This window comes from Panthera tigris, chromosome E2, assembly GCF_018350195.1.
Source record: "Panthera tigris isolate Pti1 chromosome E2, P.tigris_Pti1_mat1.1, whole genome shotgun sequence".
NCBI classification, from domain to species: Eukaryota; Metazoa; Chordata; class Mammalia; order Carnivora; family Felidae; genus Panthera; species Panthera tigris.
Window position 1 is genome coordinate 4,780,171 of NC_056674.1, and position 72,089 is coordinate 4,852,259.

The 72,089-nt window shown below is 40.6% G+C and overlaps 3 protein-coding genes across 3 annotated transcripts; 1 reads left to right on the forward strand and 2 right to left on the reverse strand.

Annotated features, from left to right (window-relative positions):
* Nucleotides 1-966: 966 nt before the first annotated feature.
* On the reverse strand, nt 967-9,933 carry LOC122234238 (zinc finger protein 679-like). The gene is made up of 3 exons (XM_042970000.1): nt 9,739-9,933; nt 1,576-1,702; nt 967-1,076 (listed from the first exon to the last, which is right to left on the reverse strand). Exons 1-3 carry the CDS (start codon nt 9,931-9,933, stop codon nt 967-969), a joined length of 432 nt encoding a protein of 143 aa, XP_042825934.1.
* Nucleotides 9,934-12,933: 3,000 nt separating this feature from the next.
* On the forward strand, nt 12,934-35,106 carry LOC102970437 (zinc finger protein 420-like). The gene is made up of 5 exons (XM_042967978.1): nt 12,934-12,993; nt 17,393-17,519; nt 18,025-18,104; nt 27,743-27,761; nt 33,764-35,106. The coding sequence occupies exons 1-5, from the start codon at nt 12,979-12,981 to the stop codon at nt 35,104-35,106; spliced, it is 1,584 nt and encodes a 527-aa protein (XP_042823912.1). The 5' UTR covers nt 12,934-12,978.
* A 22,679-nt stretch (nt 35,107-57,785) lies between these two features.
* On the reverse strand, nt 57,786-60,296 carry LOC122234239 (zinc finger protein 345-like). Its single transcript, XM_042970001.1, has 2 exons — nt 58,165-60,296; nt 57,786-58,080 (listed from the first exon to the last, which is right to left on the reverse strand). Exons 1-2 carry the CDS (start codon nt 60,294-60,296, stop codon nt 57,786-57,788), a joined length of 2,427 nt encoding a protein of 808 aa, XP_042825935.1.
* Between the last annotated feature and the right edge of the window lie 11,793 nt (nt 60,297-72,089).

The following is a 72,089-nucleotide window of genomic DNA, read 5'->3' on the forward strand; positions in this document are numbered from 1 at the left end:
TGAACTGAGCCAAATTCCAATGCCCAATTGACTGAGCCATTCAGGCATCCACTAACTCATGTCTTATATGGCACATACCCATATCATATAGAACTTTTGATTCAAAAAATTTCGAGATGTGTCTCATATACAAATTATTTCAAAGTACAAACACTTATGAAAAAGTCACAGGAACTTCCTACTAAAGTATAAAGTATTTAGTATACCTACTAAAAGTATAAAATGATGCAATTACTAGGAAATAAGGTAACCATTGAGACTTTATTATAGGCTGTGAGATCTAACTTCTAAATGTTATAGCTGCTTTATGGCATTAACATGGAAACATGCTAGGAGACACAGAGATGTGTTAAATTATTTCATCATTGAGCAATAGAACACACAGAGTGCAAATTTCAAATGTTGGTTAATACAAAGACAAGTGAAATTTTGGTGTGAAATAAAGGATTCGATTTTCTCATTTGAGGGAGGTGTTCTGTGATCTCATGAAATTACTGAGCCTCAATTGTGTACAATTAAGATAAAATCCTCTGGAACTTTGGAAAGCATAAGCCAGAAAACATGTGATCTCTGTCTCCAATGTTCCCCACATTTCTGCATCAAAACCCAATATGCCCACTACTACCTTGACACACTTGTCACAAGAAGCAAAACAGAATTCAGAAATGGCTTAGCATAGAGTTCCTCAGAAATACAGAGAGATCCTCTAGGGCTCTCACAGCAATGGAGAAGCTCTAGGATTATGGAGGTCCTCACCGGGGATGTGGTAGACCTTCACTGGAGCTGAAGGAGAATCCTTGGAGAATCAAGGAGCATGATGTGTTAGAGAACAGATGTCCCTCTGTGAGAGGGAAAGACATCAAACTAGGCTTCACAAATGAAACTCCATTCAAGGAGAGCTACCTGAACAACATTTTAAGATCTATCTTCCTCCTTCACATTTGGACCTCACGTGTGTCATGTGCTTCACTCCCACCTACCTGAGTGTGAGGCTACTGTCTCCTTTCTCTTCACACCCCACAGCTCCTCCTCTTGCTCCAAAACGATGACCAGGTCTGGTTTTGACACAATGAGACCTGTTTATCAGAAGAAAGGAATAGCAATACTGCTGGAGATTCTACCTTTCAACTCAGTATTGTACTCAGCCGACAAGAGAGGACATTGAAGAATTCTAAAAAATGATTTCTCAAACACTCTTGTGCAAGAAAGAGCCCCTTTACAACATGCAGGAGGAGTTTCAAATATTCACATCATGACCAGCCTTCCAAATACTACCAATACAATAAGCAGTAAAAGTTGGAGTTTAAGATGTGGGCCATACCGTCTTTTGCCACTCAATGTTTAGAATTGCCATCAATCTACAGAAATGATGATGGCATGTTAAAAAAGGGAGGCTGAAGCTGAAAAGGAAACATCATGAAGATATTTCTCTACATCTACAAATCCCCATTTCCTTCCCTTGCTGCAGGGATCTGAATCCCAGTCATACAAAGAAGAAGCTTCCAAGAGACAGTCTTCAAAGGACTGAACAAAACCCTTGCTGGGTTTGGGAAATCTAGAAGGAGATATCCTCACCCAAGAAGAGGAGGTGTCCATAGGTCTCTAACATCACATCCCTGTGCAGCTCCCGCTGACTGTGGTTCAAGCATCCCCATTCCTCCTGAGAGAATTCTATGGCCACATCCCTGAAGGTCAGGAGCCCCTGAAATAAATACAACAGTCATCCAGTGGCCATTGGCAGTGTTTACAATGGTACCTAAGATGAAAGGGAAATGAATGTCATCAGCTAGACTATAAGAACTGATGTTCACCGCTTACCTGCTTGTACCCAATGACCGTACTCCCTCATTTTACTTAACCTCTTTCTTCTACTTCTGGCAAAACACCCTGTGGACACAGTCTCCTGTCATGGAAACAGAAAACATTCAACAAAATGGAATGACCGCCCCAAGGAAGAGCTTGGGCAGGCCACGTTGAGCTTAACCCCTATGCAGATGGATGATGGAGTGAACTCAGGGAGGACAGTTCCCTTGACCTCCTTGTAATAGCAAAATCTCCACCCAAGGGGGAAAACAAACCTTGCGTAACACACAACGTATGTATGGAAGTGTCCTCTTAAGGTACGTGTGCCACCTTATGCCCAGTTCAGGTAAAATGACAAGGCTCTACTTCCTAATTGTCCACCCGAATCTTAAATAAAAGGAAATCAGGGGCGCCTGGGTGGCTCAGTCGGTTGAGCGTCCGAATTTGGCTCAGGTCATGATCTCTTGGGCCGTGGGTTCGAGCCCCGCGTCAGGCTCTGTGTTGACAGCTCAGAGCCTGGAGCCCGCTTCGGATTCTGTGTGTCCCTCTCTCCCTGCCCCTCCCCTGCTCATGCTCTGTCTCTCTCTGTCTCAAAAAAAAAATTAAAAAAAAATTAAAAAATAAATAAATAAATAAATAAATAAATAAATAAAAGCAAATCATCGCCCCAACCCCCTTACTCTGTGAGTCTCTCCTTTGGAGGTTATTCCCTCTGATCTCCTTATTGGCTGAAATCAAGCTTCCTGTGTGTGACAACCCCAGCTGCTGCACTATGACTCTATTATATTTGAGGATCAAGACACACAAATATGTCAATTTTTTTATTCTTGTTTTCATTTTCTGAAAATATAAGGCAGTAAATAAAAGGGTATTTCTGTGACAAGACTGTGGAGGAAAATAAAAATTTACTTTGGCATTTTTTTTCTTTTTGTACTTTATCATATTTTGCTGTTTTCTTTTTCTCTCCACCTGGTGATGAGACTCTTTCAGTGACATAACTTCAAGGGGACAGATGATTCATTCTCCTCAAGGAAACTCCCACATTTTATCAAGTCTAAAGACAGCTGCCTTAACCTTCCTAACTCCTACTAAATTCCCAACTGACTAATCTTCACTCATAGGTAGGAACCGATTCATCAGGAAGAAGTTACAGAAGCAGAGACCTTCCACTTTAACAACCTTAAAGATGTAAGGGTCTATGTTGTTCAAGGGGGGCAATGATGAGGGACACAAAGTCAAGAGTCGTGTAGCTTTAATTAAATTTCCTTACACTTTGCAACCCGATGACAGGATATGCCCTTCCTCAAGTAAATCATAGCTGCTTTCATACCTTAATATTTAATTTTTATTAAATACCTGAGACAGGCAGAGTATGATATTCCTTTATCAATGGGCTCCAAGGTGTAAGGAAATTTAATTGAAGCTACACTTCTTTTGCCTTAGTTCTCCCCACCAGAAACTACAAGCAAAGAGAAACTCAGAAGAAAGAAGTTTCCAGCTGAAATGTGATGGCTTCTGCACATCGCTCAGTAAATCTAAGATCCTTAGCAAAGATCGGGGTTGGGGGGGGGGAGGATGAACGTTATAAGGGAGAGATCTGGCAGAGAGAACCAGGCCAGTTAAAGAAGTGAACATGAAGTATAAGGAAACAAATTGCTATCAGTGCCTAAGACACACCAAAGGATACATGATCCCTGGTGTGTTCTGTTGGCCCCCAAACAGTGAATCTGATTGTCAGTCTAATTATGAGAGAATACAGTGGATTTATACAAACTTCAATCACATACACTTTCAGTAGAGGCTGCTTTGAGACAAACAGGCTTGAGCACCAGGTAGTAGAGGAGTCCACAGGGCCCACCTGGCTGAAGAGAGGCAGGCCCAGCAGGAGACCTGCCTCAAAATGTCTATAGGCCCTAACTAACAAATGGGTACTTACAACCAGGCAGAATTACCACATGAGGGCAAATTCCAAAAGTCACCATACATACTCATCTTCCCCCAGCAGAATCAGCCCCAAGTCACTGCCTCAAGGCAAGAGCCTCTCCTCTGCTGTCCTTCCCACCACTCCCTTGAGGTGTATTCATAAATCTAATGTCTTATTCTGCTAGAGGTGAATTCTTTTCACCACACATGCCCTCGGCTTCCACAGGATCAGTGACCCATATTTGGAAGCCCCCATCTGAATGGGAGAAGCACCACATTTAGACGGCTGTTTCCCTGTCCTGTATGTCTAGTATATTTTAAACAGAGTATCTTTTTCATATTTTACAAACCATACTCCTCCCCCTCCCCCTCCTTTTTTAACTTTCCAAGTAATTCAGGCCTCATATCCATTCTCTGTTTTTTTGCATTTAGTATTTGGTCCAAAAAGGTCGTTTTATTATAACACAAAGAGAGGACATGTGGGCACCAAGATCCACAGTGGGGTTGTGAAGAGTGACACTGCAGCCAGGGGAGGGAAAGGCAAAAGAAAGGTCTCCAGAAGGATTCCCATATGCTTAAGAGGACTCCTAAGATACTGGGGGCCTTGTATTTTTCATTTTCTTAATCCTGCTCTACAGACAGGTACTAAACAGGGAACTAAGGGGGAACGGTTCTCCTTGACTGAAATCCCACCATCAGACCCCATCAGCAACAGGAATCTTGGACTCAACAACTTCCCCTTTGGATCTGTCCTAAAGGGAATGTTTGCAATACTTTCAGGACTTCAATTTAAACTGGCAAGTGTTGATGTCCTAGTGAAAGCCTGGTTGGAGAATGTACAGAAGTCTCCTGGTTATAGGGGAGAAGAGTTCTAAAGATGTAACCTTGAGTATTGTTCCTGAGAAGGTTGTAAAGCTTTAGTGAAAACATAAGGCAGAAACACCAAACACAGAGAAATCAACATTTGCGGTTTCTAAATGCATGGAATTTTAGGGGGAAAAGATGACAGCCTGAGACCTGAAACACCAGGCTTACCTGAGAGCTGGCCATTTCTTCTTCTTTCCCCTCGTCCTCTAGATTTCTTTTTCAGAAGGTATTTGTGGAGAAATCACACATGCATCAGGAAAAAATGCCCTTAAAGGCACCAACAGAACATCTTCACCAGAAAAGTGCTCACTTGCAGGCAGAACTTTGAAGTGCAGGAGGACCAAACTTGCTAGCTTTTTGTGTCAGAACTTTTCAGAAACGGAGACTACGTACTTGGAGCCCAACCTCTGAGTTTCCTTGTATAGTTTCAGTGGCTTCCACTCCCACAGACACCCACAAATTCTGCTACAGCATAGGAACAGTGTCCTGCGCAGACCTAATCCTCCCACACTCATGTAGAGGAGACTCCATTACCTCTCCTTGAGCAAAAGCCTGCACTCAAATCTCATAAATTAATGGGAAGCCTTGCCAACTGACTCTGGCCTCAGGGAGAATCACCTGGAGCACTTAATTAATTCGACACTGTTGTTTCCAACCACAACAATTGACAGAATCTGAGGAGGGGGGAAACAGTAAGGGTCGGTTTTGAAATTCCACACGGGATCCCTTTGGGAACAATTTAGAGCAGTAAGGAAGGCTTCGGTTATTATCCAGGTTTAAACCCATTTCTTCTCCAGTGATCAGAGTTTCTGGACGTTGGAAAAAAGAGAGTTACAAATTTAAGAGCCAAACACACCTTCAGCTCTTTAGCCAACATTTCCCATGTCTTCCTAATTCCCAAACAGAGGGCTCCAAGGAACCACAGGTGTCTTCCTAGTCCTCCCTGTCAATTGGCTTGGAGAAACTACTCTGTGCCCTGGGAATAAACCTCTCTGTCCTTATTGATACCTGAGCTACACTCTTAGTGCTCAAACCAAGTGCTACCAGCAGCCCCTGCCTCAGAGAACTTAAATCAGTTAAAAAAACATGGGTCTCAGCAACGGGTCCCAGTCTATGAACTTATTCCTTTGTATCTAGGCCTTTTGAGCATTACACACCCATTTCTCCTTAGGTCACTTGCCCCAATTCATTTACTGGACTGAGATTTCTTTGGCAAATGTCATGCCAGAATTTCTTTTTCCCAAAAAGGGGGAAGGAAAATCTAGAATTTGACAGCAGTAACCACATTTGGAAACAAGGGGAGATAAATGACATTTCAACGTGTTTTCTATGCTCTGTCTCTGATGGCACTTCAGCTGAGGTTAGTGGTACTGATCAAATGATCAGTCCTATTCGATGAGCTACCAACCTTCTTGTGAGGAAAATGTTCAACTGATATTGGCACAATCCACAGTGCATCACTCATCAAGCTTCAAATAGATCCGTCAAAATCTCTGCCCTGAATTAATCATTGCCCCATAAATAAGGAAACCCAACAGGGCAGCAAGCACATAATAGAGGAATACAAGGCTTAGGCCATAGATCAATGGTCACGCTCAAGCCATATTGGGCCACAGCTGCATCGAAGGCCACGACTTCAGCCCATGGCAGCCATGGGGGGCAGGGCCTGGAGAGCATGGGGTGGAGGTCCTGGGGGATAGGAGGTTCCTGGGAAGGAGAGTCCTGGCAAGGGAAGGGGATACTAGTCCCTATATGACCCCTATTGTACCTGAGAGAAAACCCAAAGGCTGAGGATGGAAGTTTGATTAGGACCCCTGAGCAAAAAATAACATTGCCATCTGTCTTTATCTTTTGTTCCCAACATTCATCCACTAGTGATGTCGATTCCCACTGAAAACTGATTGTTCTCTGAAACACCCATGCAGTCCTTTTCAAAATAGTCCAGTTGATAAGGATAGCCAGTACTTTTTACCTTCAGTTGGGAGGAATGGCAATACACCTGTTGAGTAACGCCTCAGGTTTCCACAGAGGGTCCATTCTATATGTGACAAACTTAAATGTTATACTACATGACAGTAAGTTTTCTGCAGGCTCTCCTTTGTTATAGTATGACATAATTTCATTCTCTGCTCCCCTTCTCAAGGTTCTTTGCATGACACCAGCATACACCTGTGAAAACTTGTGGCTTTAAAGAGACATCAGGTGCCCAAAGAAAAATTGCAGTTTGCTCAAAACCAGCTTAGATATTTAAGTCACCTGCTGTGAGAACAAGGACTAGATTTCAAGACATCCTGGAAATCAAAAACCTGAAACTAAGTACCAATTCTGAGACTCTCTGGGACTGTTTGGTCATTTCTGAAGTTTGATTCCAAACTTCTCTCTCAGAGTTGAAAGTGCATATGCTTTACTAAAACAGGACAAACCTTACCCAATTATTTGAAAAGAGGGGGATAACACATTAATTGAGACGTGAATGAAAAGTCTAAATCTATACAATCTTCTCAAAGTCAACACCCACAAGTCAAGCAACCCAGGTAAGAAATGGGCAAAAGACATGAATAGACAGTTTTTGAGAGAAGATAGCCAGAATGCTAACAGACACATGTAAAGATGATCAACATCCCTCATCATCATGGCAACACAAATCAAAACACGGATGAGATACCACTTCCCACCTGCCAAAATGGGTAAAATTAACAACACAAGAAACCATGGGTGTTGGTGAGGATGAAGAGAAGGGGAACCCTGCTGCAGCAGGTGGGAAAACAAAGTGGTGCATCAGCCATTCAGGAGAACAGTATGAGGTTTTAAAATAACTAAAAATGGAATTAGAGGTGCTTGGGTGCCTCAGTTGGTGGAGGGTCTAACTCTTGATTTTTCTCAGGTCTTGATCTCATGGGCATGGCTCAAGCCCCACATGGGGCTCCAAAGTGAGTATGGAGCCTCTCTTCCTTTCTCTGCTACTCCCCCATTCACACTTGCTCACAATCTCCCTCAAATAAATAAACATTAAAAGCAACAACTTAGTTTCAATCCATGGTGGCCAAAGTAAGATATTTGTATGATTTAACTCTTCCTACATTTCTTAAGACTTTTTTTTTTTTTTTTTGCAGGCTTGCACATCATCTATACTGAATGATGATCCTTATACCTCATATATTTTGTGTTTAGGACTCATTTATGGTTTTCATGCTTTGTGCATGCACAAGCTGAGGTGCCAACCTATTGATAGGAAGTAATCACAAGTAGATAGTGTCCTGAGATAACAGCTACCCCAAACTTCCTTGTCCTAGGGAGCATCTTTGCAACTTTTTATACCCTGTCTTCCATCATTACAATTTTTCTGTTTTTCAGTAGTCCACCTGGAAGCAAGTAAACAACTGGGGCTTAATGAAGGCATTTTTTCCCACTGTCAGGACATTTATCCTGAGTGACAATCACTACGTGTTCACACTCTTCTCTGTAGCCTGGAGAAATTAAAAAACCTCCCCATCTCATAAGAAATATGTAGTCTGTTGTTCTTCCTGTCAACCATTTATATATTCATTCCTCCAAGACTGTTATGTTCAATTATGCATCAGTGACCTTGTAAGTAAAATTGTGATTAAAGTAATCTATTCTAGGGACGCTTGGGTGGCACAAGTCAGTTCAGCCTCAGAGTCTTGATCTTGGCTAAGGTCCTGTTTTCATGGTTTGAGTTCCAGCCCCACATCAGGCTCTGTGCTAAAGGCATGGGATTCTGTCTTCACTTCCCTGCCTCCTCCCCTTTTTGTGCTCTCTCTCTTTCTCACATACACACAAACAAAATAAATTGTTAATAAACTAACCAAAATATAAGTATTCTAGTAATAAATAATAAATTACAGGCATAAAATGAACCCTTTTATAATTATCATATAAATAGCTGTTCGAATATGTTAACGGGCCCAGCAATAAGGCCAGAATCTTATCAGTAATATAACAGTTTGTCCTGTAATATTGAAGAAATACTTTAAATTATCTTTGAATGTGTATCTTTCAATATGAGAGATTATAGTTGTCCAACATTCATCTGGGCATGGGGTTTGAAGACTGTCGCACAAAGATAGTTCAAAGTTCCTTCAAGAAATACGGGTAAGGGCAATTGTTTCTGAATTTTAATGTGACTGACCACAGGTGAAGGTGTAGGGAAAGCTAGGTTTTAGGGAATGCAGGCATTCAAGACCAAGTGTTGAACATTGTGCCTTGTGTCCTAGGAGAAATGTTGATGTCTTGATGGATGAAATGCTCAAGGAAAACCATTAGCATATTTAAGTGTTTTCAGTCATAAGTGTAACAGTGAACTGCCTAGGACAGAAGAAAATGCAGGTGGATGTGTCAGCTGATACATGTAAAAAGAAAGCTGGTAGGTAGTCAATAATGAATAGACATTTCCAGGCTGACGACACTGAAATGGATAGATGTGCTGAGGTTCACTTGGTCTATATTAAGTTTTGATGTCAACTGACTCTTTTGAAAAGAAACAGGTTACAAGGATAGTCTTTGCCAGTCTCAATTTTCTTAAAAACGTTAGTTTATTGATTTTGAGAGAGAGAGAATGGGAGACTGAGAGAGAGAGAGAGAGAGCAAGTGAGAACCAGGGAGGGGCAGAGAGAGAGGGACAAAGAGAATCCCAAACAGGCTCTGTGCTGTCAGAGCAGAGCCTGATGTGGGGCTTGATCTCACAAACCCTGATCTCATAAACAAAATCAAGAGACCCTCAACCAACTGAGCCACCCAGTCTCATGTCATTTTCTTAGTTCAGCCTGAACAACTGGAAAGGGACAGTAATTCTGACACCCCCAAAAGGGGATAAGACATTCTTGCTCCACGGGAGTTTCAGGAGCCAACCCATTCATCACCCTCTTTCCCATTTCTGAACATCTAGAGGTCAGTCAAGTGTTAAAAAGTAAATATGCATAGATTTTATGAAATGGAAAGAGGACCCAGCAGTGCCTTCAACTGTCTCTCTTTAGACCTTCGTCTGTACTTTCTAACTGATTCCATTCTTTTTTCCAGATCAGCATTTAGCTCAGGTAGAAGCCCCAGCAGGCAAAGCATCCCAGGATGGGGAAGGAAACTACCCCCTCCATCAATAGGGACTGCCATGAGCCAGCAGGACCCTACCTGCCTGACAGCAATGCAATGATTGGCCTGGCCTTCACCACCTGCATGTACCACCACCCTTCGTCCTACATTTTCTTTATATAAACCTGGAAGGATTTTCAGCAGGTTGGGGACAGTGTTTGAGTTGTTGGTCACCTCTCTCCTCAGTGTTGGCCTCCGTGAAAAAAATCTCCTTCTTGTTTTATCACCAATCATCCCACTGCTGTTCTTGCCTTCTCTGGGGGACCCACGCAGACCAGGTTTGGCCACTTACCACAGACAAAATCCAAAGGCAGAGAGATGAGAGGTGGAGAAACACGAGAGGAAGTTATTTCAGGGAGGCTGACACTGCAAAGATGGCTGAATAATATCTCAAGGCCTGTCTCCAATGTGCTGGATACACTTCCAGGTGTATGGAAGGGAAAAGGGGAGAGGTGGGTGGAGGGGCAAAAGGAGTCAGGACCTGCAGGTAGACAGTGAAGTCTGTCATTGTCCTGGAGTCAATCCAGGGTGGGGTCTTTCTGGCTCAGGGCAGTCCTTGAGTTTGAGGGGTAGTTCCAGTTCCCCTGAGGGATACTTTGTCTTCAGGGTCTTCCTTCTGAGCCAGAAGACAAGCTGGAAGGAACCCAGTGAGGAAGTCTGAGGTCAAAATTGAGGCAGCAAAAGTCCTCTGTCTTGCCCTTGGATTTGGTCAGCCGTGAGTGGCAGAACTGGGTCTGTCTGGGGCCACTGGAACCAGGTGCTCCTGTACCCTTGGGTCCTGCTTACAAAGTCATTACCACAATCTATCCAATAAACATATCCTTCATCTCCCATTGTTAATACATGTGTGTGTGTACGTGTGTGTGTTGAGAACACTTCCGATAGCCTCTCTTAGCAAATCTCAAGGGTGCAATACACTAGTACTAACTATACACACTGAGGTGTAAACATTCACTGCTCACACATCCCTCATTAGTAGTGCTTTTTGCCACTTGACCAACATCTAAACATTTCTCCCATCCTCAGCCCCTGGCAACAAACTTGCTAATCTTTAATAATTTTGCCATTTTTAAGATTTGCGTGTATGTGATTTCATACAGTATATATTTTTCTGTATGTGGTTTATTTAACTTAACAAAATATCCTCTAGCTAACCTCTAAGTTGCTGGCAATGGAAAAACGTCCTTCTTTTCTGAGGCTGATACATATACCAAGAATAAATTAGATGAGGGACCTCTACTAGGAAAGAGTTAATAGCAGAGATGAACATTTAATTTTTATTTTATTTTTTTTATAGTTTATTGATTTATTCTAGAGAGAGAAAGACAGAGAGAGAGAACAAGCAGGGTTGGAGCAGATAGGGAGACAGAGGATCTGAAGCAGGCTCTGTGCTGAAAGCAGAGAGCCCGATGTGGGACTCAAACTAACCAACTGCTAGCTCATGACCTAAGCCAAGGAGGGACACTTAACTGACTGAGCCATTCAGGTGTCTCCAGTGATAAACCATTTATAAAGGGTTATCTGCGCGGCAGTGCAAATATGTTTTATAAACATTTGCTCTTTCCTTGCTCATTGAATGTAGATGTTGTTCCTCCTTCTTGAGATGTAGATCCCTACCCCCTTCTCCTTCATTCCAAATGGCATATGAGCATCAATTGCCTGTCTTTGAGCCTCATATCTTTGAGGTTGCCATAATTAAGAAATTATTTTTTTTCTTTGTCTTTTGAAACTGCCTGATGTCAGTTTAATTGTTAGACTGGCCAAAGAATAGAGAACAGATGAAGGAAAATGTTTTCTTCTCGTACACATTCATTCTGTGGTTAAAAACTGACCTCTGTTCTTCAGAGCTAAAATATAATGTAAAGACAGAGTTTGGTCAAAAGAGGAATAAGAGCTTTATTGTTTTCCCAGGCAGAAGAGGCTGAAGCAGGTTAAGACCTTCAAAACTGCAAGCCCACCCAGAGGAAGGGGCTGGGGGTTTTTATAGGGAAAAACAGGATCCATCCTGTTTCAACAGGAAATGTGTTTGTGTTGCCAGCCTTTGTCATCATATTTCCAGTGTGGTACTCTTTGGTTAAAAAAAAAGGGGGGGGGGGTTAAGAAGGAATAATGGGAGGTTGCCCCAGGAGAAAAAAAGTTACTAAGTTCAATAGCCAGCCTTGTTGATGTTTTAATGCCTCCATTTTCAATTGTTCAATTTTATGCTTTTAAGTGGTTTCAGTTTCAGGCAGCAGCACAACTGTCTTAGATCACTCCATGTTTTACTGTGAGAAACCACTCAATATTTTCTAGAATGGCTACAATAAGGAAAAGATGATAACACCAAATTTCAGTGAAAATAATGAGGAATTAGAAATGTCAAATATTCCTGGAAGGAGTTAAAAAATGCATTCAGTTGGGAAAACTGTTTAGTGGTGACTTAGGAAAAACTTTGCTACTGAAGGGGAGCATTTTACCATTCTAAAATGTGTGTCTTTGGCACAAGGATTACTTTAAAGGAGCAGACAAAGGAAAAGGTCTGAAACCCTTTTGAAAGAGGCATTTGCATGTACAAGGGAAAGCTCCCTGTGGAAGGGTGTCTACCACTGCAAAGAAGAAAGAGGGGGGATGTGTAAATCTCCAGAAACTCTGATCAGTGGAGAAGGCATGGATTTAAATCTGGACAATAACCATAGCTATGATGGTGCTTTTTGCATGGTCACCTTCCCAAATACTTCCCAACAGGATCACTTGTGGAATTTCAAAAAATGATCATATCGCCCCCTTCCCCCCCCCCAATATTCTGTCAATCAATGTTTGTTGAAACAATGGTGTTGTTTTAATTAAGTGCTCCAGGTGATTCTAAGGGAATCCAGGATGAAGCACAAAGGTTTCCCAATAATTGAGGAGAGGTGAGTGCAGGCTTTGGCTCTAGGAGAGGTACCAGGTTCTCCTCTACAGGAGTTGGAGAGGATCAGGGCCGTGTAACAAAGTGTGCCTATGATGTAGTAGCATTTGTGGGGGTAGTGGCATCTGTGGGCGGAGAAGCCTCCAGAAGCCAGAGGATGAAAACTCAGAGGTTGGCATCCAGTTAGGAGCTCAAAAGGTTCTGAATAGCTTTTTACGCAAAGGAGTAGGAAGTTGGGTCTTTTCTACTTTTCAAAGTCTGGCCTGCAGGTGATCAGTTTACAGTGGAAGAGGCTGTGTTAGTGGCTTGGAAGATATTTTTTCCTTCTGCAGCTGTGATATCTCTAGCAAAATCTTTGGAGAAGAAATCTAGCGGACCAGGTGAAAGAAGGAATGGCCAGTTCTCAGGTAAGCTGTGCTTTCGAGGGGAGAGCCCATTCCCTCTTTTTCTCTTGAAAGTCCATGCTAACTGAAATTACAAGTGTTGGTTTTTCTAGTTCTGAGATTTCTGATCTATTTTTTCACCTAATTTTTAACCTTTTCCGATGATACTCAAGATTAGGTTTGTAGAACACTCTTGCATTGTATCGCTGAGCCTTCTCCCCCTTCTCCAACTCCAAATTAAAGTTCTGCAAGTATTGAAAATATTCCCTTTGTGAACGATCCACAGGGGAAGGCGTTGAGTCCAAGATTCCTATTGCTGATTGGGGTCTGGTACTGGGATAGCACTCAAGGAAAACCGTTCCCATTTAGGTCAGATCTGGATGCTTAATCGCCTCTTTAGAGACCAGGAGGAAGAAAGTGCACAAATACACAGGTTGGATATGAGGCCCGGATTAACTCCAAAGTTGTCTGATAAAAAGAAGACTTTTGCTCTTTAGAATGTAAAAAAGATACCCCATTTTCAGCTTATTTCATTACAATTGATTTCATTACTGCTGATATGAAATGCTTTAACTTGGCTTTGTGCTCTCTGCTAGATTTCTCCTCTATAACTTTCACATTTCCCTTCTCATTTGTAAGGGTTTTAGGTATATTTCCTGAGTGATGTGCAGAAACCATCCCATTTCAACTGAAAACCTCTTCTGAGTTTCTCTTTGCCTGTAGTTTCTGATGAAAGGAACAGAGGCAAAAGAAATACCGATAGGATTAAATTTTCTTACAGCTTGCCATCCATTGATAAACACTAGATATAGGCAGAGTATGACATTGCTCAAGGAATTCACAATTGCCTTCATGTGAGTGCTTTGCCAGAGGCAAAAGGGAAGCTTAGCTTGATGAGAGCCAGACTGCCAGTATTCTGTAAGTCTTCTTGACTATCTGAAAATGCTTTAGAAACTTCTTTTATCTCTATGCCTCCAACTTAAAGCATATCATCAGTGTCTCCTCACAATCCTACTGCAGCCCTTGGTGCCCACAATTCCTCTCTCTGTGCTTTCATGAAAACAGCTTTTTTGACCAAAGAGGTCTCCAGAATCCTTTCTTGACCCTTTCTCCCAACCCACATCCCAGCAGTTTCCACTGGACAATGAAGGCTCTCACCTTTGTGTAATAGAGATATTGACTTCTGGGAGTGGAGATTCTAAATCACTCAGACCTCCATCCTGTAGATTGCTAGTTTACTCCACATTCTTGATGCAAATCTATTCTTCTATTTACTTTGTATTTTCAGAACAAGAAAAGAAGAATCCCATAGTTTACATGCTTGCACCTTAGAATCCTGAAACAGAATAGAGCAGAAATGAGGATTGAAACAAAAGCTTTCAATGCAACAGTATATGGTGGGATCATCAAGCACAATGGTCAAGAAACAATTCTTGAGATGTTGGATGATGCAAGATAGTTTATTGGAGTAGCACAGAGACTGGACCTGTGGTCAGAGCGAGCCATACTGTGGCTTCATGAAGCTTATATGTCCTGGGGGGGAGGGGAGCTGCACACAGTATTAGATCACAAATGTTCCTTTTATTTTTTTTTAAGTTTATTTACTTATTTTAGGCGCCCCTGTTTACTTATTTTGAGAAGGAGACAGAGCACGTGAGGGGGGAACGGGGAAAAATGGGGAGAGAAAGAATCGCAAGCAGGCTCCACATACTCAGCAGCATGGAGCCCTCCTGGGGGCTCAAACTCATGAACTGTGAGATCATGACCGAAACCAAAACCAAGAGACAGAGGCTTAACCCACTGAGCAACTCAGGAGCCCCTTCCTTTGAATTTCTGAGTGTAAAACTGCTTCTGCAGGATTTCTCTGGTGATTACCATTCAGTTCAAGGTTACTTATTGAGACATATAGGCAGTCAGGAGACCCCTTAAGAATGTAGCAACCAGCACTTACTTGATGCTTATTAAAACTCTGCAGGCTCTAGGTCAGGCTTCTCTGGTGAAGGTGCACATTTTCCTGTTTGTATCCCTCATCATACTAGATTCAGAAATAATAGCTGGTTTATGTATATCATTCAATGTGTTTGTGTTGACAGTGTGAATAAAAGACCTAAGCATCATTATCCAAAACTAGATTTATGAGTGTAATGTCATTGAAGATGTTTCTTAGTTTCCACGACCATTTTCTGCTCTTCCCTTGTTTTCTGTAGTTTGTGTGAGAGACGGGGAGATCGAGAGAACAAGTGGAGAAGGCGCAGAGAGAGAGAGGAAGAGAGAGAGACAGTTTAAAAGCAGGCTCCCTGTTATCATCGCAGAGCCCAATGTAGGGCGCATACACAGGAGCCTGGAGATCACAATCTCAGTCAATATCAAAAGTCAGATGCTTAACTAACTGAGCCACCCAGGTGGCCCTCCACTCTATCACTTTTAATATGTATATAACTGCTTTCTAAATGTATGGATGTGTGCATGAAGTGTAAAACAGGAGATCAATTTTGTGTGGACACTTTCTGGTTTCCATCATTCTTTTCAGCTTTCACACGTGTTACTAACGTTGCTTTAGGGTCCCGTCTGGATATTGACCACTGTGTCGTTTTAGATCAACTCTAGGTCACATAACCCAGGTTAAAACGGAATCTCTTCCATGTACTGGATGCTTGACAAAATATCCACAGAGAAATAGAAGAATAACCTGTTTGCTCTCATAGATGATAATTGTTTATAATTATGATTATTATTCATTTTCCATTAATTTATGAAAAATGAGTAGATGCTATCTACTAAGTAGGAAATGCTCAGAAAGTCTCCTTGTTGCCTTTTTTGCTATTCTAATAGAACCTGTGGTTGTTATAAAACCCATTTAGTTCCAAGTACTCCATGAGTTCCTGCCTTTGAATTCTTGCTCTTTGTTATTCAAATATCTATTCCCTGGCCAATAGGCTAATGTCTTGTCAGCAATGCAGAATCTGGGGGCACTTGGGTGGCTCAGTCAGTTAAGCATCTGACTCTTGATTTCGCTTAGGTCAGTAGCTCATGGTTCCTGAGATGGAGCCCCAAGTCAGGCTCTGCACTGTCAGTGGGGAGCCTCCTTGGGATTCTCTCTCTCTCCCTCTCTACCCCTCCCCCACTTGCTCTCTCTCCCACTCTCTAAAAATAAGCATATAAACTTAAAAAAAAATAAAGCTCTTCAATGCACCATTGTGAAATTGTAATTCATATTAGAATATGCTACGTACATTGTAACACACCCAGACTTTCTATCTAAGAAATAGACACCAGGTATACTACGTGATGTGAATATAGTATTTAAAAATATGGATGCCTTTGTTGATGCCTTCATTTTATAAATTCGCTTGAATAAACACAATATTTACACTAGTTCTTACCTCAAAGTAAGAAAATAGATGAAAGCATATCATTGTGTTGAAAAAGGTCTTCCTGCAGAAAGCAGGAAACCCCTCTAAGTCAGAACCAGTTTTCCTAATATACCTAAACAAACAGGAATTCACTTCTTGGTGAGTCACAGATAGAATATATACCAGCTGGGGTTGTCACACAAGGGAAATGTGATTTTCAACAATTAAGGAGATCACAGGGAATCACTTCCAAAGCAGAGACCCCGGGAAGGGAATGGTTTCATATATAGTCAGGGTGGAGAATTAGAGGGAGAGCCCATCACCTTATGTAAAGGTGCAGATCAGGTTACACTTGGGCCTGAAGAAAACAGTTGTATACAGGGGCGCCTGGGTGGCTCAGTTGGCTGAGCATCCAGCTTCAGCTCAGGTCATGATCATGCAGTCTGTGTGCTCGAAATCTTGCGTTTTGTGAGTTCGAGCCCTGCACTGGGCTCTGTGCTGGCAGCTCAGAGCCTGGAGCCTGCTTCCAATTCTGTGTCTCCCTCTCTGTCCTTCCCCTGCTCCTGCTCTGTCTCTCTCTCTCAAAGATAAGTAAATACACATTGGAATGTTTACTTTTTGAAAACAAGCAGTTCCATACCTACTCTGGATGTTACATAGTAAATGAGGTTTGTGCTCGCTCTTAGGTGGAGAGTTTAGCATTATAATGAGGTCATGGTAACAATCCTCTCCCCGTGGTTGGCACCACTGTCTACTTGCTTAGGAGTGAGTCAGGGGATGAGCTCAGACACGGTGGGTATAAGCTCTTTCTCAGATGACATACCTTTTGTTGTATACTTTCTGTTTCCATCACAAGAGATGATGGCCCTGGGGTGTTGTTGCCTGAAGTAACAGATAAGGTTGAAAGAAGAACTAAAATAAAATGAGGGACTGAGGGCAGTGGGTATCAACAAGTAAGCAGTGGAGGTCAGGTCTTGGGGTCCAGCTGGTGACATTAACTCCCTCTTGCATCTTAGGTACCATTATGAATGCTGCCTATGGCTACTTGGTAACTGTGGTATTTGTTGCAGGGACTGCTGACCTTCAGGGATGTGGCCATAGAATTCTCTCAGGAGGAATGGGGATGCCTGAACCAGAGTCAGCGAGAACTGTACAGGGATGTGATGTTAGAGACCTATGGACACCTCCTCTTCTTGGGTGAGGATAACTCCTTCCAGACTTCCCAAACCACACTCGCGGGTTTGTTCCTTCCTTGGAAGACTGTCTCTTGGAAACATCCTCTTGCATGACTGGGATTCAGATCCCTGCAGTCAGAGAAAGAAGTCGAGTTTGTAGATATAGAGAAATATCTTCATGAGGTTTCCTTTCCAGCTGTAGATTCCCCTTCTTTACGGTGAGGTAAGAGCATCATCATCTGTAGATGAGTGGTAATTGTAAACATTGAGTGGCATAAAATGGTACTGCCCACTTAAGCTCCCAACTGCTACTCATTCCTTTAGTGGTAGTACTTGGACGTGAGGTCACGATGTGAACGTTGGAAATTCCTGTCAAGTATACTAAAGGGGCTTGTGGGCAACAGCATTCAGAAATCATTTTCTGGAATTCTACAATGTCCTCTCTCGTGTACTGAGCACAGTATTGGGGTGAAAGAATCTGAGAAACAGGTATGTTCTTTTTTTTTTTTTTTTTTCCTGATAATCAGGCCTCATTGTGTCGAAACCTCACCTGGTCATTTTTTTGGAACAAAAGAGGGAGCTCTGGGATGTGAAGAGAAAGAAGACGGTAGCCTCACCAGCAGGTAGGTGGGCATGAACAAAACAGATGACAGTGGTGATATGCAAATATTTAAAATATGGCTCAAGTAGCTCTCCTTGAATGGAAATTAGTTTGGAAGCCCAGTTTTATGTCTGTCCCACTCATAGCGGGACATCAGCTTTCCAACCCATCATACTCTTACATTCTCGAGGGATTCTTTGTTCTGCTCCAGTGATGGTCCATCACATCCACAGTGAGTGCCAGGAGACTCCCCTTGTGCGTTGAGTATCTCCAAAGTCTGAAAGCTTCTCCTTTGCTTTGGAGGCCCTGGAGAATTCTCCATATTCTGAGAAACTCTATTGTAAGTCATTACCAGTTTCTGTTTTCGTGAGAAGTGTGTCATAGTAGTGGTGGACAGAGTGGGTTTTGGTGTCCAAATCCCAGGAGCACTGGAGACAGGGATCACGTGATTTCCGGTTTATGCTTTCCATTGTTCCTGAGGCTATAATCTTTGTCTTTTATTTCAATGTTTGTTTTTGAGAGAGAGACAGAGAGAGGCAGACAGACAGAGCAATTGTGGGGGAGGGGCAGAGAGAGACAGAGACATAGAATTTGAAGGAGCCTCAGGCTTTGAGCAGTCAGCACAGAGCTTGATGTGGGGTTCGAACTCACAGACCACAAGATCATGACCTGAGCTGAAGTTGGATGGTCAACCAACTGAGCCACCCAGGCGCCCCACTGATGCTTTAGGCTTAATCATACAACACTGAGATTCAGTAATTCCCTCAGATAGAAAAGCATTTTCTAAAATGAGAAAATCTCATGCTCTATTTCACTTCAGAAGCTTATTTTTCTTATGAATGATAATAAGAAATTTCCAATTTATGTCTTCCATTCCTCAATGGTGAAATAATTTGTCCATGTGTATTCGAATATTCCTACCAACATTAATGCCACAGGGGAACTAGAACACTGAGAACTTAGAACTCACAGCCTACCATAAAGACTCAATGGGTACGTTATTTCTCAGTAACTTCATAATTTTCATCTTTTTTCTTGTATAATAGAAACTTCCTGTGCCTTTGTCATAAATGTTTTCACTTTCTGCGTGGCTCTTTATGAGATTCATTTCTGACTTATTAGATGAAAATTCTGACATGGCATGTGCATCATGAGGTATGAGGTAGATCATTTGGGTTGACCTGTTGGTCTTGCAGAGTTTTCCTGATATCATTTAGTTACCTGTTCTCTCTTCTTCCTCCATAAGTCTCTCTAAGATGATCATTTGAATTGTTTGCCATGGAATAGTGGCTTGATATTTGAATAAAATGGTTATTTTCCTTTTTGGTGTTAGACTGTGATTTACATATTTGTTCTGGACATTTATTTCACAGCTGTCGTTCTGTGTTCTTTGAAGAACATTAGCCACCTGATCCCAGTGTCACCCATTACAGGTTCCTTACTTCCTGTGTGCTGTCTGCTGGATCCCTCCACTAGAAGGTTGATATTTTTTCTCTGTTATCATTAAGTATCTTTATGGGAAGATGTGCACTAATCATCTCATTTATTCTGGAAGCTTCCTCCTTCATTTCACCTTGTTTGTTGTCTGCTTTGGAAAATGAAGGATTCCTCCTATGTTTGCTGTAGGAACTGCTGTTGAAAGTAGAGATTGTGAATGAGAGCTCTGTCCTGTAAACTTCCATTTTATTCTGCCCTCATGTCCCATAGATACTCTTCCTTATCTCTTTTCTGTTGCTGCAAATAAAGAAAATGTGTATCACATTAGTTCAAATGCCTTAAAATTGTGAATGTAATCCAGCACAAAACATAAAGGAGACCTAGACTTTTAATGCTATAGAAGACTCAAAAACAATACCTATTGGTATTTCTTTTTTTTTAAATATGAAATTTATTGTCAAATTGGTTTCCATATAACACCGAGTGCTCATCCCAACAGGGGCCCTCCTCAATACCCATCACCCACCCTCCCCTCCCTCCCAACACCCATCAACCCTCACTTTGTCCTCAGATTTAAGAGTCTCTTATGGTTTGCCTCCCTCCTTCTCTAACCTGTTTTTTATTTTCTTTCCCTCCCCCATGGTCCTGAGTTTCTCAGGATCCACATAAGAGTGAAAATACATGGTATCTGTCTTTTTCTGTATGACTTCTGTCACTTAGCATAACACTCTCCAGTTCCATCCACGTTGCAACAAAAGGCCATATTTCACTCTTTCTCATCGCCAAGTAGTAGTCCATTGTGTACGTAAGCCACAATTTCTTTATCCATTCCTCAGTTGATGGACATTTAGGCTCTTTCCATAATTTGGCTATTGTTGAGAGTGCTGCTATAAACATTGGGGTACAAGTGCTCCTATGAATTAACACTCCTGTATCCCTTGGGTAAATTCCTAACCGTGCTATCGCTGGGTCATAGGGTAGCGCTATTTTTAATTTTTTCGGGAATCTCCACACTGTTTCCCAGAGCGACTGCACCAGTTTGCATTCCCACCAACAGTGCAAGAGGGTTCCCGTTTCTCCACATCCTCGCCAGCATCTAGAGTCTCCCGATGTGTTCATTTTAGCCACTATGACTGGCGTGCGGTGGTATCTGAGTGTGGTTTTGATTTGTATTTCCCTGATGAGGAGCGACCTTGAGCATCTTTTCATGTGCCTGTTGGCCCCCTGAATGTCTTCTTTAGAGAAGTGTCTATTCATGTTTTCTGCTCATTTCTTCACTTGATTTTTTGTTTTTCGGGTGTGGAGTTTGGGGAGTTCTTTATACATTTTGGAAACTAGCCCTTTTTTCGATATATTATTTGCAAATATCTTTTGCCATTCCGTTGGTTGCCTTTTCGTTTTGTTGATTGGTTCCTTTGCTGTGCAGAAGCTTTTTATCTTCATGATGTCCCAATAGTTCATTTTTGCTTTTAATTCTCTGGCCTTTGGGGATGTGTCAAGGAAGAAATTGCTGCGGCTGAGGTCAGAGAGGTTTTTCCCTGCTTTCTCCTCTACGGATTTGATGGTTTCCTGTCTCACATTCAGGTCCTTCATCCATTTTGAGTTTATTTTTGTGAATGGTATAAGAAAGTCATCTAGTTTCAACCTTCTGCATGTTGCTGTCCAGTTCTCCCAGCACCATTTGTTAAAGAGACTGTCTTTTTTTCCATTGGATATTCTTTCCTGCTTTGTCAAAAATTAGCTGGCCATATTTTTGTGGGTCTAGTTCTGGGGTTTCCATTCTATTCCATTGGTCTATGTGTCTGTTTTTGTGCCAATACCATGCTGTCTTGATGATGACAGCTTTGTAGTAGAGGCTAAAGTCTGGGATTGTGATGCCTCCCGCTTTGGTCTTCTTCTTCAATATTACTTTGGCTATTCGGGGTCTTTTGTGGTTCCATACATATGTTAGGATTGCTTGTTTTAGCTTCGAGAAGAATGCTGGTACAATTTTGATTGGGATTGCATTGAATGTGTAGATAGCTTTGGGTAGTATTGACATTTTGACAATATTTATTCTTCCAATCCATGAGCATGGAATGTTTTTCCATTTCTTCACATCTTCTTCAATTTCCTTCATAAGCTTTCTATAGTTTTCAGGATACAGATATTTTACATCTTTGGTTAGGTTTATTCCTAGGTATTTTATGCCTCTTGGTGCAATTCTGAATGGGAGCAGTTTCTTTATTTGTCTTCCTGTTGCTTCATTATTAGTGTATAAGAATGCAACTGATTTCTGTACATTGATTTTGTATCCTACGACTTTGCTGAATTCATGTATCAGGTCTAGCAGACTTTTGGTGGAGTCTATCACAGGTTTTCCATGTGTAGTATCATGTCATCTGGAAAAAGTGAAAGCTTGACTTCATCTTTGTCAATTTTGATGCCTTTGATTTCCTCTTGTTTTCTGTGTGCTGATGCTAGCACTTCCAACACTATGTTAAACAACAGCGGTGAGAGTGGACATCCCTGTCGTGTTCCTGATCTCAGGGAGAAAGCTCTCAGTTTTTCCCCATTGAGGATGATATTAGCTGTGGGCTTTTCATAAATGGCTTTTAGGATGTTTAAGTGTGTTCTTTCTATCCTGACTTTCTCAAGCGTTTTTATTAAGAAAGGATGCTGAATTTTGTCTAATGCTTTTTCTGCCTCTATTGACAGGATCATATGGTTCTTATTTTTTCTTTTACTAATGTGCTGTATCACGTTGATTGATTTGTGAATGCTGAACCAGCCCTGCGGCTCAGGAATGAATCCCACTTGATCATGGTGAATAATTCTTTCTATATGCTGTTGAATTCGATTTGCTAGTATCTTATTGAGAATGTTTTCATTCATATTCATCAGGGATATTGGGCTGTAGTTCCCTTTTTTTACTGGGTCTCTGGTTTAGGAATCAATGTAATGCTGGCTTCATAGAATGAGTCTGGAAGTTTTCCTTCCCTTTCTATTTTTTGGAGTAGCTTGAGAAAGATAGGTATTATCTCTGCTTTAAATGTCTGGTAGAATTCCCCTGGGAAGCCATCTGGCCCTGGACTCATATTTGTTGGGAGGTTTTTGATAACTGATTCGATTGCTTCGCTGGTTATGGGTCTGTTCAAGCTTTCAATTTCTTCCTGTTTGAGTTTGGAAGTGTGTGGGTGTTTAGGAATTTGTCCATTTCTTCCAGGTTGTCCTGTTTGTTGGTATATAGTTTTTCATAGTATTCCCTGATAATTGCTTGTATTTCTGAGGGATTGGTTGTAATAAATCCATTTTCATTCATGATTTTATCTATTTGGGTCCTCTCCCTTTTCTTTTTGAGAAGCTTGGCTAGAGGCTTATCAATTTTGTTTATTTTTTCAAAACCCCAACTCTTGATTTCATTGATCTGCTCTACTGTTTTTTTTAGATTCTATATTGTTTATTTGTGCTCTGATCTTTATTATTTGTCTTCTTCTGCTGGGTTTGGGTTGTCTTTGCTGTTCTGCTTCTGTTTCCTTTAGGTGTGCTGTCAGATTTTTTATTTGGGAATTTTCTTGTTTCTTGAGATAGGCCTGGATTGCAGTGTATTTTCCTCTTAGGACTGCCTTCACTGCATCCCAGAGGGTTTGTATTGTTGTATTTTCATTTTCGTTTGTTTCCATATATTTTTTAATATCTTCTCTAATTGTCTGGTTGACCCATTCATTCTTTAGTAGGGTGTTCTTTAACCTCCATGCTTTTGGAGGTTTTCCAGACTTTTTCCTGTGGTTGATTTCAAGCTTCATAGCATTGTGGTCTGAAAGTAGGCATGGTATGATCTCAATTCTTTTATACTTATGAAGGGTACAGTCTTTAATTTAAAGTCAGTTTGTCTGATATAAGTATGGCTACTCCAGCTTTCTTTTGAGTTCCAGTAGCATGACAGATAGTTCTCCATCTCCTCACTTTCAGTCTGAAGGTGTCCTTAAGGTCTAAAATGAGTCTCTTGTAGATAGCAAATAGATGGGTCTTGTTTTGTTTTGTTTTCCATTCTGATACCCTATGCCTTTGTTTGGAGCATTTAGTTCATTTACATTCAGTGTTATTATAAAAAGATATGGGTTTAGAGTCACTGTGATGTCTGTAGGTTTCATGCTTGTAGTGATGTCTCTGGTACTTTGTTTCACAGGATCCCCCTTAGGATCTCTTGTAGGGCTGATTTAGTGGTGATGATTTCCTTCAGTGTTTGTTTGTTTGTTTGGGAAGAACTTTATCTCCTTCTATTCTAAATGACAGAATGGCTGGATAGAGGATTCTCAGCTGCATATTTTTTCTCTTCACCACATTGAAGGTTTCCTGCCATTCCTTTCTGGCCTGCCAAGTTTCAGTAGATAGATCCGTCACGAGTCTTATCAGTCTCCCTTTATATGTTAGAGCATATGTATCCCTAGCTGTTTTCAGAATTCTCTCTTTATTCTTGTATTTTGCAAGTTTCACTATGATATGTCATGCAGAGGATCGATTTAAGTTACGTCTGAAGGGAGTTCTCTGTACCTCTTGGATTTCAATGCCTTTTTCCTTTCCCAGATCAGGGAAGTTTTCAGCTATGATTTCTTCAAGTACACCTTCAGCACTTTTCCCTCTCTTCCTCCTCTGGAATCCCAATTATGCATATATTATTGTGTTTCTTCATATCACTTAGTTCTGTAATTCTCCCTCATACTCCTGGATTTTTTTTTTAATCTTTTTCTCAGCTTCCTCTTTTTCCGTAATTTTCTCTTCTAATTCACCTATTCTCTCCTCTGCCTCTTCAATCTGAGCTGTGGTCGCCTCCATTTTAATTTGCACCTCATTTATAGCATTTTTTATCTCCTCCTGTTTCTTAGTCCCTTGATCTCTGTAGCAATAGATTCTCTGCTGTCCTCTATACTTTTTTCAAGCCCAACGATTAATTTTATGGCTATTATTTTGTTTTATTTTATTTATTTATTTTTCAACGTTTATTTAATTTTTGAGACAGGGAGAGACAGCATGAACGGGGGAGGTTCAGAGAGAGAGGGAGACACAGAATCTGAAACAGGCTCCAGGCTCTGAGCTGACAGCACAGAGCCCACGCGGGGCTTGAACTCACGGACCCGAGATCATGCCCTGAGCCGAAGTCGGATGCTTAACGACTGAGCCATGCAGGCACCCCTATTATTTTAAATTCATTTTCTGTTATATTGCTTAAATCGTTTTTGATCAGTTTGTTAGCTGTCACTACTTCCTGGCGTTTCTTTTGAGGAGAATTCTTCCGTTTTGTCATTTTGGATAGTCCCTGGAGTGGCACAGAACTGCAGGGCTCTTCCCCTGTGCTGTCTGTGGTAACTTGTGTTGGTGGGCGGGGTCGCAGTCAGACCTGATGTCTGCCCCCAGCCCACCACTGGGACCACAGTCAGACTGGTGTGTACCTTATCTTCCCCTCTCCCAGGGGCAGGACTCACTGTGTAGTGGTGTGGCCCCTGTCTGGACTACTTCCACACTGCCAGGCTTGTGGTGCTTCCTCTGTGGGATCTGGCTTATTAGCCAGGGTGGATCCACCGGGTACACAGGGGCGGGAGGGGCAGGCTCAGCTCTCTTTGCCTTTGGTGCTCCAAGGCCAGCTGCGGGAGGGACCCTGCAGCACTGGGAGGGAGGCAGACCCTTTGGAGGGATGGTTGCATAGAAGCACAGTGTGGGTGTTTTTGCAGTTCAAGCAAGTTTCGTGATGGGAACTGGTTCCCTTTGGAATTTCAGCGGGTGGATGGGCGAGGGAGTTGGCATCGCCAGCACCTTTGTTCCCTGGTGAGCTGAGCTCTGTTCTCCAGGGTTCAACAACTCTTCCTCCCATTATTTCTAGTCCTTCTGCTCTCCGAGCAGAGCTGTTGACTTATAACATTCCAGATGTTATGTCCTGCTTGGCTGTCAGAAAACACTCGGTATGGCCCCTCTGCATTTGCAAGTCAGACTGGGGGCTCTGTGTTGCAGGGCAGGCTAACCCTCCACTGCTCCGGCTCCCTCCCACCAGTCCATGTAGTGCGCACCGCCTCTCCGCCCTTCCTACCCTCTTCTGTGGGCCTCCTGTCTACGCTTGGCTCCAGAGAGTCCATTCTGCTAGTCTTCTGGCAGTTTTCTGGGTTATTTAGGCAGATGTGGGTGGAATCTAAGTGATCAGCAGAACGTGGTGAGCCCAGCATCTCCTACACTGCCATCTTCCCCTCCTTCTGTCCTCCTCTGTATTTCTGAGTTTGTGTGTTTGTGGTGTATTTGCGAGTCACAAAAACCTTTCTCCACAATAGATGTATAATCTGTATGTCACTGAAAACATTTCTTAGTTTCAGGGAGAGTAAACATTTTTCATTCTATCACTTTTATTCTTTTGTATTCAATTGGTAATTTTTGTATTTTATGTGGAATCTTCACTTTTCTCTTTATGTTACTCAGTTTCATGGTTTTAATATATTTGCATCACCATCACCACGTTGAAACTTTCGGTAAACTTACTTTTAGGATTGTCTCTGTAAAATGGTTGGTGTGTTCCTCTTAGATGAATTTAAAGTCGGATAATCTGGATAAAGACACATATTATAGTATTATTGCAATTTTGCCAGATATTCTTTTGAAAGATGAAAAACAACACTATTGTTCTCATAGATTACTGGGATAGATGGGTGAATTCATGCAAAACTGTTAGAATGGTCTGTACTGTGTAGTAAGTGTTTAGGGAGAATTGTTGCTTCTGTTCATGATATGAGGCTTAGTAATTTCCTCATTATTCTTCAAGTTCAAAGTCCTCCCTGATTTCTTCTTGTGTTTTTTTTTTTCTTGGAATATAGAAGTCTGGTTCTTGAAGTGATGATGCTGGCATGAGTTTCAGGTGTGTGAGAAATGTAGAAACTCAGACCCCACATAAAAATCCAAATCCGAATGTGAGTTTTAAGAAGATGCTCTGTTCGTTTTCATACATCACACTGACAATGTCACATTGACATTGAAGTGCACGCGTAGCTCACCATCACTTTTTTATTATTCTGTGTCTGTTTTCTTCTGTAGTACATTATTCTGACAACTGATTTTGTGGTATGTTGTAAATTAGGAAGTTTGGTGCCACCGGAATACTCTTTATGTTTCAAGATTATTGTGGGTATATATTATCCTGCCATACCCATGTGAATGTTCCATTTGGTTGTGATCTTTCTGCCAAAAATGTCATTGGGAATTTGATGGAGGTCGCATGAAATCAGTAGATCACTTTGAGCATAGTGACAGTTGGATAATTTGAAGTATTCCAATGTAAGAACATGGATGTGTTTTCACTTACTTCTTCTTTCAATTCCTTCACAATATTTTATAGTTTTCTCTGCACCAGTTTTGACCTCTAGCATTATGTTGAGTCTTAAGTAGTTTATTCTTTGTGATGCTACTGTAACTGTAATTATATTTTGCGAGGGATTGTTCTTTGTTGTGTATAAACCATGAATTCTTATTTGTTGGGTTTGTGATCTCCAATTTTGTAAAATTTGCTTGAGTTTTAGCAGGTTTTTCAAAATGAGGATTCTTTAGGGGCACTTGGGTGGCTCAGTTGGTGGAGTGTCTGACTGTTGATTTTGGCTCAGGTCATGATCCCAGGGTCATGGGATCAAGCCCTGCCTCAGGCTCCACACCTAACATGCAGCTTGCTTGAGAGTCTCTGCCTCCCTGTGCCCCTAACTTACTTGCACACAGACTCTGTCTCAAAAGATAATAATTTAAAATTAAAAAAAAATAGGGATTCTTCAGAGAAGAAGATAGTATCATGACAGACTAGGAGTACCATACCCTCATCACATCCCACAAACACATCTAGCTTACCACCAAACCGTCCTACATATCCCAAAAAGCAACCTTAAGACTGACAGAGGAATTACCCAGCTGATGAGAGAGAAGAGGTACATCGAAGATTGTAGGAAGTATAGAGATTTGGCTGGGGGAGCAACAGATTATAGTGCTGCTGAAAGTAGGGAACTGTGTTTGTGGAGAAGGATGAGAGAGAGTGGAGCCCAAAGAAGAATGCACAAGGAGAACATTTCCCTAATGTCATTATCTTGGAAAAGGAGAAGGCTTGCATTTTGTGCTTTCTTACAAACAGTGTGGCTTCAAGCCTTGAGTTTGGAAGTCGGCAGAATTAGCTTGGAAAGTCCAGGAGGGTACTGCACTGTCCTGGACAGAAGGTAGGTTCACAACCTGGGGGTAGACAGCATGGAAACAGCAATGTGAAGAGCATTTGGGGCACAGATGAGTGAGATTATTTGATATTCTAGGGGCCCTTCAATGAGGTGCATGATGGGGAACAAAGGAGCTGACTGGTTCCATTTCCTTCCCATGTTCCTCAGCATGAACACAGAGCACCCTGAGAGAAAGGACTCAGCAGGGACACTGGCTGCCTGCCTTGCTTACAACAGGCCCCAAGCCCCTATGCTCTGGTGGAACTGCCCTTCTCAGTCAAGCCTGACTCAATCCCAGCAAGGTTGGCCCCTACCTCAGGGGACCTGCATAATCTGCTGCCCACACCACATGTGACCACACAGTTCTGCATGGCCTCAGTTCTGGTGGAGTTGATGTCTGGTCTCATCTCACAAGCAGACCACAGCATAATCAGTCAAAACTCACCCCATTGAGGACAGGGTCCAAACACTGGCAGGAGAGCTTCTGCAGACCACTGGCGTCAAAGATAGAGCAGGAGACATAACTGGCTATTTTAACATACAGAGGGTGGTGGAGATGTAGACAAAATGCCAAGATGGAAGAATTTTTACAAAATGAAACAACAAGATATGGCCGTGGCCAGAGATTTCAGTGAAACACTGTATCAGTAACATTCCAAATGGAAAATTGAAGGCAACTGTCATAAGGATTCTCACTGAGCTTGTGAAAAGAAGACAGCAGTGAGGCTCTTACTACAGAGATAAGAGGCTTAGCAAAGGAAGAGTGATGTAAAATGCAATAAATGAGATGAGAAATGCACTTGATTCAATGAACAGCATGTTGGAAGAATGAGAGCAGCAAATTGGTGGCCTTAAAGACAAAATAATGGAAAATAATGAAACTTAAGGAAGAGAGAGACAGAGAGACAGAGTAGAACTATGCAACATGAAATAGCCTTAGGAAATCAGGGACTCCCTCAAAAGTGATAAGATTTATATTACAGGGGTCACAGAAGAAGATGAGCAAGGGGGTCAGAAAAGTTACTTCAGGGAATAATAGAAGGAAGCATCCCTAATCAGTTGAAGGAAACAGACCTGCAGATTCAGGAGGCACAGAACTCCATCGAAATCACCAAAAGGAGGCCAACACCAAGACATCTTGGAATCCAATTAGCAAACTACGGTGATAATGACAAAATCTTAAAAGCAGCAACACAGAGGAAGTATTTCACCCACCCTGAAAAGCATAAGGCCAGCTCAAGATTTCTCAACAGAAACTTGGCAACCCTGAGGGAGGGACATGACAGATTCAAAATGCTGAATGGGGAAAATAGGCAGCCAAGAACAGTCTCTCCAGGAAGACTATCATTCAGACTAGAGGAGAGAGAGAGATTTCCAGTCAAACAGAAACTAAAGGAGTTTGTGACCACTGGAACAGCCCTCCAAGACATGTTTAAGGATAGTCTTTGACTTCAGAGGAGAGACCAAAAGTGAGAAAGACAAGAAAGTATCAGAAAAAAATCTCCAGAAACAATGCCAAAAGTAATAATAAAATGGCAGCAAATAGGTATCTAGTCAATGATTCCTTTGAAGGGAAATGTACTATGCACTCCAATCAAAACACATAGGGTGTCTGAATGGATTTAAAAAAAACCCAAACCGATTAATCTGCTGCCTACAAAAGACTCAATTTAGACCTGAAGCCGTCTGCCAATTGAACGTGAGGGGCTAGAGAAGTTATCATGCAAATGGATGTCAAAAGAAGGCCAGTGTAGCAATATTTATATTCGACAAACTAGCCTTTTTTTGTTCTTGTATTGTGGTTATGTCCTCTTGGGTACCAGGGTAATGCCTGCCACCTAGAATGATTTTCAATGGGTTCCCTGTATTCTATTATTTGTAGAATTTTGATGAATTTTATCAGCAATTGCTTTTTTAAAAAAATATAATGTTCTCCATTACCATTTTAATAACTATTTATTTTGAGAGGAGAGATAAGAAGGAAGAGGTAAGGAGAGATAGAGATAGAGAGAATCCCAAGAAGGATGCCCAGTATCAGTGCAGAGCCCAGTGTGGGGCTGGAACTCACAAAGTGAGATCATGACCTGAGCCAAAACCAACAGTTGGATGCTAAACCAACTGAGCCACCGGGGCATCCAAGGAATTACTTGTTTAAAAGTTTGGTCCATTGACCAGTGAAGGCATGTGGTCTTGGTCTTTTCCAAATTGTCTAATATGTTAGTGTATGTTTGCTTTAGGAATCGTTTATCACACTATATGTTTCTGTGTGTAACTGTTGCCTCGTTTTCTTTTCCATTTTTCTTTTTCGTTGGTGGGTTTTTTTTTTCACTGTAAATATATTTAAAGTATTGTCAAGTTTGTTTGTTGTATTGGAGAAACGGAATTACTTTCAATGTTATGTTTATTTGGGTCTTCATTTTACTTCTTTCTTATTTTTCTTTAGCATTTCCTTTTACAGAATTTTAGCTAAATTTCTTCATTCTTTTGTTGATTGAGGTGTAATAAAAGAAAAAGGTGAACTACAATAATTAACTCAATCATTTATAGCATAAAAAATTGAAAGTGGAGGGTCTAGTAGAAAAATTAGGAAAAAATGAATAATAATGATTACCAAAAAAAAAAAAGTTTCCTTGGATTTTGTATAGATAATGTCATCCTCTAACAGCAATAATTTTGCTTTTTCTCTTCCAAGTTGTTTCCATTTTAGAATTGTTTTAAGTTTATTTATTTTGAGAGAATGGGAGTCGGGAGAAGCAGAGAGAAAGGGAGAGAGAGAGACAGAGAGAACCCCAACAGGCTCTGTGCTGTCAGCATGGAGCCTGATGTGGGGCTCAAACTCACATAGTGCCAGGTTGAAAACCAAGAGTCAGACAATTAAGTGAGCCAACCAAGTGCCCCCAATTTGGTTTCCTTTTATGTATTTTTTTCCTAATTGTTCTGAATAGTGCCAGTACTGTGTGGAATGGACATGGGAAAGTTGCTTCAATATCTTATTTGTGATCCTATAGGAGGAGCTTTTGGCCTTCTCATCGATTATGTTGGATTTCAGCTTTTCATACATACATGATCTTTATTAGGATGAAGTAGTTTCCTTGGATTCTTCCTTATTGAGTATCTTTAATCATGAAATGGTGTCCAATATGCTCACTTCCTGTCCTGTATCAATTAAGATAATCCTCTCTTTGTGATCTTTAGTCTGTAATGTGCAGTCCCAACTCGATAGTTTTCCATATGGTGAAACACTCTTGAATTTCAGGAAGAATTCCCAGTTGATTATGTCGTAAAATGGTAAAATGTGCTTTTGATTCAGTTTGTTTTTCATTTCTTTATTTGTTTTGAGAGGGAGAGGAAGGAAGAGGACAATGGGAGGGGCAGAGAGTGAGGCGGAAAGGGGATCCCAAGTAGGTTTTTCAGTTTGCAATGAACTGGACATGGGGCCTGATCTCACGACTGAAATCATGACCTGAGCTGAAGTCAAGGGTCGGGTGCTTCACCAACTTAGGCTCCCAGGCTCCCCTATTTGCTTAGTTTTATGGCGGACGTTGCATGAATATTCCCCACAGATGGTAATTCATAGTCTTCTATACTTCTGGCATCTTCCTTCAGCTTTGATAACCTGTTAAGGCTGGTATGATTAAGGGTTTTCATAATCTCCCTTCTCTTCACTCCCTAGAAATGTCTGGGGAGATTTCAAGTACTTTGTCATGTGTGTGTATGAATTATCCCGTGAATTCATCTGGTATAAGCATTTTCCTTGTTGGAAATGGTTTTTTTTTTTTAATTTTTTTAATGTTTATTTATTTTTGAGACAGAGAGAGACAGAGCATAAACGGGGGAGGGTCAGAGAGAGGGAGACACAGAATCTGAAACAGGCTCCAGGCTCCGAGCTGTCAGCACAGAGCCCGACGCAGGGCTCGAACTCTCGGACCGCGAGATCATGACCTGAGCCGAAGTCGGCTGCCCAACCGACTGAACCACCCAGGCGCCCCGGAAATTTATTTTTATATTTATTTTTAATTAAAAAATGTTTTTTAATGTTTTCATTTATTTTTGAGACAGAGACAGACAGAAAGAGACAGAGCATGAGCAGGGGAGGGGAGGAGAGAGAGGGAGGCACGGAATCCGAAGCAGGCTCAAGTCTCTGAGCTGTCAGCACAGAGCCTGATGCGGGGCTCAAACTCATGGACTGTGAGATCCTGACCTGAGCTGAAGTCAGATGCTTACCCAAGTGAGCCACCCAGGCGCCCCATTGGGAGTTTATTTATTACAGTTTTAATCTACTTAGTAGTTGTAGTACGTTGATATTTTTCTTTTTTTCTTTTCTTTTTTTCTTTTTTTTTTTTTTTGAGTGTGAGAGTGTCAGTAAGTGGGGGAAAAGACAGAGGTATATATAGAGAGAATCTTAAGCAGGCTTCTTGCTTAGGGTAGAGCCTGATACGGGGGTCCATCACATGACCCTAAGATCATGACCTGAGCCAAAATCAAGAGTTGGACGCTCAACCAACTAAGCCACCCAGGCTCCTCTTTCATTATGTTCTTTTCTGCATGATGATGTCAGGTAGGTTATTCCTTTTTTTGAAATAGGTACTTTTTTTTTTTTTTTGGATACCTATTTGTTAGCATGTAATTATTCTTTGTGCCAATTATAATTATTTTTATATCTATATCACATGTACTGTGTCACGTTACTTCTTCACTTCTGATTTTAGGAGAACTTCAATTATTCATCCTTGATGGTGTTATAGATCTGTAAAATTTTTGGGTTATTTCTGAAAACAAACTCGTCCTGTTGTTTTATTCCTACTTTTGCTATATCGTATTTTCATCATTTCTGTTTGACTTTTAAATTAAATGTCCTTCCTTCTAAATTTTGGCTCATAGGATACTTTCCTGATTCTTTGTGACACAGGAATGTGATTTGTGCTACACCATTAAACAACTGCAGGATGATCTATAAGGCTATGTCTTCAACACGTTGTATGTAAGTTTCTGTGTCAAGGAAGAATGAATTCCCGATGAATCCTTCTCAACCATCTTCCTGACATTCTCTGACTGATTTGAAGGTTGTATATTAGAAGTTGTCAGTACATTCATGTGAGAGTAGTAATTGGAATGATGTTCCTTTTTTTGTTATTTGCTATCTTTCAGCTATATCTTCACATGGCACCCAGAATTTCCTGCCAAAGCCATGCATAGAAGCCTCTTTACAAAATGTGTCACTGGGTACATGGAAACATCATGCCCTTGAGAATTTACACTTGATAAACTGCGACAGTGATAGAAAGAATGAAGCACATCAGAAGTTTTATGAAGGACGTGGTCCAATTGAGACGAATGCCCATAATAAGAACCTCACGGCCGCAAGTGGTGAAGGACATAAAACATCTTGGAAAACCGCCCTTTTTACATCCACTATTTGTGCAAAGGAGTGTGCATCTGTAAGAAGTTCCAATCTAATACACAAACATACATATTTGTGCAATGAAAATTTGGAACATTTGGAAAGTTACCCCATCCACAATGAAAACAATGCTTTGAGCCATTGTGAAAGTGGGATTGGATTGACCTTTCAGTCAAATATTTCTAAAACTCAGAGATTCAAAAATGAAGATAAAAGGCCTAGGACGTGTCAATTTGGGAGGCGTTTCATAGAGGAGGTGGCCCTGCAACATTACCAGAGCATTTTCAGTGGAGATACACTGGCTCAATACAGTGAATCTGAGACACAGTCTAACCAGGGCTCCCATGTTAGCAAACATCTGAGGACTCTGCAAGAAAACCATTTTGAATCTAATAAAGATGAGGAAGTCTTTTACCCAAACTCCAAACGTACCAAGAGTAAGAGAATGCAGAGGGTAGAAAATACTTCTAAATATGATGAATGTGGGAAAGCTCTGAAGCAGTCCTCCAGTATTGCTGATCATCAGAGGATTCGTGTGGGGGAAAACCCATACACAGGTAATGAATCTGGGAACATGTTTAGTCAATCGTTAAGTCTAAATACGTATAAGACAAGTGCTACTGGAGAGAAAAGGTACATTTGCAAGGAATGTGGCAAAACCTTTGTCAGACTCTCAACACTATCTCAACATCAGCAAATGCATACTGCAAAGAAAATTGACAAGTGTGAAGAAGGTGGTCAAACCTTTAAGGATGGGTCATCACTCCATGCAGACAGGCGAATCTGTACTGCACAGAAACCTTACAAATGTCAACAATGTGGCAAGGCCTTTAGCCAGCAATCATTGCTTACTCAGCATCAAAGAATCCACACTGGAGAGAAACCCTATGAATGTCAAGAATGTGGCAAGGCCTTTAAATGTCACTCATACCTTATTAAACATCACAGAACGCATACTGGAGAGAAACCTTACAAATGTCAAGAATGTGGCAAGGCCTTTAGCCAGCAATCATCCCTTACTAAGCATCACAGAATACATACCGGAGAGAAACCTTACAAATGTCAAGAATGTGGCAAGGCCTTTAGCCACCGATCATCCCTTGCTCAGCATCACAGAGGGCATACTGGAGAGAAACCTTACAAATGTCAAGAATGTGGCAAGGCCTTTCCCCAGCAATCATCCCTTAGTCAACATCACAGAATTCATACTGGAGAGAGACCTCACAACTGTCAAGAATGTGGCAAGGCCTTTATCCACCCATCATCCCTTACTCAGCATCACAGAATCCATACTGGCGAGAAACCTTACCAATGTCAAGAATGTGGAAAAGCCTTTAAGTGTTCCTCACGACTTACTGAACATCACAGAATTCATACTGGAGAGAAACCTTACAAATGTCAAGAATGTGGAAAGGCCTATAAAGCGTACTCACAGCTTACTCAACATCACGTAATTCATACCGGAGAGAAACCTTACAAATGTAAAGAATGTGGTAAGGCCTTTAGCAGGTACTCAACCCTTTTTCTACATCGCTTAATTCATACCGGACAGAAACCTTACCAATGTAACAAATGCAGCAAAGCCTTTAATTTACCTTCAAGGCTTACTCAGCATCACAGAATCCATACTGGAGAGAAACCTTACAAATGTCAAGAATGTGGAAAGGTCTTTAGCCAGCAAGCATCCCTTTGTCAGCATAAGAGAATTCATAGTGGAGAGAAACCTCACAAATGTCAAGAATGTGGCAAGGCCTTTAGGTTGAAGTCAAACCTCAATGACCATCACAGAATTCATACTGGAGAGAAACCTTTCCAATGTCAACAATGTGGAAAAGCCTTTAGGATTAAGTCAAACCTTAATGGCCATCACAAAATTCATACTGGAGAGAAACCTTACCAATGTCAGATATGTGGCAAGGGCTTTACCAAATGCTCAGAACTTCATCAGCATCACAGAATTCATACTTGAGCCAACCTTACCAATGCACCGTGTGCAAAAGACTTTAATCACCAATCATCCTTTATTCAAGATTACAGAAATCATCTTGGAGCAAATGTTACAGAGTTTAAGACTGTGAAGGAATTTTCCCCCCATTTTTTAAAAAGTTTTTCTTCGATAGAATGAGTGGGAGGGTGCAGAGGCAGACACACACACAGAAGGAAAAGCAGGTTCCAGGCTCCGAGGTTTCGGCACAGACAGCTCAGAATCTGATGCAGGGCTCGAACCCATAAACTGCTATATCACGACATGAGGTGAAGTTGGATGCTTCACCGACTGAGCCACCCAGGCACCCCAAGACTGTAAGAGAACTTTTAAGGAGGGCTCATCGCTACTCCACATCACAGAATCCACATTGAGGATTAACGATACCCAAGTAAACAATGTGGCAAGACCTTAACCAATGCTGATCCCTGATTTCTTGTCAGAGAATATGTTATAGAGATGATTTTCCACAAAAAAAGAGTCTGGGAAGCCCTTTAATGGTGTTCAAGCCTCATTCCACACCACCAAATTCATACTTGAGAGACACCTTACAATTGTAGAGAATGTGGTGAAACGTTTCACTTGGCTCAAGCCTTACTCACCATCACATTGTTCATACATAGGAGGAACATTGAAAATGTGATGAATGTGGCACACCCCTAGGTGGAAGTCCTAACTTATTCAACATCATAATTCCCGTATCAGAGGAAATATCTAAAATGTAAATTGAATGACAAAGATTTCAGCTGGAATTCAATCCTTATTCAATATCTCTAAATGCATGCTGAGTTGAAACCATACAAACCTAATGCATGAGGAAAGCCCTTCTTCATAAATACACCATTTGGAAAACATCAGAGAGTACCAAAAGGAAAGTAAGTTGAAAGAAAAGTACGTTTAAAAACATATGTAACTGAACATAAAATGTCAACACGTGTCACGGGATTCACAGCAGAAAGCAATAAGTCAGTGTATTCAGACATTACATCAAAATACTTATTAGAAGGAATAATACAAAGTTAAACATTTAGATGATGTATACGCTATTATGCTTTAAATGGTAAAAGGGATGGATTTTTGCATAGGTATAATCTCAGTGTTTTTACATTAACCTTTTTAAGATTTGTGACTAGTAAACATCAATATACTTCTTATTCTCAAATCACTTCAGAAAATTCATTTATTCCTAGTGGGCATGTGAATGTACACGGCTGAGTGTTGCTACATCAATGATATGAGTTCCCTTCTTTCTTAGGTGGGACTCCTACATATGTAATTTTCCATGGAAGGTGAAGAAGAGTTGAATAAAATCTAAATGGAGATACTTTCTGTGCCTCTAACCTTGCTGTAATTATCATGAAAGAGGTGTTCAGGATACCATTGTCCATTTATTTCAACTACAAGTGCGTATTACAAATAAAAAGTTGTACTAAATGGTCTTTAAGGGAAAGAGGGTCAGTCCACGGAAAAACGTGATGCAGGTTCATCTTAGCGATAGTTACAAGTACAGAATATCAACTGATGTGATTGAAAGGAAGAAATGTTCACAGATATCAGAAAGAGAAGAGCAAAACCTTCCTAAGATGGCTAGGATTCTACATTCACATGTTTGAAGAATCACCTCAGGCCTGAAAGAATTTCAGTAGGCAAAATTAAGCTGTACATAATTTAAAATAGACTGTCATGTCTTCTGAGTCCTCATGGTAACCACCAAGCAAAACTGTTAATTGATACCCAAAAGATAAAGAGAGAAGAATCAAGGTTTACTATTCTTGAAAATCATCAGATCACAAAGGTAAAGAGAAAATGGAGAAGAAAGGGAGCAAGAATTCTAAAGTAGCCAGAAAACCATGAGAAGAATGACAACAGTAACTCCATGCCTGGATCAATACTTCCTTTAAACATAAAGGGACTAAATTCCCCAATCAAAAGATAGAGATTGGCTGAATGGAAAGAGATCCAAGACCCAATGCTATGCTGCCTTCATGGGACTCCCATCTGCTTTCAGAACACACTCAGCCTGAAAGTGCAAATATTCAAAACGATATTGCATGCCATTGGAAACCCAAAGAAATGGGGTAGCTATCCTTCAGACAAAATAGACTTGAATGCAAGGACTATAATAAGACGCGGCAAAGGTCAGTATTAAACAAACGGGTCAGTTTGTGCAGAATTTTTAGTTCATGTGCTGTTTGGCAGAATGGCAACAAAGTTTGCCCCCATTTTGGTTTTGGAAGACAATAATAGTATGGTTTTTTAACTCACGTACTGACACATTGAAAAGAAACACCTTTTTCCGTAAGTGTGGGTGGTGTTTGTGCAGATGCCTGAATTGTAGTTTGTGTTATGTTTCTGAACATCCGTATCTTATGACTCCTCGAAATGGCTACTTGATATTCAAAAACCGATTGCTACTTTTAGAGGGCTGGGGAAAAAAAAAAAAAAAAGAACGCTAAATGACAATGTGAGAAAGACTATTGCTTCCAGATTTTGAAGTGTGTGGGAAAATACTGTTGCAATGAGAATCTTGGGAAGTTACTGCAAAAGCAGCCAATAGTTCATCAAAACCAACTTGTACAGGCTAATACATCTTTCCCAGATTTTTCACTTTTCAAACATGCTATTATATCTTGCAGTTTTTTTCACTCACATGTTATATGAATTTCATTGTTATCTGCTCTTTTAAACCCATCAAGCAAGTTATTTTTTATTTCAACCATAATACCTCTCAGTAAGATTTCTGATATTTCTGGGCAGTTCTGTGTATACATTTGCAATGATGGGTTTTTTATGGGTCACCGTGTCAATATAGCAGATTTATTTCAAGTTGAGTTCTTTCTGAAATGTACATCTTCCCATAAGCTAATCTTACATTCCACTTGGGTCCCACATTTTAGATTACATTACATGTGACTAAGGTTTTTATACATCATATGTCTCTTTACTACATAGAAGACATTCACTCCTTTAATGTAGGAGAAAGGTAGCTATCCCATGGACTTAGGATTTCTTTGTGTTGCATTACAGCTGTAGGTTTGTAAATGTGTGTAGCATTTGTATTGAGAAACCATTTAGTTGTGTCTTGCTTTTTGTTCCACGAGTTACATAATAGTCTTATTGTGCATTGAATTGTTGTGTTGATCTGGTCACATTTAGATACATACACATCACTTATTTTTAAATCAATTTTCTTTTATAGGTATATAGTCAACTTTTATAGTTTTTTGAAATAAATACAAGCTGCTTTTGCTAAGAACAAAACTCCAAAAATAAAGGAATGAATTCCACCAAAGGATAGAACTTGTATAAATATTTATCCCCCGCCCCCCCGAATAAAAGCACCTGTATATGTATACAGCAGGACTTCAGCACTGCACTTTCAATAATGGATTGAGTATTCAGACACAACATCAAGATGGAAACATCGGACTTCAAGGACATTCAGCAGACGGACCTACAACATTGCATCCAACAGCAGCAGAAAACACATTCTTCTCACACGGACACAGAACATTCTCCAGTATAGATTATATGTTGGCACACAAAGCAAGTCTTAATAAACTTATGAGTGAAATCCCAACAAGCAGCTTTTCAACCACAATGGCATGAAACTAGAGTCAGGTAAAACGACAAAACTAGAAAACTCACAAATATGTAAAAACTAAGCAACATGCCCCATTATTCGTAATAACCAAGACATGAAAATAACTTGTGTCCATAGTCAGTGTGTAGATAATATGCTGCATATATACAATATGGGCTGGCTAAAATGAGCAATGCTGCATTGGTCTCTTAGTCTAAGCACACTGAGGAATTACTGTCTCACAGTTCTGGATGTTCTTGAAGTCTGAAGCGAGCAGTTGGCAGGGCCACACTGTACCTCAAGAAGTGAGACTTGGCTCTTTCTAACTCCTGGGGACTGCCAGCTGTCCCTGGCCTGGCTTGGTTTGTTGATGTATCTCACTCCACCATTGCCTTCATCATCACACCTTGTTCTGTGTGTGTCTTCATTTTTCTTTTCTTATAAGGATACCAGACATTGGAGTAAAATTGACCCATATCTAGCATGACCTCATTTTAACGTAAAGCCAAGAGCTTACTGCCCGATAAGGGTACTATTACAGGTACTGAGGGTTAGCACTCGGGCATATTTATTTGACGCACGCTATGTAACCCACACTAAGGCTAAAAGGCACTAGGTTGTGAAATATGACTGAGGGGTTAAGGTGCACTACCAGTTTGAGGTTGGGAGTGGAGTGTAGGCAGGGACAGTAAGGCTGGGATATATGGGTGGAGAGAATGAGAGGGTAAAAGAAATCCTAGGAAGGAGGGGGATAATGGATGACAAATTAATTGGCTAAAGGCAGTGAAGTGGCAAGGTTGGGTTGAGAGCATACAAACGTTTTCTGCCTATGAAGGGTTAAAGAACATAGGGATGGAAAGGAGGTAGTTGCCTGTGAATGGAGTCCGGAGAGAATTCAGTGCTCAACCAGAGAAAGAGTGGAAAGAAAAGATGATGCCTAGGAAACATCATGGGCACAGGGAGTTAGCATGGGTGAATGGTGACCTTGAGAGCTGGGAGAACGGTGGGCATCAGGAGGCTAGAGGGATCATGAGAAAGAGTCAGGAAGTATAGGGTTGGGGATAATAAGTGCAGGGTCATGAGGAAACTAAGGACTCCTGATAAATGTTGGCTGGTATACGAGAGCTGTGGACATAAAATACACAAGAAGTGGGCTGACGTATTGGAATGGGGAGGGAGGAAAGAATGGAGATGGAGTTTTAAGGGGCAGTGGAAGGGGAGGAAATTCGGGATGAGGGCTCTGGGATCACGTGAAACGTGCTTTGTTGGTTTAGAGGTCTAAATACACCTGATGGCATAGGGCTTGCTGCTGTCATGCAGAGCCAGCTTCGGATCCCCTGCCGCTCTCTCCTTTTGCCTGTCCCTTGCTCACGCTTTCTCCAAAGCAAATTAACATGTTATTTTCTTTTTTAGATGAGAAAGAAATATAGGTGCCGGGGTGCCTCAGTAGGTGGAGTGTCCAACATCGGCTCAGGTTTTGATCTAACGGTTCATGGGTTTGAACCCCACGTCAGGGCTGAGCCCACTTCAGATCCTCTGTCCCCCTCACTCTCTGCCCCTCCTCTGCTCAAACTTTCTCAAAATTAAATAAACATAGCCAAATTAAAAAATGCATCTGATGGACTGAGAAGAGCAATGAAGACTAGAAGTGTCATTTGCAGAGAAAAGTCAGGGTTCATGGATATATAGGCTCCAGGAGTGGAGAGATTGAGGTCACAATGTGGGACAGAAAGGAGGAGAGGGGTGGAGCTGGGGGAGATGACAATTGCAGGGTCCATTGTATGTCATGAATTCATTCTACCCATTAATTCTCTGATTTGCACTTGATTCACAATTGTGAATGGTTTCCAATTTCAGCCCATGAGGCAAAAACCTTACTTCTATAAAACACCCAGTAAGCCTTTCAACTGAATAGACAATGAAGGACCACAGTTGAAATCTTGAGTAAACAGTGAGACTCAACACTTTTTCTCTTCTTTGGACATACCACGCACAAGGTGTGCCCATGGAGATCATGTGGAAACCATGGTAACAAAAAATGGATTCTGCCAACAACCTGAATGGTCCTGGAAGTGACTGCTCTTGTAGAGGTTCCCAAGTAGATCCAATGCCTCATGAGCCTTGATTTTAACATTAGAGTGTCCTCCACAGAAAGCTCAGCCAAGTCCACTGAATTTCAGGCTTATTAACAACAGAATTATGTTTTTATAGCTCCTCAATGCATGCAATTGATTGTGGTAGTGGTAGAAAACAACGACACATTGGCATGTCATTAAAAGTAAAATGAAATCGATGAACTCATAAAATATTTAAATCAAGAAAAATCTCCATTAATTACCTACATCAATAATAGATCGATCTTCAAACATAACAGTTTGTCAGGTTGAGGTGGATCCTGCCTACTATGCAGTTTCACAGTGTATGTAAATTGCATTTGTAATTGTTTAACACAAAGACACTAAAATATTTTGCACTTGGTTCAACGTTTACATAAGTATTGTCACATCGAACTTAATCAAATGCTTTCCTTAACCATGCTACATGAAGGTGATATTTTCACACAGGTAGAAACGGATCTACTGCAACACAGAAACACCTCATATCCCAAGGTAATTGTAAGAAAAACCTCCATGTGGAAACACTCTTTTTTATACAACCGCATGGTTAAATGTATCTGTCTTCTGTTATCACACACACATTGAAATGTGGATCTTTGCTTTGTATACATGTGACTTAATTGGGTGATTCTGGGACAGGGATTGTTGTACCATAAGAACCATTCTTACAATGGGTGGACACTTGCTAAATCACACTGGTAAATGGATTAAAACAAACAAACAAACAATGTGCCCTAGTGGTTCAGTCAGATGAAAACTAATTGGAATCTGGAGCCCAGCTCATATTCTCAGGGTTGTGGGATCCAGTCGTGAGTTGGGCCCCACTCTGAGCATGGTGCCTTGTAAGACTCTCTCTATCCTCTGCCGCTCTAACCCTGTTTGCACTCTCTCTCTCTCTCTCTCTCTCTCTCTCTCTCTCTCTCTCTCAAAAACAATGAAAAGAAAAGAAAAACAAAAAACACAATAACAGCAACAACAACAAAAAACATAAATCTGGTAGTATCCTACCAAATGTGTTTCCACTGTTAAATAAATAGTGAAGCCATAACCTGAGGAGGCTCTAATGCTTTGGTAGCCTCTCTAAGGAAACCACAACTTAATTCTCAGTATTGCACTTGAATAGAAAAAAATATGAGCAAATAATTGCAGTCATTTAGGACTCCCAAAAAGAAGGGGAATGCTTAAGATATATCCAATCAAACACTGCCCTTGCTTTGTTTCCACATCGTCTCTGTAAAAATCTTACCACAACTTCCTACAGAAAGACCATGCCTATTTGAATAGACAAATCAAAGAGCCAAATGAAGTCTTGAAAACTGGAATGTACATCAGTTCATCTTTTAACCCTACACAGTACCCCTTTTTATTTTGATCGCTTTTCACACGCGGCTTGAATACCTTGCCCCCTTGCAACTTGGGCAGAAGACTCAGGATGACACCTTTCCCAGCATCTCACCATCCCCTTTGCACAGGCACCTAGGACACCAGAGTGACTCTGCCTCCCTTGCCCAGACTTCACCCTTGGTAAAGGCTATCCACACCACCTGCACCGACAGTTTCCCCAACAAATGTACATGTGCACAAAGGATGGGTGGCACCAACAGCTCCTCCAGGGCCAAAACCTGCATTCGTGTGCTCCTTTTCCCACCATCCCAGCTCTCCAGGGCACCAGCCTTGAAACCCATCTCAACCAAGGCCACACACCTGAGTTCACATTTTTGATAAACTGACACCAGAGTCTATGTCCAGACCAGTCCTCCCTCTGAACAATGTTGTAACCACACCCAGAGTTTTTCTTCTTCTTCTTTTTAATGTTCATTTATTTTTGAGAGAGACAAAGACAGAGTGCACGTGCGTTAGGGGTAGATAGACAAGGAGACACAGAATCTGAAGCCCGCTCCAGACTCTGAGCTGTCAGCACAGAGCCCCAAGCAGCCCCCAAAGCCACAAACTGCTAAATCATGCTTGAGTCAAAGACGGATACTCAACTGACTGAGTCACCCAGACCCCCTTTTCATACCAAGAGTTTTTGATGTCCTCTCCCAATTCTGTCTTTCCTGTTGCCAAAGTTGCCACATGTTCACAAAGAGAATGCAGGTGAAGCCCTCCAGCAGCCGGATGAGGCCCTTCCCACAATGCACAGGACTGCAGAGAAGGATGGGGAGTGGGGTCTGGCTACCCAGGACAACCCTGTGTAGTAGAAACTCATAAGCCAACCATCAGTCCCACCTCTCTAGTGGAACTTCTCATGTTCCCAGTTGCCGGTTTCATACTTCAGACCTAGTATTGTGGGTACACAGCTCAGCTGCCCCACATTATGGATCACCAATAGTATCTCTGCCTACATGGAGCATGAAGAGACTAACAGAGACTTGTCCCTTCAGATTCTGTCAAAAATTACCCCTTACACCACAAAATTGTTCTCCACAGCTCCACTGTTAATCTCTGATCTTCCCTTTTGAGAACAGAGTTCCTGACTTTTCTACCTGCTGGGTGGCCCAAGTTGGCATTCATACTTTCCTGACATTCAGACTTACATAGAGGAGAGAAAGGACTTACAGTTTGGGGAGGCAGTTTCACCTTTATGGTTCAAACTGTGCCTCCAAGGTAATATGTCACATCTCATCTTCCGTTTCTGGGATGTCCATTGACAGTCTACACATTCAAATTGACCAAATACACAAATGCAAATGATTGGCCCGTCAAATTTTCCTCAGAGCCTCTATTTCAGCCTTCTTTACTATCTCCCACTCTGCTGTGTATACTTGTGCCCTCACCTCCAATATTATTTGTAATATTATTTTTTAGATAATGCAAAAGAAGAGAAAAATCTCTACTCCCAGGAAGGCTCACCCAGCAACCAAACCCTCCTCGATAAATGAACATCTCATACTCATTTCCCAGGGTTTTGGAACGAAGAACTCACATAAATAAGATTACCAACCCAAGGTAAGAAAAAAAATTACCTTACATTCAAAAACCTGTTTGCTTCACAAAAAGAATATAAATTCACCCACAAATAGGTGATGACAAGAATACCATATGACAGGCTACACAGGGTGAAATAACCTTTGACAAATTACCATGAAAAGAAACAAACAGAATAAGTCATATACCGAAAATTTATGGGTAATATTGACACAACAAATACACATATAATGTTATTGACAATTGACATATGACTGATTCCTATTTGAATTAAAACTAATACAGTCTTCTGGGTGCCTGGGTGGCTCAGTTGGTTAAGCGTCCGAAGTCAGCTCAAGTCATGATGTTAGAGTGTGTGAGTTTAAGATCCACGTCTGGATCCATGCTGAGAGCTCAGAGCCTGGATCCTGCTTGGGATTCTGTGTCTCCGTCTCTCTCTCAAAAGTAAATAAACAACAACAACAAAAACCCTACAGTCTCTTCAAAAGTACTCAGTTGCAAATTGTTATCCAAAAGTATAAAAAATAGGTGAAAATCCAAAAATACAATTAATTAATGTAGTGGCTACTATCATTACAAAGGAAGGTTTATAGAGAGCAGTTGACAAAATATAGCATCTTTTCTTGATAAAAACCCTGAAGAAAGTAGGGATAAATGGAACATACTTCAACAATCAGAAAGGCCATGTATGAAAGACCCGCAGCTAATATCATCCTTACTGCGGAAAATGTGAAAGCTTTTCCCCTAAGGTCAGGAACACAACAGGGATGTCCACTCTCACCACTTGTTCAACATAGTACTGGAAGTCCTAACCTCAGAAATCAGACCACAAAAAGAAAAACAAGGCATACAAATTGGCGTGAAAGCAGTATAACTATCAGTCTTCACAGAAAACATGATATTCTATGTAGAAAACCCCCAAAGACTCCACCAAAAAACTGTTAGAACAGATACATGAATTCATCAAAGTTGTAAGATATAAAGTCAAAACACAGAAATCATTTGCATAACTATACACTAGTCATGAAGCAGGAGAAGGAGAAACCAAGAAATCTATTCCAGAGCCCAAATGTCCATTGACGGATGAATGGATAAATAAGATGTGGGGTGTGTGTGCGCGCACACACACACACACACACACACACACACACAATGGAGTATTATTCAGCAATCACAAAGAATGAAATCTTGCCATCTGCAACTACAAGGACGGAACTGGAGGGTATTATGCTCAGCAAAATTTGCCAGTCAGAGAAAGGCAAATATCATATGACTTCACTCATAGGAGGCATTTAAGATACGAAACAGATAAACATCAGGGAAGGGAAGCAAAAATAATATCAAAACAAGGAGGGGGAAAAACATAAGAGACTCTTACATGCAGAGAACAAATTGAGGATTGCTGGAGGGGTTGCAATGTGGGCATGGGCAAAATGGATAGTGAGCATTATGGAGGACACTTGCTGGGAGGAGAACTGGGTTTATCATAGCGGATGAATCACTGGAATCTACTCCTCAAATCATTAGAACACTATATGCTAACTAACCTGGATGTAAATTAAAAAAAGAATTTAAAAATAAAGAAAGAGATCAATTCTATTTATAATTGCCACAAAAACCACATGAAACCTAGGAATAAAGTTAACTAAAGAGGTAAAATATTTGTACTCTAAAAACTATAGAAAACTTCTGAATGAAGCTGAAAATGACACAAAGAAATAGAAAAGCATTGCATGCTCATGGCTTGGAAGAACAAATATTCTTCAAATGTCTATACTCTGCAAAGCAATGTATGCACTCAATGCAATCCCTAGGAAAACAACACTGATATTTTTTTTCAGAGCTGAAAGAAACCATTCTAAATGTGTATGGAACCAGAAGAAAACATAAATAGCCAAAGTGTTGTTGAAAAAGCAAAGAAAAGCAGGAAGACCCAAAAGTCTGGACTTCAAGCTATGTTACAAAGCTGTAATCAGCAAGACAGTATGGTATTGGCACAGAAACAGACAAGTAGATCAATGGAACAGAATAGAAAACCCAGAAGGGGACCCACGGCTATATGGTCAACAAATCTTTGACAATGCAGGAAAGAATATTCAAGGAAAGAAGACAGTGTCTTCAACAATTGGTGTTGGGAAAACGACAGTGACATGCAGAAAAATGAAAGTAGACCATCTTCTGGGGTACCTGATTGGCTCTGTTGGTTGGGCATCTGAGTCTGGATTTCAGCTCAGGTCATGATCTCGTCATTCGTGGGTTGTGGCTTTGTGTCAGGCTCTGTGCTGTTGGCGTGCATGATCCCTTTTGGGATCTTCTCTCTCTCCTTCTCACTTCCCCTCCCTCTCACCGCTCCCCTGCTTATGCTCCCTCTCTCTCAAAATAAACAATTAAACTTAAAAAGCAAAGAAACTGGACCCCTTTCTTACACCATACACAAAAATAAATTCAATACAAATGAAAGACCTAAATGTGACACAGGAAACCATCAAAATCTTACAGGAGGACACAGGGAACAACCTCTTTGACCTCGGCCACAAAAACTTCTTACTAGACATGTTGGCAAAGGCAAGAAAAACAAAAGCAAAAATGAAGTATTATGACCTCATCAAGATAAAAAGCGTCTGCACAGCGAAAGAAATAATCAGCAAAACTGAAAGACAACCTAGAGATTAGAAAAGATATTTGGAAATGACATCTCAGATAGTGGGCTAGTAAACCAAGCCTATACACAGGTTATCAAAACCAACACTCCAAAAATAAATAACGCAGGTAAGAAATGAGAAGATACGAGTAGACATTTTTCCAAAGAACCCATCCAGATGGCCAACAGACATATGAAAAGATGCTCAACATCCCTCATCATCAAGGAAATACAAGTCAAAACCACAGTGAGCTGCCAACTCACACCTGTCAGAATGGCTAAAATTAAGAATTCAGGAAACAACAGATGTTGGTGAAAATGCCAAGAAAGGGGCACCCTCATTCACTGTTGGTATGAATGCATTCTGGTACTGCTAATTTGGAAGACAATATGGAGTTTCCTCAAAAAGGGAAAAATAGAACCCCCCTACGACACAGCCATTATACTGCTAGGATGTATCCAAAGAATACAAAAATACAGATTAGAAAAAAAATACAGATTCGAAGGGGCACATGCACCCCCATATTTATTATAGCAGCCCTATCAACATAGCGAAATTATGGAAAGAGTCCAAATGTCCACAGAGGGTTGAATGGATAAAGAAGATGTGGTATATATACACAATGGAATATTATGCAGCCATCCAAAAGAAGGACATCTTGCCATCTGCAATGGTGTGGGTGGAACTAGAGTGTATTAGGATAAGTAAATTCAGTCAGCCAGAGAAAGACAAATGAATTCCCTCATATGTGGAATTTCGGAAACAAAACAGATGAACATAGGGGAAGGAAAAGAAAAGTAAAATACAATAAGAACAGAGAAAGAGGCAAATCTAAAAAGACTCTGAAGTATAGAAAAGAAACTGAGGGGTCCTGGAAGGGAGGTGGTAGCAGGCTGGGCCATATGGATGATACGCATTAAGGAAAGGACCTGTAATGAGCACTGGGTGTGTAAGTGAGGAACCACTGAATTCAACGCGTGAAACCAATACTATACTATATGTACTGTAACTTTTTAAATAAAACCTTGGAGGAAAAAAAAGATATTTTAAAATAAAGCTATTTTCCATTCACAAAAAAGGAAGCTTTTTTAGTGAAACACAAAACAAGAATAAGAGGAGTTATAAGAAAAAATCTGAATAAAACATATATGATTTTAAAAGGATCCTTTCATATAAGTATAAACTGAGACTGTACACTCAAAAAGCCCATGCATTTGATGCACTAGCATATTTTATGTGACAGGAATTGCTCAGAATGGACAGCCTGGGTGGCTCAGCAGGTAAAGTGTCGAACTCTTGGTTTCTGCTCAGGACATGACTTCGCGGTTCCAGGGATTAATCCCCACAGCAGGCTCCTTGCTGAGAGCCAGGAGTCTCCTTGGGATTCTCTCTCCCCTACTCCGTCTACCCCTCCCTGTCCTCTCTCTTAAAACAAAGAAACATTAAAGAAATAAATTTCTCAGACAATACATTATTACCGAGCAATGGGTTGTAATAACTGAGACCGAAGTTGGAAGTAAAGAAAAAGGGCAGTAAGAAAAATTTTATGGTAAGTCTTTAAAGGACATTAGAGAGTTTTTTATTAAGAGATAATGTCACTTTTACACAAAATGCCAAGGGTGTTATTCATCCTTTGCAAGCAACGGCAACAACAGTAAGAAATTTCTGCATAGAGAAACACTATGATGTTAAATATGCTGAGTAATATATGTAGAACACAGTCACAGGAACTTCATATAAATAAAACTAGAATATCCTACTTGTTAAGAAATATGGTAAGAAGTGACTTCTGTCATGAGAGCAAAATGGAACTTAGAAAATGGCTTAATGTCGAGTTCCTCAGAAAATTGCACAAATTTCCCCAGACCCCCAAGAGCCATAGAAAAGTAGAGAGATCCTGCAGGCCCTCACTGGTTATGGAAAGTTCTTTGCCCCTCACTTTGAATATGATGGACGAGCAGGGGAGAAGAACGAGAATGTCACAGGATGTAAAAGCTTGGTGAGTGTTAGGATTGTCTGCTGGTTTCAGTAAGATCAATGAACTGAAGCTTCTCGAAATCATTTCCATTCAAACCACATGGCAAGGTGCAGTCTCCTCCTTCACCTTTGGACTGAACCTGTGTCATCTGCTGATTCATTCCCACTTACCTGGATGTAAAACCCTTTGTCTTTACATCCCAGGGCTCCTTCTTTGCTCCAAACTGGTGACCAAGTATGGTTTGGAGAGAACAAAATCCATTTATTCTAAAAATAGGAATATGAGTTCTGTTGGAGATTCTCAAATTTCCAGTCCAGCATTGCCCTCAGTAGATAGAGGAGAGAGGACAATTCTCGGAAATTATTTCCTAAAAAAAACAATTACTCGAGGAATTTGAATCGAATGCTTTTTATGGCAAGTACAAGTTCTACTGAAATCTGAATTATGACAACAATCCATTTAAACATTAACTAGTCACTAGATAGCCTTGTAACAATTCTTTATAAGTTAATGCAAAACAATAAACACCAAAATAATTTGAGACCAAATATGTAATTCCTTTCACTTTTATGACAGTATGTTGCCAAACAGCCAGTAAATGGAAAACAAGCTTTTACCAAGGTTATCTGACCTAGAATTTATCTAACATGATACACAGCTCTGTATGCAGAGAATACCTTAAAGCAATGTTCCCTAGGGGACGAGGATAGGTCGCCCCAAATGAGTAACTCTGGCATGAAGGTTTTTTGGGCTAATGGCAACTGATACACTGTAGGCCCAAGAGAATTTGTGTGTGTGTGTGTGTGTGTGTGTGTGTGTGTGTGTGTGTGTGTGTGTGTGTTTAAGTAGAGGCCCAATATGTGGCTTGGACTCACCACCCAGAGACCAGGAGCTGAGCAGAGAATGCACACCACAGGTCATATTGCCCCCAGCCACAGGTGGGCCAGTCAAGGATTATGTAGCTTAGGCTCAAAAGATAGCAATGTAAACTCACTAGCTTACAAGCAGTTAATCAGCACTACCCTACAGATTGAGCTACCAGATGCACCTTTAAAACCTTTCAGAAAAAGAAGACAGATATTTTTGTAACTCAAAGTCTTTTGAGATGGAATACACCTCTGGGGTATCAGGTAAAACGGCAGCAGAAGTTATCAAGTAACATCTGCTAACATGGCCTCACGGGTGTGCAATCTAGGACATCCAGTTTCTCAGTGATCCTCAACCAAATGATGTCCTTGAGCTCTCTAAGCAAAAGAAATTGCTAAGAAACGAAATCAGAGTTTCAGGAAAGTTTGATTTTTTCCTTAGTGTCAGCAGGCTAGGATTATGCTGTTTCTCAGATGTTCTTGAAAAGACTTCATGTTTTCCCAAATATTCAAGAGAAATGTATTGCACCTCTGAGCTCTACACAAGCATGTATGTGCTTTGCTCTTGAATGAAGAATGATCAGTTTCAAAAAATTCTTTTACAAATTTATACCATCTGAACAGTATTGGCCTGAAGAGAAGTCACCAACCTAAACAATATTTGGTATTAAACATGGACTCACGAAAACTTACTATGAAATGCCGACACACTCTATATACATTGTTTTTTAAGTATATCCCGTTTTATCAAGAACCAGAAGTAATGCATTTATAATGCAAGGAGTTTTTAGGACGCTAATATTTGTGACCCTTCTACATTTGTTGTGATATAGACACATCACAAATGTGACCTGTCCCAAACTTTATGCATCTGTTTTCACCCTAAAAATATATACATCAGGAAAATTCATGTCAAAACAATTGTTCTATATTAAAGGCACACAAAAAAATTTAGAATTAGGTTGTCATGAACACACTAACACACAAACACTCACAACACACATACAAAGGGTAGTTTGTTTTTATTTTTATCATTTTTTAAGTTTATTTCTTTATTTTGAGAGAGACAGAGACAGTGCAAGTTGGGGAGGGATTGAGAGGGAGAGAGAGAATCCTAAGCAGGTTCTGTGCTGCCAGTGCTGAGCCCAACTGGGGCTCAAATGCATGAAACTGTGAGATCACGACCAGAGATGAAACGAAGAGTCAGACTCTTAACTGACTGAGCCACCCAGCTGCCCCACAAAAGGTTAGCTTAAAATGACTGAGCATATCAAAAAGTTACCTTGAGAAAACTATGAAGGAAAAATGAAATGTCTCTTGACTATGGTGCTTTCATTTTGGAGTGAGAAATAAAGGGTCTGGCTGGAAGGACTCTCTTGGTAAAGAACTGTCTTAATTACTTGGTTGGTGTTTCATCATCAACTCATTTTCCTCAGTACTGGCCCTCTTCTGTTTATCGCAGGTTTCAGCATCTGAGATGCTCTCTGGTTCTGGTTCTCTGTGTGTGATGTTTCAGTTGCTTCTTGGCTAGCAATGGGCAAGTGTTGCTGATTTGGCTCCCCACATGCAGCCTGTGAGGCTACATGTTACACAATCAGTGGTGTTCAACTGGGACTCTACAAAAAGAAAGACACATTTGCTGGTAATACTGCACGACCATAATAAACTTTATGGTCAGGAAACCAGAGATTGCAGGTCTGTGGCAGAAATGACTCTTCGTCTTAGAAACTTAAACGTCTTCACAGTGTTTCCAATGTAAATGCTTGATACATTCTGTAGATGAGATTCTGAATGAATCCAAAGACTAAGGACATTGGCTCCATCATCAGGGGCAGAGTCAACAGCACCCAAAAGCCATCTCACAAGGATTCCCATTCACAACACAAATAATTTCGTTGCACTCTCACAGGAAGAACAGATGAATGAGTCCTTTAACATTCGTAACGCTGTGAATTTAGGCAGGCTAAGTCCAGAGAAAACCAAGACACAAAATACAACGAACAAACTCCAGCTGATGCCTGAGGAAGCAAGATCTTTTATAGATGAAACTCCTTAAGTAGTGCTGAGCATCTAATCCCACTAGGAATCAGAATAAACCATCACAATGAGGAAAAAGGATGGAGAACCACCTTCCAACAATCTGGTGGGACTCGTGTTTAACACACACCGAGGACATGTTTGCAAAAACCTAAATAAATAGAAAATGATCCTAAGGATGATTTCAATGCTCAAGTGGCTTAAGTGAGGTCCCTTGAAACATTTAATCTGTGTACTTAATCACCCACCTTCAGAGAGCCATCTAATCGGCCAGACAAATTGAGCGGGATACATATTTTGAGTGCTCCTTAGAAGCTTTTAAGGAAAACACTGACAAGCTAGTGTCCACACTGAAATAAATAAGGAATCTGCTGAAATAGTGACAAAAACTGTGCTCAAAAAGATGAACTTCTGTGGAAGTACTTTCTACTGCCCCAGCATCTTTTTTATACGTGAAATGGAATGACTGGAAATGAGGCATTAAAGTCAAACCCTCTGTCAGAGAACAAGAATTCTTGTCTCCCCAAAGGTCCTTCTAGCTGGATGAGAAATCCAATGGACATGAGACAGATTGACAGGAGAAAATCAAATTTAATACACATATGTACAGGAAATCCACACAAACATGGAAAATCCAAAGACTGTCTTGCAAGATGAGGTCCAAATATTATGGTGAACTAAGGAAAAAGGGGTAGGGGCCTGAGGCTTCAGAGGAAAGCAATGCACTTCACAGGGCATTCAGAAGAGCACATACTGGGTAATTAGATGTTTGTCCCACCTTACAGATGGGTCACTGAGGTAACTTTGGCTCTGTTAATAACTCTTTTTCTGGGAAGACTCCCCAATTTAGACTCTTCTGGGTGGTTAAGGGGGAAAAGCTTCTCCTGAACCAGCAGGTTCTCAAGTACCTTCATGTCAAAGTATCTGCATGACAAAGTGGCCATCCTGGGGGTGAGGGGACTGGAAAGGCTGTCCTAAACCCCTTCCATTCCCCCATATGAAACTTCCCTGGAAGCTGCACATATTAAAATTGGCCTACATTGTTTCGCGTCACTCATCTAGCATTTTAGTCCTGACGATAGATCTGTTTAGTCAAACTCGTTTTAGGAAGCCACAATGAAGGTGCCTTTTCAAAGTCAGCCCTGTGGTTCATGTAATGTTATTCAATGCGCCATTTCTATGAAAACCAAAGAAGACAACCATGCTTCATGATGACATCAACTCTTAAGCCAGTTCCTGAATTCTCAGGGTAGCCAGAGGCACAGATGTCTAGATGTCAGACTTGAATCATCTTCAGATACAGTGAGGGCAAGTAGGAGCAACCCGAAGGATCTTCCTGGTTTATAGTTCGAATGCCTCTGGTAATCTTTTCAGTGGCCCATACAGCCACAGCACAAAGATTCTCTATACATGAGCTATTATGACGATTTCTTTCCATCAAGTACTTATCTGAAGTTTCCAGAGCTTCAGGACAGAAGGCAGTTTTGTTCTCAAATGATTCGAAGACAGAAAGGTAGGAGAAAATTCAAAATGTTACTTTAGGGGGGTGGTGGGCGCATGGGTGTCCGAGTCCATTAAACGCCCGAATCTTGATTTTGGCTTGAGTCATCACTGCACAGTTGCTGGGATTGAGCCAGCTTTGGGCTTTGCCCTGACGGACAGCAGGGAGACTGCTTGGGATTCTCCCTCTTGCTCTCTTTCTGCCCCTCCCTCACTTGTGCGCCCTTTCTCTCTCTCTCTCTCTCTCTCTCTCTCTCTCTCTCTCTCTCAAATTCAACACCGATTTAATAAAAACGTTCTTCTCAGGATTTGTAGCCAGGCATTGGAGGACACAAGAAGAAATTAGGATCTGGTACAATTTATGATTAATATTATTAAAGTCTAAATCTACAAAGATATGTTATTGAAACATTTTTGTCTATAATCATCCTCAGTTTACCAAGTAGAGCCAAATTAACAGTAATGGGATTGCAAACTCAGTGTATTTGGAGAAAAAAAAATCGACCTCCTTATTTACATAAGTGCAATCACAATAGAGGTTTGACTGAAAGACTCTTTAAAACAAGCTTTGCTGGAATTTTTCATAAGATGTCACTAGATTAAACTTTTAATAGCCTCTCAAGGGCAGAGATGAAGCCAAATACTTGCCATCAGGTGTTGCCTGCAACACTTATAGTTTTGGGTGAATTCCTATATTCTTGAGGTCTCCAAAACATCAAAGATTATTGAATCTATTAGGGAATAAAGTTCTTGATTCACCTAGGAAGGCTTCCAGGGACTCTGTAAGCAAGGAATCATGCTCATACTTCCAAGGGGGCTTGATTGGGTCCATGAAGTCCATCAGAGATCCTTATAGCTGTCTCCTCATTTCTGAATTGATTTCGGTCTTTCTCAGCTATGACATTCTAGTCAAAGTCTTGGTTACCTAACAGTGTTTCCAACTGTGTCTTGTCATACGGAGGAAAGATTCTTATTGATATTATGCAAACACATGTATTGGAATAAACATATAAGAATAGGCACCGAGAGTTTCTGAGATCTGGAAGAACCAGGTAGGGAGAAAAGATTAATGTTTCCATTCGTTTACCAAGTTATATTCTGTGCACTTGCTGAAGTCAGTTAACCTACGAGGAAAAGGTTCCTCAATCAGTAAACAACAAAACACTTCCCAGAGGTTTTTCTTTAACTTCCAGGTAGTTAACATACAGTGTAACATTAGTTTCCTGTGGACAATATACTGACTCAATAATTCCATAGAACACCCAGGTCTCAACTCACAAGGGACCTCATTATTCCCCATCACTTATTTAACCCATCTGCCTACCCATCTCCACTCTGGTAACCATCAGTTTGCTCTCTATAGTTAAGTGTCTTTTTCTTGGTTAGCTTCTCCCTTTTGTTATTTTTCTTTCCCTTTGCTCACTTGTTTTGTTTCTTGATTTCCACATATGAGTGAAATCATATGGGATTTGTCTTTCTCTGACTCTTTTCACTTAGCCTAACACTCTCTAACACCACCCATTCATACAAAAGGGAAGATTTCAGGGGTGCCTGGGTGGCTCAGTTGGTTGAGCTTCTGACTTCAGCTCAGGTCATGGTTTCGCACTTCATGAGTTCGAGCCCCGTGTTGGGCTCTGTGCTAACAAACAGCTCAGAGCCTGGAACTTGCTTTGGATTGTGTCTCTCTCTCTCCCCCTCCCCTACTCATATTCTCTGTCTCTCAAAAATAAATAAGTGTTAAAAAATGGCAAGGTTTCATACCTTTTTATGCCCACTAACATTCACATACACACCAATACTTCTTTATTCATTCAGGAGTCAGTGAACACTTGTGCTGGACTGTTGGAATCAGAAAAGCTCACTGCCTGTCACTGTTGAACTGGTGCTCCAACAAATCTGGGCCATGGACAGAGGAAGAGTACAGGACTATACTCATCTTGAGGCTGACTGATGACAGGAATATCCCTCACAACAATGAATTGTCTTTCCTGAAAGGTCACCCATCTACATTGGATCTCACTTTCACGGGAGTTATATCTTGAGATATTAGTGCTTGAACAACCACAGCACACATCCTGCTGATCCCATTACAGTGTCCAGAAGTCTTCTTCATCTCCAAAACCTACTCTGCCATGTGACATTTTAAGGCTATGCCCAAAACGTTTGCATCATCTAATACCCCTCCTCCATCCACTGCCTCTGATCTACACCTAGGCAAACTAGTAATCATTGTCATCTGACAGCTTCTGGGCCTCAGTAAGAGAAAGGAATTCAGTGTCATCATGAAGAATCACAAAGGAGGACATCCCCAATCTTCAGAAACCCAGAATATTTGCCAATTCCTTATCTCCATGACACTTATTCATCCGATGACATCACCAAGAGCTGCCTAGGACCCTGGGTGACTAAAGGGAGCCACCTCCAGGTATTTCCCTGCATTAGAAAGAGTCCTTCATATTTTATTTTCATAAGGCTTATCTTTCTCTCTGAGGATGATGGCTTCATCATGTTTTACTTATATTCCCACCCATCATCCCCGCGCTACAGGTCTGAATACCCACGGTCTTACATCTCTCATCTCAACTAAGCAGCTAGTGAGGACACTCTCACCACAACACAGGCACAGAAGAATGTTTGTGATGTCTACAAATCTGGCACCAAAGATGAACAAACACAGCAGTGGAGATATGGAGACAACTGGGAAATAAAACAAGTAGAAGTTATGTTTCTATATGCATTCTCAGTTGTGCAACCTGGGACAGGTGTTTCCTCCACACGCAGAATCCACTATGCTAATTTTTTACCTTGTATATTTTCTATGTCTCATCTGGGGCTACATTATCACTACTATTGGAATTTGTTTCTCCTACTTATGGGGTATCTATTACACACCCAGTACTAGCATATGTGCATGTTTGCTTCATATGCACATGAAAACAACACCCACCCCCCAATGACTGGCAGCTAGCTGTCTTAGCTGCCATGATGGCATGCTTTAGAGCCCCGGCTAAGTCCAGATTTTGCCAAACTAAAGCAGGTTTAAGCATGCTTTGTGCCTTCTGTAGGGGACACAGAGGGGAAAGCACTGGGAGAAAGCAGACCCGGTTGGTCACAGGGGCAGATTAAAACTGTCTTATCAAAAGTTACATTATCTTGTGAGTCTGTAGGGTGTTGTCTAGGGAATGTACTAGTGAGAGGGGCTGGTGTCAGTCAAGACCCTGTAAAACTCCTGGCTAGGGGCACCTGGATGCCTCAGCAGGTTAAGCATGTGGCTCTTGATCCCACAGTTAATGGGTCTGAAGCTTGTGTCTGGCTGTGTGCTGACAGCAGAGTTGCTTGGGATTCTCTCCCCACTACTTCGCCCCTCCCATGCTTATGCTCTGTCTCAGAATAAATAAACTTAAAAACAAATGGACTGGCTGTGCAAAATGAATGCCAAATAGCGTTTCACGGGGGACCTTAGATAAAAGGTCAGCAGTACCCCTCTAGACTCCATAATATATCCATAATAATATCACAGTATTCACAAGGAGGAGAAAATGGTATCACGGATAAATGAGAGGAAAAATAATGGCACATTATGTAAATCCTAAGGCCGCGGAGAAAACGGATTACTGGGTATGTTATGCCGTTGTGTTAGGAAAAGAGTTATAGATTCCATCAGTTACCTACAGCCTTAAATACAAGAGGATGTGGTAACATTGCTGGTTGGATCACACTTCATTCATTACACATCCATGTTAACACATTAAAAACAATTATGTTTTATTAATTAAAATATATTAAGTTCACACAGACCAATTTATGCCTTTCAAATCCACTCGACTCAACAAATCGTTCAAAATATAGAATACAAGTGGTAAAAAAGCATTCATGTGTTGGCACAATGACATGGGAGTAGTGATTTCCATAAATATCAGGCAGGACGTAATTGTTGAGAGATGTGGATGTACAATTTATGCCATTTGGGGGAACAGTTAGCTAGGCTCTGGCTGCCATCTGTGAAGATGTCTTCAATGCAGCCACATCAACTCATGTGCTCTGACTATTGCTGTTATAAAGATCTATCAGTGCACTGGACTGCCACCTCTTTTGCCTTTAAGACCTTAATGTAAAACATTTCCTTTCTAATATGCAGGAAGTGTTTAGAGTTAATAAATGGACAATGGTGTTCTCAACACCTGTCTCATGACAACTTACATCAGTGGTATAACCAAAAACAGCATCTCCATTTAGATTTGTTTCAGATGTTGTACATCATATTGTCCTTTATCTTCCATAGAAAATTTGATATGCCTGAGTCCTGCACAATGAAGAAGGGCATCTCATACCTTTGATGCAACAACAGTCAGCTACATGGTTTCACACACCCACTAGGAATAAATGAATAATATGTAATGATTTGAGAGTAGAAATACATGAATATTTGCTAGTCACAAAACCCAAAGAGGGTCAATGTAAGTAAAAAAAAAAAAAAACAAGGCACAATTTGAAATTAATTATACCTATGCAAAAACCGATCCACTAGATCTTTAGGACCTGAATAGCATATATGTTTTCTAAGTGTCTAACTCTGTATTATTCGTTATAAGTATTTTGAAGCAATGTCTGAATGAAATGACTGATATACTCCTTTCTACCTGATTTCTGTAACATGATTCACATTTGATGTTCAATGAAATACTTTTGTAAATCTACCTTTCCAGTTACTTTCTTATATGCAGTCTCTTGTGTTTCCTAAAGCGTATATTTAAAATGAGGGTCTTTGTTCACTCATTACATTTCTAGGGTTTGCATCTAGGGTGTCTTTTGTGATATCGAACAAAAGTTGAGTTCCAGGTAAAGGTGTGGCCACTTTCCATTTCACACTTTGGCTCCTATGTGATAACTAGAATGTGGAGTAAGTTGTGACTTGCAGGGAGAGCTTGCACATTCTTTACATTTGTATGGTTACTCTCCAATAGGAATTTTCTGATGTCCCGTAAGGGCTGGGCACCACTTACAGGCACTGATTTACATTCTTTTTACATTATCAGGTTTCTCTCCAGTGTGAATTCTGTGATGTCGAGTAAGGATTGAGGGCTGGGTAAAGGACTTGCCACATTCTTTACATTGGTAAGGTTTCTCTCCAGTATGAATTCTGAGATGTTGAATAAGGTTTGAGCGCCTGGTAAAGGCCTTGCCACATTCCTTACATTGGTGAGGTTTCTCTCCACTATGAATTCTGTTATGTCGAGTGAGGTCTGAGGGTCCTTTAAAGGCCTTGCCACATTCCTTACATTTGTAAGGTTTCTCTCCAGTATGAATTCTGAGATGGCGAATAAGAATTGAGTGCCTGGTAAAGACCTTGCCACATTGACATATGTCAAGTCTTTCTCTGATATGGATTTGCCCATGTCTATTTAGTGATGAGCAGTCCTTAAAGGCTTTACCACATTCCCTACATTTGTAAGGTTTCTCCCCAGTATGAATTCTGAGATGTCCAGTAAGTTTTGAATGCTGACTAAAGGCCTTGCCACATTCTTTACATCGGTAAGGTTTCTCTCCACTATGAATTCTGAGGTGTTCAATAAGGTTTGAATGAAAGCTAAAGGCTTTGCCACATTCTTTACATTGGTAAGGTTTCTCTCCAGTATGAATTCTGTGGTGTTGAGTGAGGTGTGAGTGCTGGCCAAAGGCCTTGCCACATTCACTACATTGGTAAGGTTTCTCTCCAGTATGAATTCTATGATGTTGAATAAGGTGTGAGCGCCAGCTAAAGGCCTTATCACAATCTTTACATTGGTAAGATTTCTCTCCAGTATGAATTCTGAGATGTCGAATAAGGTTTGAGTACGTGGTAAAGGCCTTGCCACATTCCTTACATTTGTAAGATTTCTCTCCAGTATGAATTCTGAAATGTCCAGTAAGTTTTGAATGCTGACTAAAGGCCTTGCCACATTCTTTACATTGGTGAGGTTTCTCTCCAGTGTGAATTCTGTGATGGTGAATAAGGACTGAGTGGTAGCTAAAGGCCTTGCCACATTCTTTACATTGGTAAGGTTTCTCTCCACTATGAATTCTGAGATGTTCAATAAGGTTTGAATGAAAGCTAAAGGCTTTGCCACATTCTTTACATTGGTAAGGTTTCTCTCCAGTATGAATTCTGTGGTGTTGAGTGAGGTGTGAGTGCTGGCCAAAGGCCTTGCCACATTCACTACATTGGTAAGGTTTCTCTCCAGTATGAATTCTATGATGTTGAACAAGGTGTGAGTGCCGGCTAAAGGCCTTATCACAATCTTTACATTGGTAAGGTTTCTCCCCAGTGTGAATTCTGAGATGTCGAGTAAGGTTTGAGTGCTTGCTAAAGGCCTTATCACAATCTTTACATTGGTAAGGTTTCTCCCCAGTGTGAATTCTGAGATGTCGAGTAAGGTTTGAGCGCTGGCTAAAGGCTTTGCCACATTCTTTACATTGGTAAGGGGTCTCTCCAGTATGGATGCTCTGATGTCTAAGAAGGTAGGGGTGCCTGCTAAAGTCTTTGCCACATTGCCGATATTTGTCAAGTCCCTCTTTGATGTGGATTTGCCTGTGTCTATTTAGTGATGAGCAGTCCTTAAAGGTTTTACCACATTCTTCACATTTGTACAATTTCTCTCCAGCATGCATTCGTTGATGTTGAGATAGTGCCGAGTGCCAATGAAAGACTATGCCACAGTCCTTACAAGTGTACCTTTTCTCTCCAGGACCAATTGTCTTATGTGCATTTAGTCTTTGTGACTGACTCAACACACTTCCAGATTTATTACACGTGTATGTGTTTTTTCCCACACAAATTGTTTGATGATCACCAACACTGGAGGACTCCTTCAGATCTTTCCCACAGGTATTATAAGGATTTTCTCTCATATGCATACTCTTCTGTATAATATGTTTAGATCTTTGAGGCAAAACTTCTTCACCTTTATCACATTCAAAATGGTTGTCTGGCAAATGAGTACTCAGATATTTGTTAACATTTGAGCCCTGGTTAAATGTTTTCTCAGATTCACTGCAAGGAGCAATTCTATGCCCATTGAAAATATTCTCGTAGTTGTGTAGGGTTGACTCCTTTCTGACATGCCCCTCAAATTGACACCTCGTTACACTTTCATCTTCATTTTTAAATCTATGATTTCCAGAAGCAGTTGTCTGAAAGGTCAATCCAATCCTATTTTCAAATTGGTTCAAATACTTATTTTCCACCTGAATGAGGTAACTTTCCAGATTTTCCAAGTTTTCTTTCGACAAATAAATATGTTTGAATCTTTGACTTGAGTTTTTGGTGACAGAAACACACTGCTTTGTAGAAGTAGCTAACTTAAAAGGGGAGGGTTTACAAAATGCTTTATATCCTTCACCATATGGGGCAGTGAGATTCTTCTCATGGGCAGATGTCTCCATTTGGAAATGTCCGTCATGATATGTTTGATGCCCTTCATTCTCCCCATCGTTGTCCCAGTCTATCATTAAGTGTAAATTCTCATGGGTACTATGTTCACCCATTGACACTTTTTGGAGACAAGGTTCTAAGCACGGCTTTGGCGGGACATTCTGGGTGCATTGTGAAGATACAGCTGAAAGATATCAAATAACAGAAAAGTAAAATCATCCTACTTATTACTCTCAGATGAATATACTGAAGACTTCTATTGTGCAACCTTAGAATCAATCAGAAAATGTTGGTCAAATGTTTGAGAATGAATCATCAGGACTTCATTCCTCCATGGACACATAAACTTGCACACAACACACTGACCATATAGCCTAATAGGTAATTCTGTAGTATTGTCATGTTATCATACAAATCATTTTCCTATACCTCAAATGATCAGGAAAAGTACCACATGAGGCCAAAATTACCACAGAAGGAAACTTAAACATAAAACTGAAATCAACAAAATAGCATACAGTAAAACTAAGACCAGAAACTAAGTAAAACTAAGACCAAAACTAACTCCAAACAAGGAAAAGTGCTATGTCCGATAAATTCAGTGGATCATTCAAACAAGCATTTCATGAGAAAGTATTTTAAATCTCCTCGAGTATTTCCAAGGAGTGAAGATAAGGGAAAATATGAAAATACTCTCTGTGGTACCAGCATTACCAGGTTACCAAATGAAAGGAATAACCACTGTAAAGAAGGCTACAAACTCCTAAAAAAAATTATCTCTGTTCACAGATGACACGATCTATAGAAAGCCCTAAAGGATCCTTATTTTTATTTTGTATTATTTTGGTCATTGCTTGAATTATTTCTGCTAGGTTTTCTACTGCTTTCAAGTTTTCTATTTTTTAATGCCATAAATGCTTCAGTTAAGGAAAACATTGAAATTAACAACATTACACCAAAAGGAACTAGAAAAGGAAGACTGTTAGCTGAAATTTAGTAGAGGAAGAAATTACAAAGCAAAATCTGAAATTATTTTATTTAGAAGGAAACATCAGAAATAAATGAAATAGAGACCAGAATAAAAAGGTAACATAACTTTGAAAGTAATGCCCATGTAACAAGAAAAATAACAAAATTGGTAATGCTTCAACTACATATACAACGATATCCTAACAAATCAAATAACCTAGAAAAGAAATCCACTGGGGCCCATGGGTGGCTCAGTCAGTTCATTGTTCCCTTTTGGCTCAGGTTTTAATCTCAGGGATAGGGAGTCTGAGCCCTGCATCAGGCTCTGTGCTGACAGCTCAGAGCCTGGAGCCTGCTTCCAATTTTGTGTCTCCTGTCTCTGCACACCCTGCCCCCAGCTTACACTCTGTCTCTCTCAGAAAGAAACATGAAAAAAAAAAAAAAAGACTTCCACTTAATTCCTAAAAATGCACAAGTTACTATGATTGAATTATGAACCTTAAACCCAAGAAATCAAAAATCTTATACCTACAAGAAGAATAAATGTTGAAATCAAAATAAAAAATCTCTCAGCACAGAAAAGCCAAAAATCACATGCGTTCATTGGTCAATTCTAACTAACATTTAAAAAATAATAAAGATAATCTTTTCAAAATCCTACAAGTAGTGGAAGAGCAGGAACACATTCAAAACTATCCTGTGAGGCCAGCACTACTCTGACACCAAGCAGGATAAACACAGTAGAAGAACAAAAATGTCTGGTTTGTCTGATACAAGTATTGCCACTCTCACTTACTTTTGACATCTAGTTGTATGGTATGTGTTTATTCATTTCCTCATTGTCATCCGGCAGGTATCTTTATGTCTAAATGAGTCCTTAGAGGCAGCATATAGTTTTTTGGTTTTTTGCTTTTAATTATTTTGATACTCCTGGATCTGGAGGTCTGTTTCCTTCCAGGATTATGGAAGGTTTCTGCTAATATTTCTTGAAATAAATGTTCTTCCCCCTTTTCTCTCCCTTTTGCTTCTGAGACTCCTATCATGCAAATATTATTACATTTGATGAAGTCTCTGAGTTTCCCGAGTCAATACTGTTCCATAATTCTTCTCCCGTCTTTTGCTTAGAGTCATTATTTTTCTTCATTTTTTTCTTCTTCTAGGTGACAAAGTCATTTCTCTGGTACTTCCAGCCTGCTGTTCACTGCTAAGCCTGTTTCCAATCTTTTTTTCAGTAAAGAAAAAAAAACCTGTTTATTTTCTGAGAGAGATACAGAGAGTGAAAGAAGAAGAGAGGCAGAGAGAGAGGGAGAGAAAATCCCTATCAGACTCCAGAGGCAGTCACTGCAGAGAACAAGTTGGGGCTCTATCTCCCAAACCATGACATCATAACCTAAGCCAAAATCAAGAGTTGGATGCTTAATTCAATGACCCACCCAAGTGTCCCTCAATCTTGTTCATTGCACTGTTCTTCTCTGTTTGATTCTTTTTAGCTGTTCTAGCTCCCTGGTAAGGTTCTCACTATTCTTTACTCAACCCAGAGAGTGTCTTATGAATGTTGCCTTCAATTCTCCATCAAGCATGTTACTTACAACCATTTCACTTAAATCTCTCTTCATGACTATATCTTGTTCTTTGACTTTGGATAATTTCTTCCACCTTGGCATTTTGTCTAAGGCCCTGCCTTCCTCTGTATGTTAGAAAAGACAGTTATGTCTCACATAGATCATTTAGTTCAGTGGCCTGCAGATGTTCTCCTTGATTGCTATGGACAGTGTAGGGTCCCTGGCCTGAACATGGTAAGTCATAGCTAGATGCACTGCAGTCTGCTTGTGAATTGAGACCTGACATCAACTCCACCAGAACTGAAGCCCTGCAGAACTGTTTGGTCGGTCAGGAAATGTGGAGTGGTCAGCAACTTGTGCAGGTCTCTTGGGGCAGGGACAGACCTTGCTGGGAATGAGGCAAGCTTGACAGAGAAGGGCAGTCCCAACAGAACATAGGGAGGTGGGAGCTTGGAGTAAGCAAGGCAGACATGTACGGTTTCTACTGAGCAACTTCCCTCAGGTGGCTCTGTGTTTAGGCTCAGGGGCAGGGGAGAGAAGGGGCTCCAGCTAGGTCTTTAGTTCCTCTAGAGGCATCTCAGAGAATTTTGCCTGTTAGCGCGGTGCTTCTAGTGAAGTGAATAATCTCCCACCCTGTATGCTCCAGGCATTCTTCAGAGGACTTTGCCACATTGAGTGACCCAAGGTTGTTTGTCTGTCTTCTTTCCAGAGGCAGCACAGTGCCCTCTTCGCTCTATCCCAGCCAAGCCTAATGATCTTTAAAACTCCAGCATTTAAGATAGGCTAGTTGCCAAAATTCATGAAATTCAGTCCTTCTAATTTTCCCAGCCAATGGCTTTGGGGAAATGTTCTCCTTATGCATTCCTGTGTGTGCTCCTGTCTCAGGTGATCTCCTTGACTGTGGCTCCCTACCCTCTGCAGCACTACAATCCTTTTCTCCCTAAACCATGTCTTTAAGCTTTCTACCATCTTGAGTGTGTGTGGCCTCTCCTCTACCTTAAGATGGGGACTTTGTTCTGTCAGTGTTCAGGCACATATCTGAGATTTTTGGAATGATTTGTCAGTTATCCAGTCGTGTTTATGAGATGTGAGGAGCCTAGGGTCCTGCTACTCCACTGCCATTTTCCTCCCCTCTGAAGAATCCCTATATATAAAACTCACACGCACTTTATAAATTTGGAGAATACAAATGCAACGCATAAAAATCAGTGGGGCGCCTGGGTGGCTCAGTCGGTTAAGGGGCCGACTTCAGCTCGGGTCATGATCTCGCGGTTCGTGAGTTCGAGCCCCGCGTCAGGCTCTGTGCTGACAGCTTGGAGCCTGGAACCTGTTTCAGATTCTGTGTCTTCCTCTCTCTGACCCTCCCCCATTCATGCTCTGTCTCTCTCTGTCTCAAAAATAAATAAATGTTAAAAAAAATTAGTTGTGTTTCCATACAAAAAAATGTTTATACTTTAACATAATGATAAAAGTCAAACCTAGCTTAACACTACGAAATATTGTGCAGGAATTGAAAGAAGAAACAAATGGAAACATATCCGAGTTCTTGGACTGGAGTACTTAATACTTGAGCAGTTAATAGTACTCAAAGTGCTCTACTCACTTAATGCATTTTTAATCAAAATTCCAATATCATTTTTTGGCTGATATATCAAAATCCATCCACACATTCATATGGATGACACAGGATAACATATACCCAGAATAATCCCAGAAATGAAGGGCAACTTGGTGGCAAACACTTCCTAATTTAAAGCATACTACAAAGCCATAGTTATCAAAATAACATCCTAGAGACATCAAGACAGGCCTACAATAATGGACAAGTGATGCTGAGCTACATGTGTACTTCACCAATGTTAACGTGTAGGACAATGAGCTGAAGATCTCTTTAAATTCATATTCTGACTTGGATTTCAGGCTGATGTCTGAGTTTCCATATGTCTTTAAGTTGCAAGTGATGCTAACATATTCGGTTCAAAGACATGCTTTTAAATTCCAAAACAAAACAAAGGAAACAAACAAGCACCAACACAAAAACAAACAAAAGAAAGAAAAGAAAAAAGAAGAAATCATGATGACTTTGAACGTAAAGATTGTTGGGAAAATTACACCTTGTAACCTCATGAACAGTAACAACAAGTGTTCTTGAACATTTACTACACACTACAAACCATTCTAACACTTTTTCATAAATTCCCCCATGAGTCCACGGTGACCGATGTGAACGTTATATGTGTTTTTCATCTTTCACAAGAATATCTTGGAAAAACTGTAGTCCTAGTGGAGCTTGAGTTTTAGCCCAGATTGCCTGACTTTTAATTTGTCTATTGGAACACACAGACCACTATACAGAGGAAACCCTAAAAGAAGGTTCAGAGTAGGTTCCAAAGTGAAAAAGGTAACACAAACACGACTGAACCACAGAACTCATCAACCCAAAGAGAGCAGTAAAGAAACAACACAAAATACGAAAATTACAAATCAAATAAAAAAACAAATGTGATAGAACTAAACTGTTTTGGTCATTAAACCAAAAATATTTTCAGGGGCTTAAAACATACGGATCTATTTGTGGAGGAAGCTTTTTGTGTCCTCCAAACAAATCACAGAGTCCAACACTCACATTGGTACAACTGACATAGCTATTGTTTGTGAATCCCCTAGGGTTTTCAAAGTTCTGTCCCATTGATCTTTTCTGCTGAATTATATTTTAAATATTTAAGAAGTTGAGTATATATGATGCATAATTATTTTTTTTCTAGAGCAACAGAGAAGTGATAAGGAACAGTCCATCTGTGACATGAGTTTAGAATCCAATGGGAATTTTCAGCAGCAAGGCCTGACTGATTTACAACTTCCACTTTCTACACTAGTATCTCCAGCAAACATAAGAGCCTTCATTTTCTAAAGAGACTAAAAACAACATGAAACACAGAAGCCAGTTTCCAGATTAAATGGCGTGATTTATGCACATCTTTCAGTAAATCCTCCCAAGGAATTTAACGTTACATGGGAAAAAAATATTAACTTATCATGGAGGGATCTTGCTGAAAGCAGAGAGCAAATGAATTGCAGAGATCCATAATGGTTCACAGTTGTGTCAGGTACCCAGCTTTCTTGAAAGGACATATAATAACTGCTGGGAAATACATGTCCAGAGCAGCAAGTAAGTAAATCGTAATGTAAAAGTAAACATGAAAACATACTGATAGGAGCCCCAGTTCTCCTGCTGACTGATATCTAATGTTTTTCTCTCAGGATGATGTTCTTATATTCCACCTTCAGTGTGCCCAGAGCAAGGTACCTCTCCATACAAATGTTATTCATCCTGTCACATAGAAGAGGAAAGGCAGAGTTTATTTAATGCCAGCTGAATCTATGACTACTTTACCTCATTTGTCTCTCAGGTTTAACCAAAGAATGGTAAAAATGTGAATCCTTTTGAGGTGGTAGAAAAAGAGAGGGAAGAGAGGGAAGTGTTGGTTCCCACCCACACCTCAAGTGGAACCAACAGGTTGAATCAAGTCTCCATGGAATTCAGCTTGAGTTCAGTCATGGGCACTACGTGTATTTACAAAATGAAACAAAACCACACAATACTTCTATAATCAGAAGCACACTGCCCCTTCTAGGTTGTAGAACATATACCCCAGATAAAATTCCAGGCCTGCATCACAGGAAATGAACAGTTTCAAAGGATGCTTAAACATGGGGAAGAGGACAAAATAGGTGAGCCTAAGGCTCTTCTCTCTCTTCTCTTTTCATTCAAGCTGCCTCCACCCTTGCATGGAGAACTTGGTCAACCACTTTTATTTCTCCTCCTTCTAGTCACCATGCCAAACATATTCTTGGAAGTAGTTGCCTCTTTTACCCAGCGATGCAGGTACAACTGCTTCTGATTGCAATGTTACATTTCTTAGCTTGGAGCCTATCAATTCCATAACCTTTAAAAATATCAAGTTTTCCCTGTCCTTTTAGTAACTCCCACAGCTTCATGCTACAGGATCTCTTGTGTTTTCAACTCAGGTTTCTTCCCAAAATCTGACTTTGACTAAAATGAGCATGGACATAAAGTGTAGTTGCAATTTGGCGTTTTCCCAAAAGAATTCACTTACACAGAAAAGCCTTCAGAAGACATGTGCCCATTATTACAGGCACTTTAGGAGAGGAGAGATGACACAGAGCACACGGCAGGGCAAGCGGTTTGAGAAGCTCTCACAGAAATGACTGTTCTTCATGTATCTCCTGGGATGCTCAGCCAGTGAGGACTCCAGACTCCTCTAGATGCTCCTATTCACCTTTCCACTCAGCGGGGCACACTCTCCTCTCTCCCATGTCTTACCTGTCCTCCAGCAATTTACCTTTATCTCCATTTTGATAAAGATAAATTAGCTTTCCTAAGTCTGCATCTTACTATGAACACCTAGGATGAGCATGATTTGGAGAGTAGGTTAGCTTTCATTACAGACAACTTCTTAACAAAATGGATTAACCTATACATGTACAGGTGGATTGGTAACTACTTTGTTTTCTCTCTTTTCTCTTCAAGTATACTTGACACACAATGTTACAGCAGTTCGGATGTACAGCTTGGTCATTTGACAACTCTACAGGGTTAGTTATGCTCACCACAAGCGAGCTACCATCTGTCACCATACAGTGCTGTTATAATAACATCAAATGTATTCCCTGTGTTGTATCTTTTATCACCATGACTTATTAACTCCCTAACTGGAAGCCTGTCCTTCGCTATCCCATTTATCCATTTTGCCCACGCTCCCTCCCTGTTCCACTCTGGTAACCAGGTATTTCTGGTTTGCTGTCCTTTCTTGCCATTTGTGACAACATAGATAGACCTAGAAAGTATTATGCTATGTGACATAAGTCAAAGAAAGAATATTATGTTGTTTCACATAATGTACAAGTAAATAACAAAACAAATGCACAAACAAGAGGAGAAACCGACCCATGAATATCTGCTTTGGTTTGATAAAATCCATGGAGAATCTCGAGAACTATAAAATTCCATGATTCTACACATTCCATAATATAACCAGCTGGTCTGTAACAATTTTCCAATCCCGGCTGAAGATAGGAGACTCCTAGATCAACCCCCAAGGATCTTATGGCTCATGACACACCTAACACCATAAACTTCTTGATCATTCTAATATCACTTGTCAGCCCCCACCCCCAACTCCTACAGGTAGATGCTCCACATACAGTGGGTTTGTGAGACCCTGGACATAGGAAACTCAGTATCTTCAAAGAATATCTAGCATATCTGCTCAAACCTTTGCCGATGAAGCAGACACGTGTTTTCGTGTCCAAGAAACAAACCTGTCCTCTATCTAAGAGCAAGATACTATCATTATATTCCAAAGCTTTTTTATACACAAACATAAGTGGTGGCATAGAATAAGAACTTTCAATGCTTGTATCCATGACTCATGAAAAAGCTTAAACCCATAGAGAACCATCTCCTAACAATATTTTCCAATCACTTTGACCTTGGCTAAATTTGGCTCCTGCCTAATTTTCCCTCGTGTCCACCACCTCATCAAACACTCATGAATCGAACACAGGAAATGGGATAAAATCTATTCATGTCAGGAAATATATTCCAAGACTGTGATTAACATGATTCAATGAAGAAAAATTAGGTGGCCTGTAGCATTCACTTCTGTCATGTCCCAGCCGGGGGTGGGGGGGGGGTGTCCTTACATTCAACCAGGTAAAGAATCCTAATTCCCGTGATGATCTACCTTAAATTTCTGTAGTGAACTTTCTAAGGGAGATGGGTGGAGACACACCTGAACTGTGCAAAAGCATATGATATACATGTATCAGAGAAGATGAGAGGATTTTGTTCTCCTTACCCAGGCAAAGCAGGTCCTGGATACCATGAAATCACAACTCACTGTAATGAAAGAGCTGCTAATTGAGAAAAGGGTAGGAATTCGCAGGTGTTCACAAACCATCAACAGGGCATATTTGGAAGAGCAACCCAGAGATAATAGATGGAGGAGAGTATATAAAATGAAACAGTGGAGTGATCACAGGACAAAAATACTTCAGATGGCTCTGAATTTCGGTGAAGATATGGAGGAAACATTGATCTTATGAATGCATTTGACACGCTCCTTGGGCTTGTACTTGATGAAAATCATGCTGTTGGCCCACATCATAAGCTGACAACACAATCTCAAGAAATAGGAACAATTCTGAATAAAGCAAATGTATGGTTGTGTTTGGATATCCACAACAGTACCCAAAATATGTTTCCTTCATGATGTTTTGTTGCTCATTTGACAGTGACATACAGAGGAAAATTAAAAACTAAATTTATTTGAAAGCTTTCAGTTTAAGCTCCTTCAAACCAGAGTCCATGAGACTAATCTGAATGATGTGGAAGTCACCCAAGTAAACAATATGTCCCTGGTAACACAAAACTTTGCTTGAAGATAGTACATTGGAATTTTCCTAGAACTATACCTACAAGAAGACGATAAAAATAGGAAAAGAAGCAAAAGACAACAACCATGTAGTCATAACCAATCAAACAAGCAACAACGCAATATATCATATAGAATAATCTTTAAAAAAAAGGGCTTTGGGGGCTCCTGGGTGGCTCAGTCAGTTGAGCGTCCGACTTCGTCTCAGGTCATGATCTCGTGGTTCATGGGCTCGAGCCCCGCATTGGGCTCTGTGCTGACAGCTTGGAGCCTTGAGCCTGCTTCAGATTCTGTGTCTCCTTCTCTCTCTGCCCCTCCCCCACTTGTGCTCTATCTCTCACTGTCTCTCAAAAATAAATAAATGTAAAAAAAAATTTAAAGAAAAAAAAAGAAAGGACTTTGTCACTGTATTAATAGTGTTATTTTCAATATCAAGTTACACTATTTCAATATTATACTCCTTGGATGACAATCTTAGTGTGTGTGTGCATAGTTATACACACATACATTTGTATTAAGTATACAAATATAAATACATGTGTATAGGGAAACCTTTCTTAGCCCATGAGAGATAAAAACATTCCTCCCAAAGGAGTGACATCATAAAAATGGTGACAGAGGTAGTTCCCACTCAGTAATTCTCATAGTAAGCTCAGCTGGCAACGATTCACATTAGACATCACTGGGGAAATCTCAATAGCCCCAAATAACAGGTATTGAAAAATGAATTCTTCTCCTTCCATTGAACCAGTTGAAATGTGGGTAGAACATGCTACCCTACTTTATTTTATTGGTTTCTACAACTGATAGAAATCCTCTTCCCACTCAGGTCCAAATGGGTATAAGGACAGCGTAGGCTGTGAAACATCATAGGGACATCTAACCAAAAACTGGGTAGGCTGTTTAGAGCAGAAATATGCTCAGTGCCGGTGACTGGTGACCATCTTCCCAAGGAATCAGTGCTCTGCACACAGTTCGGAGCACAGACTCGACTCAACACAGGGTTGAGTGGATTGGAGGGAGGTCTCTGCCAGCTGTGGGTCAGGATCCTTGGAAGAACACCCATCAACACTGGATCAGACCTATGCTGGGCTTATATTCCTGCGATGCCAGTGCTTTGAGGAACTACCCACAGGTTTTGCTGGTTCTGATTATTAGTGTCCAGCAGCCTTCTTCCTTTTCAGCACCAACTCTGGCATGTGACATCCTTAAGTATGTCCACAATGTTCTCCTCTCCATTAATATCCACAAATCTTGGCCTGGGAAAGTACAGTTGTCTATGGCATTCCATAGCATTTGGTCCACAGTACCACTACAGAATTAAATAAATCATGAGGAAAGAATCAGACTTCCCTCGATCCCAGAAAAACACCGTGTTGATTCACAAGTCCCCATCTCTGTCACATTTGTTCATCACAAGAAGTTTTCAAAGACCTTGGAGTGACCAAAGGGAGCTTCTTGTCAGAGCTTTCATCACATTTCAGGAGTTTTTCATATTTGCTTTTAGTAAGACCTATCTTCCTCTCAAAGCATACTATCCTCATGTTTTATCTGTCCTCATAATTCTCTCCATACCAAGTGCCTGAAGGAATCCTGTGTACAATTGATGGTATTTTCCTGTTCCTTCCATTGAAGTGGTGTCAACAATGTATTGCAATATTAGAGATGGCTCAGTTGATTCAATTACCATTTTCCTTTATATTAAAAAATTCTAGGGGCACCTGGGTGGCACAGTCTGTTGAGCATCTGACTTCAGCTCAGGTCATGATCTCACGGTTTATGAGCTTGAGCCTTGTGCATCAGGCTCTGTGCTGACAGTGCAGATCCTGCTTGAGGTTCTCCCTCTTTCACTCTCTCTGTCCCTTACCAATTCTCTCTCTGATAATTAAATATACTTTTTAAAAACTTAAAAATTCTAAGCCATTAAGAACCAAGAAGCGCCAGCATGGCTTTTGTGGGAGGGGGCAGTCTCCCTAGCACAGGAAAGAACAACTGTGATGGCTACATCACTGGAATGGAGATGAGGAGACAGAAGAACTAGAGAGGATTTGGAAAGAAAACGAGTAAAATTTACCCTTCTACAATTCTGAGTCACTCATGCAGACTAGGACAAATGTCCTTCCCCACATGAAGAATTCATGCCAATGCTTCAGCCTAGATTTTTTTTATCTCTTATCTTGAGCGACATCATCACTCTTAATGGAATACTGTTTTCTTCCTACAGTTAGAACATCTACTAAACTCTCAGCACTGTCCATCTTTCCTTGAAATAAATGTGAAAACGACCCATGACTCACGGTTCTCCAAGTTTTCACCTCATCAAATTGTTCCCCTAAAGGGAGTAACTTGGATGAGGTCACTCCTGAGAAGGGAAAAGAATAGTATCTAAAGAAGTTTTACTCAGTTTTCCACCAAGGAAGCCCAAAAAAGAAAATATTAAGACAATTCAAAGGAAGAGAAATTATATTTACAGTACTGTACTATAAATAAATCTGCCTATAAGTTGGACCTACACAGCTCAAACTCATCTTGTACAAGAGCCAAGTGTACTTTGTGTTCCTGTTTACCTGCAACCTGGATGAAGATGGGGCAGGCTAAGGTTGCATTAGGATACCACTTCTTTCAGTATAAATCCGTGTTAACATATTCAAATCCATTCAGGATGATTAATGAATATATATTAATTTCAAATAGACTCTTAACAAACCACTACAAAATCACTGTGTGATCCTTGGTCAAAATACGCATTAAAATCTTTCAAGAACCACTCTTTTTCCTCTAATGTATTGATTTGTGAGTTGTACTTTCCATGTTGTTCAAACTAAGGCTAATTATTGAGTAAAAGTAGATCGACAATCATCTTTCACCTTTAGAGAAGAGTTAGCTATACTTTCCTCAGATATCCGTGAAAATCTCT

Bases quoted from the DNA above. Each gene is read 5' to 3' on its own strand.
- LOC122234238 (XM_042970000.1), bottom strand. From the start codon at position 9,933: ATGATTGGTGATAAAACAAGAAGGAGATTTTTTTCACGGAGGCCAACA. The intron at 1,703-9,738 runs GTAGGGTCCTGC...TATTTATTTCAG, and splicing joins ATTGCATTGCTGTCAGGCAG to GGGCTCCTGACCTTCAGGGA. The intron at 1,077-1,575 runs GTGAGGATATCT...TCTGATAAACAG, and splicing joins TGGACACCTCCTCTTCTTGG to GTCTCATTGTGTCAAAACCA.
- LOC102970437 (XM_042967978.1), top strand. The intron at 17,520-18,024 runs GTGAGGATAACT...CCTGATAATCAG, and splicing joins TGGACACCTCCTCTTCTTGG to GCCTCATTGTGTCGAAACCT.
- LOC122234239 (XM_042970001.1), bottom strand. From the start codon at position 60,296: ATGGGTGAACATAGTACCCATGAGAATTTACACTTAATGATAGACTGG. The intron at 58,081-58,164 runs GCAAATCCATAT...TCGCCATCTCAG, and splicing joins TCATCACTAAATAGACATGG to AATTCATACTGGAGAGAAAC.